Here is a 62073-nt window from a genome sequence, read left to right as displayed (position 1 = left end):
CAAGAGGAAGGGGAAGATCTCCCCACGACCATAGCATGGATTTCTTGCTTCTTGTGAGAGAACATTGACTTCAAAATGATAAGAGTGCTAGAGGAGCCAAGATTTCTTGTAAAGTTGAAATTAATGGGCATGATAAGAATTTTAAATTAAGGGGGTGACATCACTCGTGGTGTCATCAATTCGTAAAGTTTGTTATTTTAGTCTATTAACTTTAACAACATGGTTATTTTGGTGTTATATGCTATGGATATAGAAGATATCTTCTCCTCTAGAATACAAATCCTCATATCACTTTTTGTGTTTTACTTTATGTTCTACTAATCATAACTTATCATGTATTTATTATTTTATTTTTTTCCATTTTAAGTTTTGGTCATTCCATAAGGAAAGTTAAACAAATAAACAGCAAGTTGTGATTAGTGAAATATAAAGTGGAATATAAAATGTGATACAGAGGATTTGTATTTGATATGGAACTAGTTGCGTCGGTTACCACTCGAAAGCCTTAAAAACATTTACAAGAACCAATTTGAGGGAACATGTAATGGAAGGGTTCCATGCTGACATTCGACCATCAATTGCCGGCCTCCGGCCACTTTGGCAGCATGATAGTCTTTGTCTGCGCCAATCTCCAGCCCTTTGGCGAATAACATGCCTTCAAGTTCAGCCAGGTTCGTATTTCTTCAAACACCTACTATGTCAAACACAAACATTTTAAAAAAAATTGTGCTCTTAAAGTTTTCTAGTTTATTGTTTGGTTAAGCATGGTCCTTTAATTTTTTATTTTTTTAAGTAAGATGTAATTATGTCTCTTTTTGTGAGCATGGTTAAGAGTGAATTACGGAGCATTGTATTGGGTGAATAGAAATGATGATTGGGTTTTAAACGTGCTTGAAATGGAGATGTTGTGATAAATGGGATTGCCAGGCTAGAAAGGAAATAAGGAAATAATAGGAAGTAACTTGATAGTGCAGTTGTTTGATTTGAGTGCTGGTGACTTTGAGTAGAGTAAGTTAAGCTTGATAAGGAAATAATTGGTACTGACTCTAGACTCTTCATAACGTAGAGAATTAACACGAAATTCTCAAACCTGTGAGAAACAAAATAAAAAAAAAACATACATCAAAAAAAAAAAAAAAATCACATGCACAATACAGTATTAATGTGGTTTGGCAATTTGCCTACGTCCATAGAGTTGCAGAGATTTCACTATTATCAAGGGAAAAAATACAAAGTGCGGCAGTACAGTTTTTTTTTTTTTTTCTCTCTCTCTCTCTCTCTCAAAAACTACATCAAGAAATCCTAATCACCAAAACAACGGTTTCTATATCTTGCACACAGGATTCACAATAGGCTATAAAAGGGGCCAAAAATTTTCCGCTCCATGGACTAAACCTCAAAAAATCCCTTATTAAAAACCACGCAACATCATTTCGGGTCAGGTCGTCATCCGGATCAAACACAACTAGACTCCACAAAACCCAACACATAAACCAACTCACCGAAGAGTTACTTTAAAATCTCGGCCCATCACTAATGAAGGAGTTTTTAATGTTTAAAACTTGAAATAGTGTCGTTTTAATGAATGGGTTTTTTTAATGACAATGAATGAAAGGACTAAAATGTTTGTGTAATCAAAGTTAAATGACAAAATTTAATCTTAAGAGATTAAAGTGATAATTCATCAAACTTACAAGGTGTAAATTGTATTTTTGTCAAAGTTTTATTTAAAGGATTTTGAATTAACTATTTCTAGTTTTCGAGATAGCTTGTTAAGGCATCTAGGGTTGTGATATAGGGGAGGCAATGTATGACACAATATGCAAACACGACATGGTTTTTTGCGGATTAAAATTTTGTGTAAATAAGATCTTGTCAAAATGGCTCAACACTCTTTAACATGATCAATAAATTGGTCAATTATGTGTTGACATGCTTAATTCGCAATCAACTCAAAATGGCCCAACAAATATAAATAAATGTCAATTTTATCTAACATAAAACCAAATTCTAATTATAATGGAGTAGTTGAAGGAATTTTGTCGTGTCAACACAGAATTGAGGGATTTTGACATAATTATCAAATGAGTTGGGTTAAAACTGAACTATGTATTTAAATACTCTTATTTCAACATGACTTGCTAACATAAATTGCTACCCAAACGTGACGTGTACGATATCTATTTTGATTTTTGGGCGGTGGCAGTAGCATAATGAGTTTGTTTTAGTGAATTGACTCAAATCTATTAGTCTACTCTGAATTGCTATTTCGGTTTGCACTTCGCACATGGATGGGGAAGATAATAAGAACCATTCCTCTCTTTTTTATATGTATTCTAAAGGCTCTAAGCATCTTTCAGACATTTTTGAGAGGAAAAAAAGCAAATATTGTGATTTTGGAATACTAATGTAAAGCATACGTTATATCTGTCACAAGTTATTATAATAGACTATAGTGTCAAATTGAAAAAAATAAATAAATAAATAAAAAGTCACTGCTAAATCTGACCCAATCCCAAGCAATCCCTCATCCCTTGACCCTTTTATTTCTTTGGTAAGTTAAAATCAATTATTCAATTTCATGACATTTTGGCCTCAATGTGACAGTGGTTTCTTTATGCAGGTGGATGTCACTAGACAACTTAGTTGGAAGGTTAGGTAATCTGTATTTTTGTTTTTTTTTTCTTTTCAACAGCATTAAAATCTATTGAGCTGTTCATTCTCAATATATTATCCACACATGTTGGAATTGTCAAAACTCAAAGACTTTGGGAATTTGAACATCATATTTTTCTTGGGCTCTAAATCCATCAAATTGTATAAAATGCCTCATCCGACATTCACGAAACATTCAACAATTATGACACAAATTTAGAAAGTCGATCTAAAAGAGAACCTTTTAAAAAATAGTGAAAAAAGAAAAAAGGAAAAAAAAAAAAAAAAGCATACAATGAATTAAAGAATTCACCATCTTTCATATAACTCTTCCCCAAATAATGAACCAATCACCCACCTTAAACTCATTCCCCTCCCACACAAATGCTAGATTAGGTATGTACGTACTTGCACTTGTTTGTATAAGTATATATACTCATATAACCCCACCACATCCAAAGTAAAAAACTAGACAGACTACGAAATCCACCAAAAAAAAAAAAAAAAGTAAAAAAGCCTCATCTGTGTAAAAGCAACCTGAAACTGAAATCATATGGCATTACTTGCACTGACTGTGAAAGGGGTTCACTTCTCTTTCTCTCAAGGCATTTTACTGCTTCATTACGTAGTTCATTGGGTAGTTGTAGACAGACCCAATCCAGCAATGATTCCAAGTCCTTAGCAAAGTCAAGTAGATACCAATCTAATAGCTTGGGGACCCTTAATTTGTTTGTTTCACTAATCCCAACTGCTGCCTGCAAATACTCTCTCTTTGCAATTTCCAACTCTTCTTCAACCCCGGAAGATGAGTAAACCCTCACCTTCATTAAAAAAATATGTATTCAGTACCACCATATTCATGAAAATATAATTCATAATCCAGAATCACAATACTAAGGAAGCATATTAAATTTAGGCTAAATTGCAAACTATACTTCTAAAGTTTGGAGATATTTGGATTTTACATTCTGAAGTTTCAGAATTTGAATTTTACTCCTAAAATTTTGAGGTTGTTTGAATTTTACTCTCTAAATTTTAGGAGTGTTTAGATTTTACTCCCTAAAACTTGGGAGTTTTAGGGAGTAAAATTCAAATTTTGAAACTTTATAGTATAAAATCTAAATACTCTCAAGTTTTAGGATGTAATTTGCAATTTAGCAGAGGTTTGACTTATTTTTCCTATCCAATGGTTAGTTGGGACAGGGACATGACACGTCTATTGTTGGGCTGCACTGACACAACACATGTAATGTCTAGGTTTCCTCCAAAGAAGTGGATAAACTATATAGAAGCCAAGCTCCATGATTATTTATTGCAACAATGAATTCTAAAAAGTCAATACTAGCTTTTTTGGCAATGAATTCATATAGAAGAAAGAATGACATTATTTTTCTTTTCTTGTGACTTGAAAGTTACCATCTCATGAATAATGTTTTCAAGGAACAAAATAAAAACACTTAGGACGGTGAAATAACAGTTAAATAATCAAATCCATAGTTTCCTAACAATTTAATTTTTTTGGACTACTCATAATTTATCACAGTATGAGAGTCATGGTCCTAATTAAGTTTGAACTACGTCCCTATTCTATCTCCTATTTAAAATGTTAAAATCTCACACGAGTCCGTCTACTAATCTGGAGTTTGGGCCTACATGTGAAGGGAAGTGTTAGAATACTGGTTAAATGTTTAAATTCACCATTCCTTAACAAATTAAGCTTTTGAAACAATTAGTAATTTATTAGGGACTTTTCTTGCAACTTAACAATATCATGAGAAGTGAATAAAAGCTTACGGCAGGGGAAGACCAGCTACCACAGGAGAGTGCAAATGTAACCAAGGGTTCAGACCACTCCAACCCAAATATACTGCGTGCTTTCATCTCATCATTTTTTGCAGCTTTTGCACATGTCTGTTGAAGAATGAAAAAGAACAAAATTTAAGTAGACAGTAAAATTTACTTCAGGGATGGTGGAGGATCCAAGAAAATTAAACCCACTCAGACCCAAAAAAAAAACAAAAACAAAAACAAAAACAGAAACCTGCCTGAAAGCATAATGAAGTTGATATAGTGACTTACAAATTTCAAGTGATAGGGCAGTCTCAAGATGAAATGTTCAATTGTAATTGCATTCAGCAAGTGTCCACCCACCACTATTGTCGCCTGAGGCAAGCACCACTAGGTTTAGTCAATTGCAAAAACGATTAACAGTGTGTCTATTAACCATGCTCTACATATTGATTATTGAAGAACCCCTGTTCTTCATCTAATGTAAGATAGACAAGCTTAATAATGAATCTATGAAGGTGATGACAGTTAACATAGAACTACATTGGTCGTCATCAAAAATTAGGACAATCCTAATATCTGATACAGAGATCACATCAAATCCATGCTTAAGTGTATATATATCAATTGGATAAATTATGTCCATTTTTGAAATAAAATAATAAGAGCAAGAGGGGAAAAATCCTAAACTAGAACATAATTCAACAGGGGATAACAAGAATGATGGATAAAGCTTACCTTTTGCATTAGTGCTACAACCATTTCAGGCATCTCAGGTATCCCATGCTCAAGAATTGCCTATTAAATTGACATAACCATGTAAGTGTGTGTGATCTTGCTTTAGTATTCTATCCCAGTAGAGTAAAGCACTTTTCTAGGCCATTCAATGTCCCAAAATTTTATTGAAAATGTACATTCTTGAGTGCTCATTTTCAAAACCTTGGACTCATTGGTGAAAGGAAGATATCTTACATTCATCATGCAGGAATTGTAAATATTTATCCAGAAAGCAAGCTTCTGCTGATGTGTAAGACCCTCTAAGTTCACAGTGGCAAGCCTTCCAAATAGGAACCTGCATGTATTTCATAAGAGTTAAGGCTTTAGATTCTAACTCCAGCACCATTAAAGCATCAGAAAAAAAAAAGCTAAGGACTTACTTCAGTCTTTGGATAAGAAACAAAGCATTTGTTTTTCGGTTGAGATCAATTGAACTTGCTTCAATTGCATAGAGATGCTTATAAGGACCAATATCTCTATTTCTGAATTCTGAACAGATATCATAAGGATCTCCAAACTCTGTTTCTCTGTTGCTTGCATGAGAAGCTACTGATTGAGAAGTCCCTGAGTGTACTACTTTGTCCTTCACTGTGCTGATTCTCTTGAAAATGCTAGACAAGCACTTTACAATATTCTCAGATACTTTGTTTGGACTGCTGTCAGCTTCCAATAGGCTATCATCTGAAGAACCAGAAGAACTCTCCTGTGCTTTTTCCTGGTCTACTAATCTGCTCTCTAGCTGGACAATAAAAAGCTGCGATTAATATGACTATAACAAAATACGGATTAAGTCTTATTGATACTGCTAATTTGCATACCTGTGACTTTAAATTATCCACACACTTCTCCACTGATTCACGCTTGATTGGAGGTTTCTTCACCGGGGTTGCAATTTTTGCATATTTCTTTTCTGGAGATGGCTTGTCTTTCACAGAGTTAGTACACAACCGATTCTCTTTTCCCCGTCCATCTTCTGGAAAAGATGGAGAGGAATTGGGTTTCTTAGGAGATTGTTTCCCAACCACTAGCCTACTGGAACAATTAGCGGTTCGATCAGGGGTGGCATCGGAGAACAAGAGCTTTCTACTTGAAGTACTTCTGGCAAGAGAAGGTAGAGGCCTGGGCATGGATGTTGCTGAATTGAGCTCATTTTGGGGCAAGGACTTTGATCGCTGATGTTTGGAGCTTCTAATCGAGTTATGGTCAATCTCACTCGAATTCTCTGCATTCCTCTTGGAGGATGTGTAGACAGCTTCCTGATAAAGACCTTGTCTAAAATTCACAACTTGCTCTTCTAGTCGAACAACCTCCTCTTCTAAAACAGCTACTTCAGCAAGAAGCTCTAATGTCTACAAACAATTAAACGCATTTCTCAATTCCCTCATTATTATCAATTCGTTAAAATTTAATAAGTAACACACATGTTAAAATTTTCAAAATTAATGATCGTATAGGATAATCTGAACGTTCAATTCACCTGGGTTTCCTCTATTTCTTCCCATTATCTATGTTATTAACTATTCAATCATTTAAACAAAGCTACAAATACATGTATGTTCTATGATATAGAGATAGAGAGAGAGAGTGTGTGTGTGTGTGTGCGCGCGCGCGTGTGAATTAATACTAACATATGGAGGAAGATAAGGAGGAAGACGAGGTAGTGCTCCTAATGGTCTAGTAAACGCCCTCTCCAGTGCTCTGTGGACATTCTCTTCATGTCTGAGCTTCTTTTTTAGCTTATCAACCTGCATGTTGCAGAACACATTAATGAAATCAACCCAAAGCCACAAAAAAGAGAGTTAAACCTATATTGGTATAAGGATCAAAATGAAATGGTTTTATAGAGAGAAAAAAATACATCTTGAAGTAAGGCCATTTTCCTTTCTCTGTTTGATCTTCGTCGATTGGTCACAGGTTTCCCGGCAGCCATTACTCTGCTCCCTTGAGTCTCCATCTTCTCCTTCTCAATATCAAATGGCATTAAAAATAACTAAGCTGTTAAGAGAGAGAGTAATAAAGGAAGAAGTACTATATATTACTACTACTATTCGTTTCTTGAGAGAAGTGAAAGAACCTAATTCTCAGATTTGGATCAAAAGCGCTCACTTTTTTTTTTCAGTACAGAAGGAGATTAAACAATTTGGAACAATATATCCAAAAGTGAAAATTAGCTTACTCTTTAGTTGAAGATAAACATAAAGAAAGTTATGCAAACTGGGACAGCGACTGAAGTTTCTTTAAAATTAAGACATTTAAGATACCCCACTCTTAGATATACTGTTAGATTTTCCTTTAGCTTCCTCGCTTCAGAGCCTCATTTTCTTGAGAAAGTGACAGACCCATCTCGAAATTGTAGCCCATAAGACCTTTAACTTGGAGAGTACAAAAACAAAAACAAAAAACGCTTACTTTATCAAGATTCAAAGGAGCTTTCATTGCCTGAAGAGTGGTGCGCACTCTGGTATTCATACTTTTTTTCCAGAAAATGAGAAAACGATTCAACACAATTAATATACCCTGAAAAAGATAAACACGAAAAACCATAAATCTTTCACAAACTAATACTAATGAGTAATAATTATAAGAGAGAGAGAGAGAGAGAGAGAGAGTTTTCATACCTTTTAGAGAGCGGGAAAGTTGAAAGAAATGAGAGGTAGAAGCAGAAATGGCGGGTGCATATGCATTGGTTTTGTTTTGGTTTCTTTTATATCTCGAACAGAGTGAAAGAAAAGAAAGCAGCAAAAGCCCACAGGAGATCAGAAGAAGAAGAAAACGACGAGGTTTCGAGCTTGAAGCAGAAGCGCCATCCAAGAAAAATGTAACACATGGACAGGAAGAACCGACTCGCTATATATTAAAATATCAAGTAGCAGCAAAACCCTGATTTTTGATTTCATAAAAAAAAAAAAAAAAAGGGTATATACTAATACTACATAGTATATATTATTGTTGAGAAAAAACAAATAGGTAAACCGAGGAAAGTGCGAGAGAGGTGGAGACACTGTAATACTAATACTAATAACTCATTTTATTGGTTTAGTTTATTAAGTGGAGCAATTCTTCGTCTTCTACAATATTAGCAAAGCATTTTGAGAGTGAGTGAAAGTGAGAGTGAGCGTGAATGTGAATGTGAATGTGACAGTATGACCTGGCGAAAGGAAGAGCTATGCCCTTGTCTGCTTCACTTTAGCTTTGTGTGTGACAACCCCGCTCTCCTCTCATCATGAATTGACCTGCTCTCTCTCTCACCTTGTATTTTCTTTTTTTTTCTTTTTTGGTTAAACACCTTGTATTTTCTTACTTCTACGTTACCTTCTCCTACCTCTTAATTTATTTTTTTCCGGATAAACTATTGTATTAACTATTAACAATAGAAGTTTAGCAAAAAAAACTATTAACAATAGAAGGAACGAAGGATCCTCTCTTATTCCGCATAGACAAAGACCCACGAGAGGATGAGATTTGAGAGAGGTGGGTAGGGAGAAGGCTGCCAAGTAATTAGCAAAAATAAAATAATCACTGCAAAAAAAATTTCTGTCTCATCAGGGATGGCACCACCTTATGGTCAAGGTGGTCCCAGGACCATCCTGACTTAAAAGAAAAAAAAAATTTACATAATAATTTAAAATTTTATATTTATTTACCTTTAAAAAAAAATTTGGAAACACCTTGAATTTTTCTTATGTCAATAAAATTAAATTTTGGTTTATAATTTGAGCAACTTAACAATATATTAGGGTCTTTCAAGCAAAAAAATCACAAGCTTTTATATTCTTTTAAACCTATACTACACACTGCCATTGTACAACTATTTTTCCTCAAAACATTATAATATATATTACACAACTAATTGATCAAAGTCACGTAAATTTAGCTTTTTTCATTGTACAATTACTTTTCTTTTTTCTTTTTCTGATAATTTTGATTAAAAAAAAATAGTAGTTTTAGTTAATTAAGTGAATAAACTTAAAAAGTTACTTAATTTTTATATAACATCAATTAATTCATTATATATATATAATAAAAATTTTATTTTTATGATTAGAATTAAACATGTGATTGTCCATTCTAAGGAAATTTGATTAAATTTACACGAAAAATGGGACTAAATATTATGTTTTTACATTTTGCTATCATATTATTAGTAATAACTTATTATATTTTTATTTATATAATTTAAAATTTTATTAATTATATTATTTATGATGTCATCGGTTTGACCATCGATCGGATTTTGGTTCAACCAAAAAACCAGTAACCAGTCCCTTTTCCGATTCTTTTACCGTACAGGTTTATAAAATCATGGAAAAAACCCCAAAAAAAAATTGAACGAAAATCTAGAAAAAAAAAAATTATAATAAAACCACTAACAAGGCCCAAATCAAATGCCAATAGAAAAGTCCAGTACAAGATTAATCTCATCTCAAACTAAGACTATCACTACTCAAACACCAACACGATTACATTTTTAATTCAACAAATATTAAAAAAAAAAAAAAATCCTCACAGCCTAAGTGCCTCGTAGATTCACAAGTCATTAAACAATTTAAAATAAAATTAAATCAAACCTAAAGGCTAAAAGGAAATAAGAAACTCACTTACTTTCCCTAGCCATCGCCGTCCATCCTTGTTCAGCAACACTAACAACAACTACAACTGAACTCCACAAGTTTTATGTTGTAAAACTTTATGTATTTACGTGTTTTTTATTGTTGTTGTCACTATATAAAATTTTCTTTTTATTAGATTGTGTAATTTATGCTTATTGAGGAACACCCTGAAAAAAATTCCTAGAGCCGTCAATATGTCTCATTCAGTCATTTACAAATATTGACATAGATCTAGGTTTTTTTTTTTTTTTTTTTTTTTTACGAGTATTGTAAATCACGGGTTTTGAAATTGGAGTACTTTTTTTTCAAGCACCTTTGATTAGCTGTTTGGTCATCCCACTTTTGTTTTTTGTTTTCCAAACGTACAAAATTATTTTCTAAAAATTTGTATTTGAAATCAGTTTTCAAAACACTATTTATACATTATTGTGTTTCGCTCTTATTTTTTAAAATAAGTTTTCAACAAGAGAAATATAAAAAATTTGTTTGATTCCTATTCTTGAAATTTAGTTTTGATAAAAAGTTTACTTTCACTCCATTTATTTCAATGAAAAAACTTTTATGAAAATAACTTTTTGAGTTTTCATGTGTTTGGTAACATTAGAAAAATATTAAATGAAAATTATATTTTGTTAACAAAAAATCTTAATAAGAAACCCATGGTGTGAGCTCCAAAACTCTTTTTATTTATCTACAAGATTGTCAACGAATTTAGTTCTTACTTTACCAAAAACTTGTTTCTTGTTTCTTGTTTTGCACAGTAAAAAATGGATTAAGTTTTCTAAAAAAAAAAAAATTGAAAACACTTTCCAAACAACTATCACACTAGTGGGCCCCACAATTTTCAAAAAATAATAATAAAATGGTAAAATACAATTAACACCTCTGAGGTTTAAACTAATACTAGTTAGATTCAAGACTTTTAAAAATTGATCGATCAACTTGGTTCCTAAACCCAACTTGAATCCTAAATCCGTTACTCATTTTTCGCTTTTCTCTCACGGTAATTAGAAACCAAATTAGTCAGTTTTGAAAAATTTTGAATCTAGCTGATACTAGCCCAAATCTTAGAGTATTAACTATATTTTACCCAAAACAAATAAGCTGAAAAAAATTGTGGAATGCATAACTCTGTTTAAGAGTTGCAGTGGATTGAACACTAGTGATCAATGTGACTTTGTCTGTTGATTTGGCAAAATTTCTCTATAATTTAGGGTGTTTTTTTTCTTCAATTACAATTGGTTGTGGTGGGTACAATGAATTGGAGGGCGGTTGTGCTTGGGAGTCTTGGGTGGCTAGTCTTTGCATGGTGGTAGTTTGGATGGCTTTATGGTAGTGGCAGTTGAACTTTGGCAGGCAAATCGGTTGTGGATAGCCAAGTGTTAGTTGTTTTAAAGGGGTCTAGAGAAATTGTAAAGATTGTGGACAATTATAAAGAAAATAGGAATATGGTCGCACCACATAATATTTTAATGACAAATTGTTATTTAATGAAAAAAAAAATGCATTCTCTTCGGATATAATGAAACAAAATTTCATGCAGCATAATTATTTTTGAGGAAGAATTTCAACATGATAACAAACATTCTTTTCTCAAAAGAATATATTTTGTCAAAATTCATTTAATTAGATTTTATTCTACAATTATTTAAACTTTATTTGCAGAAATCTTATGATTAAAGGCAGCTTAATTTGTTCAACTTCTCTTTATGAAAAAATAAAAGAAACCTCAAATGAATCGGACACTAGGGAAGCTTCAATTATTTGTGAGTACTTTTTTCCCTTTTTTTTTGTAGAATTTACATTTTTACTTTATCTTTATTGATCAAAGTGGATTTAATGATCAAAGTGGAAGAAGCGAGTACTTTAGTGAAAGTGTAGCAAGGGAACCTGTCAGAACATGTGATAAGAAACTAATTATAAATATGTACTTCTTGTGCACCTACTTTGGATGTTCCAGCTTTAACTCTATGATCATAAATGATTAGCACAATTTGTTAACTAATTTAATGATAAGCAGGTGATTAATAGAGATAGTAAATGCTTGTCTGATATTGTTATATGTTTGAGATACAGAAAGATTTTCATTCCATTTATTTATTTATTTAATATTCAAAAAAAGGACAATGTTAACGAGATTAAGCAATTTAACGTTCTAGTATATGATGAACAAAAGTAGAAAACAAGTATGCTGTATTTATTTATTTGTGTTTTGTGAATTTTCAATAGGTGTAATGACACTATCCAGAACAATTAAAATCATAACTTTAAGTCATATTTTTAGACTTAAAAACGTGACTTAAAATCATGCTTTCAGTTATATGTTGACAGTGGGTAAATGAAGTAACGCACGTATGCATCAGAATTTTAAGGTGGATTCAAATTTTCTTCTCTTTTTGCAGTCACTAACATGTTTCCTTCTATTTATTTTTTTGTGCTATTAAACTGATCATTTATTGACATGTCTTGATCATCTTTGCTTGTGAATGGGTGACATTCACAAGAAGGAGACATGAGATTAAGACAATCACTAACGTACTCAACAAACTGCTTAATTGTCGCAATATTTTAATGGGTAAAAACAAGTAGAAATACGTGATCTACACGGCATGAATGTGTATGTTGGATCTTAATTTAATGCAATTGTTCTTTTCTTAAGATTAAAGACTCAGTCTCAATTGTCAGTAACAAGAAGAATACCTTTCTGATTTTCTGTGCATGAAATTTGATATATAGAAGCTTAATTTTTTTTTTTTTTTTTTTTGGGTCCGTTAACAAATACATATAAGGTATTTATTAATAAATTATATTAGGAAAATTTTAGTATCACTCATAGAAAATATAAAAAATTGTAGAAAAATTAATTATTTTTTCTTTCCTTATAATAAGTTTATAAAAATATTTCTTAAATTAATACTCTTAGGGCCTTTGTTATTTTTTCCCATCATTTTTGCATTTCTTTGAAGGATACACGTGCTTTTATGATAAACCAGAAAGCAAATAGTTAGAAACAAATTTGACAAAATTAGTAATTCACTTATTCTTATACTCACCAGCAGAACATGAGTTCTTCCTTGACATTGTGTTATCCATTTTCTTCCTTTTTTTTAAATTTTTTTTAAAAAAAATCAAAATAACTCAAAACTCAAAAGTAATTACATTTCAAACAATTACCATGTTTCTCAAATACTTAATAGAAAGGCAGTTAAAAAGTGGACATTGAGAGATGTTCCCGATGCATTATATTAAAATAGATGGTAATAAAATGACAAGATTAGGTGCATGGATTTAATGATACTATGCATTTTTTATCAGCAGAAGCACGTGAGCGTGCAATATTTCTTATAAATATACATATGTATGTAGTTCCAACAGAGTCATATGCACTTAGCTATAGTCCACCAATTCCAAAGTAGTAATCTCTCTCACATATGCTCTCTACCTACTCATGGAATGAACATCATTTTGTAACCTTTTTGTCGAGCGAAAAGGAAGTGCCTCCCAAAACCTTTACTAATATAAATTTATAAATCAAAGAATGAAAAGGAAAAATAACAAAATTACTACGAATTTTATTACAAAAAGTGTACGAATTGATGTGATTGATGTCACTTAATTAAACACTATGATAAAATAAATGTTTGAGGTATTTTATTTATTGGTAACTTGCCAATTTAAAAATTTATAATATTTCTAACATTACTATTAAAAAAACAAATTTACATAAGAATTATTGTACCCCCCGGATCCAACTAGAGTTACATTTACAAAAGTTGAAGTGAGAAAGAGAGAGAGCACTAGTCCGAGACTGCTTCATAGTGGTGGAACGTTGTGGTTCCTAGTCTACTTCACATAATAGAAGGGGGAGTGGGAGACATCTATCTTTACTGTCATTATTCTTTAGGCTAAAGTGATAATGAAATTGAAGGCCATGCGTCACGCCACCAAAATCATTGGTACACAATACATTAATTTGTTTCCCCTTATGTCTATACATCCTCATGCGTAAGGCTAAAATGGCATAGGAGTAATGGAGTATAGGACCGTTAATTGAAGTTCACTAGTAGTGTAATTGATTCAATTAATTAGCATATTTCGCAACATGGGTTCCAAAGGTCATATATACTTCTCATGTAATCATATGTTCTTTTTGTGTGGATTCCAGTTAGCTCAACTAATAAAATTTCTGATAATTGAATAAGAGATTTTGGATTCAATCTCCGTCTATACCAAAAACCGATTGGTATATTAGTTTAGTGATAAAAATCTATTATTAGAAGCGGACGCTATAAATTAAAACTCTCTAAAAAAATTATTTTTATTGTTTAATGAGTATAACTTCACTACTAAAGGGTTCACGGAATAGCAATTAATTTTTACAGGGTCATGTTAAAGGGTGTCTTTAGGGCAATTATTGTTAACATTTCCTGATCTTTACAATGAACTAAAAAGAAAGAGAACAAAATTTAAAACCAAAATAAATAAAAGAAGAATTCATCAAAATGGTCCCAATTGCAAGCAACCACTTCATTTTATTTTTGCAGTGGTCCCTAAGATGAAGATGAAGATGAAGTTGAAGAAGGGGGCCAGTGACCCGACATAAAATTTAGGGCTTAATGTGAAGTGACTAGTGATTCCGAAAGCATAAAGTGTAAACAACAGCAAAGATCATAGATGCAATTTGTGATTTGTGAAAAGGGCAAAAGCAAATAAAGGCACATGCATGAAGTATTCCTCATCCGATTCTCCTCCACTCACTAATGCGATTCAATACTAGAATCTCTCTTGGGACTCATGGCTATGACACTGTATGTATAAAATGATCTTTATATATCTGAAATTTTAATAGTCTGCAATATCACATGAAATTATGGATTACATAAGGCTTTGTTGGGAGTTTTTAAAGAAATAGAATGCAACGGAATATAAGTATATATAACAGGTATAAGTAATAGAATGAAAATGAAACCAAACGATCTTATCTTGATGTTATAAAAAACAATAGAGAATAAAAAGAAATGCAAAAGTAAATAACTTTGTTTGAGAGAATTTTATGATGAATAATTTCAAGGTTGACAGTGTAATTTAATAATTTGAATAAAATCATCAAATATTTTCTTAATTACCTTCCACTCCTTACTATTTTTCAATCACACAGCCATTTTTGTCTTGTTAGAAAATAAATTTTGAATTTTTTTTTTTGAGCCCCTTGATATAACATGACTGACAATAAGATATCATTTCACATTGAAAATTTAAGTTAATAATGGACTAAATCACTTTGGTTGTTACTATCCGATGTTGGACATAATCAATCCATGATGTGGCCATTTATATGTGAGTTTTTCCAACACTAAAAGCTAGCTTTGAGTTCAATCCTTAAAGCTATATAGTGTTTCACTTTTGAACAAAATTAGTTCTAGCCATATGTAGTAACCATAATTAAAAAAAAAAAAAACTATCAACGGTCTTTTTTTACAGTTTTTTATATTTCTTATAAAAAATAGTTTTAAAATTTTTCTAAAATAAATTGATAAAATTTTTTATAAAAACACCAATTAACAGTACCTTATTTAAATAATTTAGAAGCGTTTTTGCGAACTTATCAAAAAAATAGCACCTAGTGTGGATTTAAAGATCCCCTTCTTTTTTTATTCTCCACGTTATTGGCTTTCCTAGACCTTTACTGACAGGCCTGTTACTCGATTGTGAAGCATGGTCTAAACAGCAGGCACAAGGACAGCAAGTCATGTGAGCTTAATTTGCAGTACAATTGGGTGAAATAATGAGGAGGCAAGAAATAATAGTAATTAGTAAAGCAGACCAGTTGTGCTTTATTTCATTTGATTTATTTATTTATAAGATTAGACAGACACTTGTGGGAGTGTTTTTAATCTCATCCCACTTCTCACAAATTATAATGCTCCGTACGCTACGACTGAGCAAATCACTTGGTCATTGGTCATGAATTAACATTTATACAATAAATAATAAACATCCAACTTCTCTATCATTGTAACTTGATCATACCTCTCTCACTCTTGTAAGAGCAATTCTTATATACTCTCAGAACAATATTTTGAACTCTCACAAAAAAAGTGAGTTCCACATATGCTTAGAGAGTATGTAAATATTTTTCCTCTTGTAGTGCCATCATTTGTAAGAGATTAGGCTTTTATTCTAACATTTTGAGGAAGTTTACATCAACCACATTTACCGTGATTGTAATTTTTTTTTGAGGGGGTCTGTGAATGTAATTATTAAGTGGGTATTTTGGCCAAAGAATGACATTATACTAAAGATTATCGTGTTGTAAATTAATGATCCTCCTTGTTCCATGTCCCTAGAATTTGTATTTCTTAACTTGCTTTAATCTAATCCATTTTAACCACACCCAAAAAAACAAAAACAAAAAACAAAAAAAAAAAAAAAACAAAAAACTCTCTATCATTGCATATTCATCATCTAATTAAGCAACTCAAAATCTTTAGTATTTCTGATCATTTAACCCGATATATCTAAATTTCTACAACCCCAATTTCTCATAAAGTATTCCAATCTAATGATCAGATTCTCTTTGGTCCAAACATTATGATCATAATTTAATTCTAAAGATCCTTACAAATATTTCAGTGTTCACATAATCGAAATAATTGAGTACGGTTTCCAAAATCCTGTAGTCAACATAATTACAATACAGCACACCTGATCCGTCGTACACATGGACTCAAGTATAGAAGTAGCTAGCTATCTCAATCCCTGCCTCATCAAAAAAAAAAAATATCTCAATCCCTGCCACGCATAAATTAGCCTAGATCCCAAAAAATGAAGACCCCATATTACCTAAACCAATCACGGTCCTCATTTGCTGTAAAAATGGTCCAAACGGAATGAGCTAGGTACACTGGACCACCTTTAATTCTAATGGGGTCCTGTCTGAACCAACTAATGGACTTAACCGAACCCAAGCTTTATCTTACTCACAGACAATTACATCCGAATTTTTCTCTATGTTAAATTACTGATTGTCCAAAAAATTTAAGTTATTGGGATATGATAAATTTAATCATTTAACCACATTCTTATAATACTCCCTCTTACATGTGAGCCGAAACTACCTTTTAATAGGTGAGGTTCAATATATGGGAATTTAAATGGGAGGTAAAGTAGAAGAGACAATAATTAAATCCAGAATCTCATACTCTAATATCATGTTAAATTACTGATTGTCCCAAAAATTTAAGATATTTGAATATAGTAAATTTAATCATTTAACCACATACTTCTAACACTCTATAAGCAATAAAATGGTATAAACACAAAAATGAGATGGTTCACCCATAAAACAAAATTCTAAGATTGGATTGGCAAGGTATTTTGTCTAATTGCATATTGGTCGTATGTGCCAGCTCCTAGAGAGAAAAAATGGTCCCAGGGTTCATATTTATGATCCGACCATACCTAAATAGATCATTGCTTCGCAATAAGGTTATTGATGAACTCTTCCTCAATTGCCGGCTCTTCAAGCACACACACAGTCTGGTTTATCTGTGGTCAACATCAACCTTCACAGAGACTTTGTCCTCTCCATGTTTGTAAATTTAATTCTAGTCGCTGAAATGTGGGGTTGTAAGCTGCCATTAATGTGAAAGTAACACAGCCTTTCTTACAATCTTTTATGACTCTTTGGATTTCTCTTATGGCTTGTAGTTGCACGCGCATGCATGCAATGACTAAAAATAGAAAAAATTTAACCATTTTACAAATACCATCAATACGCAAATTCCATTTTGGAAAGTCTGCAAGCCCATATCAGAGCTATTAATTATCAGTTATCGCTGTCCCCCGCACCCCCAAAAAAAAAAAAAAAATTGAAAAAAAAAAAAAAAACTCAAACTTACAAATTTACAATTTGAACCCTTTTTATTTCGAGAAAGACTAACGGATGCACTTAGAGCAATAATTAATAATTCATTTAAAAAAAAAAAAAAAAAAAAAAACAATTAATGTTTTGACAATTTTTTCCATTTCCCATAAAAATGGTATCAAAAAACTCAAAACTTTCCTAAAATGAAATGTTAAAAGGCACCCGTTAACATGACCTTTTATATCTCCTTGTGAGGCTACTAGGGCAAAGGTAGCATGGTACATAAAGAGATTTCAAGATTGGAACAAGGTCGTTATTAAACATATATGAAACATTTTTACTCAGGATGGTTCACTATGAATTGCTTGTTTGGGTTGATGCTCATCTCTTAAGTTGTATATGTTTATGGTCTGCTAATATCCAAGGATGTCAATTCCGTACCGGAGGCCGTACCGGTTTGGCCACCGGTACGATATATTTCGAATACCGGTTAATACCAGTGTACCGTTTCGGGTTTACCGCTATTTTTTATATTTATAAATATATATATATATGTATGTATGTGTCTGTGTATATATATATTATAATAAATATAAAAGTTTACCATAAAACATTTCCTCAATTCAGAACTAATTATTCATGGTTTTAGACTTTAGTATCAATTAAAAGGGAAAAAAAAAATAGAAAACTTAAAAGTTACCATTGTATACTAAGAAAACAAATAATACTAATAAGTTAATGCAAATAAGTTACCATTCTGTCCTAACAAAAATTCAAAAATTACAAAACTTTAAAAAAAAAAAAACTTTTTTCTGTACCGGCCGGTATTGCCCGAAATTGGCCGGTAAGGCCAGTACGAGGCTAGTACGGCCGGTATTTTTTCCGATACGAAATAGGGGGGTTGAGCGTACCGGATTGCTAGTCGGTACGGAATATTCCGGCCGTAACGGCCGGTACGGTACGGAATCGATAACCTTGCTAATATCCCCTAAGGCTATTCGTAGGGTCGAAAAAAGATCCTTGAACTTAGGGTGTTGTGAAATACATGCAAAACAATAAAATATCAAGTACTACAACACACAAAAATTAGCGTGGTTCGGCCAGCTCTAGGCCTACATTCACAAGCAATGTCAAACAAAATTCACTATTATAATAGAAATTACAACCACACAAACTCTCAAAACCCTAATGCACTTAAAGGTGCCCTCAACACTAGCTCACTAGGAAAAACTTAATCTTTATCTTTCTCAAAAGGCAAGGATTTGTTACTAACAACAAAACTACACTACCACTCTATTTATAAGGTGTAACATTGTTCGTACTTCTTTTATTTTCAATGTGAGACTCACCTTTATTATAACTAGTTGCAAACCGACGCGATGCGTGGGAACAAATAATTTTTTTGTATTGTAATATAATATATAATTTTTTTCTTTAAAATTTGTTCTCCCTAAAAATTAAAAAAATTATATTCGATCCAATTTGATCTACTCAGTCAACTTCGGCCCCCCTCAATCCATTTTAGACTAGTTGGACCTTGAATTGATTTTTTTTTTTTTTTTTGGGTAGGTTTTCGTTCAAGTTTTGCACAAAAGTTCATTTCTTTTCTTAATTTTTGGGTTGAAAAGTATGAAATTTTATTATATTTGGTCTAAACTCTTTAGTTTTGAGTTAAAAAATAAAAATAAAATACTAAAATAACATTAGAAATTGGAAATATGAGCCCTAAAAATGCAATAAAAATGATAAATATTTAAGTCTTATTTGGTCCACATTGGTTCTATTCGGACCATTCTATCCACTTCTGTCCCATTTGGTCCTGTTCGGTCCATTCTGTCCACTAAAGTTCTATTTGATCTATTCGGTCTTATTCAGTCTACTTCGGTCCATTCAGTCCACATTGGCTCTATTCGGTCCACATTGATTCTATTAGTGCACTTCGGTCCTATTCGGTCCATTCTGTCTACTTTAGATCTATTTAGTCTTATTCAGTCCATCTTGGTCCCATTCGGTCCATTCTTTCCACTTTGATCCACTTCAGTTCTATTCGGGCCATTCGGTCCACTTTGCTCATATTAAGTTATTTTGTTCACTTTGGTACTATTCAGTCCATTATGTCCATTTCGGTCCTATTCGGTCCACTTCAGTCTAGTCTTTCCACTTCAGTCTTATTCGGCCAAATTTGGTCCCACTCGGTCCATTCTGTCCACTTAGGTCTTATTCGGTCCATTCGTTCTTATTCGGTCCTATTCTGTCCATTTGGTCCACTTTATTCCGTTTGGCCTAATTCAGTCCATTCAGATCACTTCAGCTCATCTTGGTCCACTTCGATCTATATTTGTGCACTTAATGGAAGAAGACATATTTGGGTTGAAAGCACCTAATTTAAATCCAAATTTATTTATAAATAAATAAATCTCAAACTCTTAATATCTAAAATTTTAAGCGTAGCATTTATTATTATAACGCTTTTATTGAGCCACATTAATGTAGCATTTCAATCCACTTTGGTACGGCTATATATATATATATATATAGATTAGCGCACCTCATTATTCTTCTAGTTGATGTGGAATTCCAAAACCAATGAGAAACTCTCTAAGCTTCTCCTATCCTAAGCTAGACTCAAACATAGGGATATTTGCTTCCACATTCCATTGAAATGGTGATGTGATCTTCATTTGATAGGATTATTGGCATCCTGAAGGTGCTTTACTCCCAAATTTAGTCATAGATTGATTGTTGAAGCTGCCAGTTCCATGGATGCCAAAGTATCAAATATTTTAATGATGGATGTTGGTATCGCACCCTGCTAGATCAGAAGAAACGAGACTCACGCAAGCAGGCTTACCAAGGATACACTTGGCTAATGTAGATTTTGTGCAATGGGTAATTACTACACCTGTCCTCTTGCTTGGAATGAAATTAGAGTTAAACATTAAGTATGAAAGTTGATTTGGCATCATTCATCCATTCCCAAGCATTCATTTATCTGTTAGCCATTCTAAATAGGGTATCAACTAGAGAAAGGCTTAGAATGTGGTTATGCTTGTGATGTGTTGTGTGAGTTTTGTATAAACAAAATTGAGAATCGAGACCACCAATTTTTTTTTAATGTTCTTCATTAGAGGGATTTAGTCTCAATTGCTGCTTGGTTTCGTGTGATAATTCATCAAATTGACTCCTCTTGGTCTGCAAGTTTCCAATGGGGTCTTAAGAAGCTTGAAGATTGGAAGGTTTAAAGCAACTTTATACAAGCTAATGTGGTTGCATTGCAGCATAATGCCAGGGTATACAACGGCAATATTTTATCAGAAGAAGCTATTATCAAGCAAATTAAACATGGTGTAAGATGAAGTGCTAGTTATTGTGAAGCAGTGCCAAACACTTTGTGTAACTATGCTTGTATGTGCTTAGGAGGAAGGTCTATTGGTAAAATGGTAACTGCCTAGTATTGTTGCAATTGCAGGGTGTCCTGCTGTGTTTTGAGTAGGGCAGTATGCTGTGTTTTGAAGTTCTTCTAGTGTTATAACCATCTCTAACCAGGTAGATTTGAGTCACAAGAGTCTCAATTTCGACCCACGTAAACCCAGGCAAAGGTCATATTGGTTGAAAGATGCAACTAACAATAAGTAGAATTAAATCCAAGTACACCCGTGTCCATGTGACAGCATCAGATCCTATTCATGTATAAGTAGGATGTCCAATCTAAATTTATAGATACTTACATCATCCATTCCTCCCCTTCAATTTATTCGGCATGCATTAAAGCACTACACCATAATGACATAAGTAAATAATTGCTTTCAATTACACCTAAATGAAATATAGAACGAACACCAATACAAACCCACATTTAGCATTTAGGTATATGTCGCAAGTTGTCAAAGTCATATGTACCATTAACATGTGTTTTCCTTGCTACCAAGTGCCTTTTGTTGGGGTGCCTTGTATTTACATCTAAGCATCAACTCACTTCCTGAGTACTGAAATTTTGCAATCACTGGCAACGGCATAAATGCCTTTCATAATAGAAAGCTAGATAACAAACACAAGCCAATAATAACTTGTAGCTTTGTTTGTGAACTTTCTTTTATTATTTTCCTTTAGTAATTTATCCAAAATGGAGATGCGTGAACTAATCACAAATAAATTGCAATCACAGAACTTTAAATGGTAATCCACACAAAAATTTGTAGAACCATGGAATAATTGTTCAAAAAGGAGTAGAATGCACCAATAATATGTGAAAGATAAGACATATCCTAGATAACTTCTAATGGGTTTATTGACTTTCATTCTCTCAATTTCCATAGATCTAGACCATGGTTATATTAATTACAAGTGTAGAAAAATGATAAGGAAAATAAAGTTGCAAAGAAAATGGCTATTCATTTGAAAATTTTGATGGTGTAACACTTTAATCTGAAAGAGCCATGTTGATCTCACACATCAAAGGTTAAAGAAAAGAAAAACACCTGTTTTAGGAAGGATGTCACGAGTAAGAAAACAAAGAATTATATTTCAACTATTAATAATAATAAAAAGGGGGCAAAGAAAAAGGCAAAGTTTGATGGCATATCCTTGGCAGTAAACAGAAGTAGATGATGAGCCATGTTAGTCTAAAGTATACCAAATAAAGCACAGGTGCTTGATTTCTCTTCCTTTTATCTTTTTCTACCATTTTATCTTTTATTTTGTGTCTGTGTGTGCGCACGTATGTGGTACAAAAGGTGAAAAAAGAAAAGCAGGTAAAGATTTTATAAGCAAGGGGTTTTTTTTTTTTTTTTTTTTTTTAAGATCAATTCCCAATAGATTAAAAATACAGAAAGGGAAGCCACTGTGACTGAAAACTTGTATTTCTTTTTTCCTTTTAGGGAAAAAAATGGTTTAATGAAAATAATATATATATTGAAAATCACTGATTTTTTTTTTTTTTTAAATGGTTTAATGAAATACTTATAAATGGAAGACTAAAAAATCATTCTGACCTCATATATGAATGGAAATGACTATAGATGTGCAAGCTAGAGACTAGGGAGATTTGCAGCTGCAAATATTTTAATGATTATTTAGTAATTTATCTAACCTTCTTTTTCAAAACCTACAGATTTTGATTGAGACTTGGTCACAAGGGCTTGAGGACCCCTTACAAAGAAGCTTTCAGAGTCATTTTTAGTAGGACTGGAGATCATGAAAGTAACATCCTTTGACCGACCCATTAAATGAAGTCCAGAAAAATGATCACCCCAGATATCATACGTATATTTATCCCCAAGCCTTGCCTTTTCCTCTGTTTGCCGGTTGTAGAGTTTGGACCCAGGAGCTCGAGCATGTGGAGCAATTTTAGAGGTTGAAGCCAGAAAAGGGGAGGAGTATAACACATCAGGGGCAGCCCTACCATGACAAGGAAAAGTAGCAGAAGGCAACAGTACAGGCTTACTAGTAGGTTTTCTGGATGCTGAAGGTTGCTCTTGAGTAGAAAAGAACAAGTTGTTACTGCTTTGCTTTGCAGGAACCTTGGGCTCCAACATGTTTACCTCAGTAGCAGATCTAGGAACTCGATTCTTCAGACACAGTCGGTCTGCTACTTGAGTACATGGATACCTAGCCTCACTAGTTTGTTCCATATCAGGAGACAGCGGCCGTGTACATTTAGGTGTTACAGATGTGACTGGAGACAAGGGAGATGAAGGTGTGGAATTTCCACTCTGACTACTAGACACTTCAAATAATCCTGTTAATTTGGAACGAGCACCCTTTCGCTTCTTTCGCCTTCTTCCCTTATCTTTTCCAGTTTTGACTGTAAGCTTACCATGTTGGGATTCTTCTATCATATCAGGATTCTCAACTTCTACAGACTGTGACAGCAAAGAGGTTGGAAATGTCCTTTCCTTTTGAGTGTCTAGGGAATCATTAGTTTGTTTACCATTTTCCAGAGTTGGTCTCACATGTTGAGCAGTCATTCCCTGTTCTGGGATCCCATCCTGGCCAACCGGAAATCTACCAACAGATGCCTGCAATGAGTTTTTGTCTTCCTCAATAGACGTTAACAGACCATCTATCTCATTGGACACAGACAAGTCACCATTTCTCTGGTTACAATGCACATGAGCAGTTTCCCCTGCCTTCCTTAAATTAGTAGCAATGGAACCCTTCTCGCTCTTGCATAAATAGTCCTGCGAACCATAGGTTATTATCACCTGGGAAAATAGGCAACAGAACACCAGTAACATCAAGGAAACAACAACGAGGACTGCTACAGAGGCTTTCTTCACTCTCATCCAGAAAACTGATTGATTACAGATATTGAGCATGTGCAGGGGAAGACGTGCCTTCATGGGAATCACAAGAATACCAGTAGCCAAGCCCAGTTCAAGATCTCTATGTACCATGGCTGCAGATAAATCAGACTGGTATGATATCAGAAGCTTTGTTGATTCCCCAGGTTCAAGAGAAAAACCTTTACAAGTATGTACCATAAATCCATCCATCCCACACTCTGTTCCAGAAACTTCAATTTTTCTCACCTCCAACGGCAGGTCTCCAGTGTTCTTGGCATAAAGCTCTTTCGAGAATGGCTGTGAACAGGCATTAATTGTATCTTCCATCTGAACTAAAATGTCTGGGGGGGAGATATTCAGAGGAATTGACAAGTTGAGGTTAAACTCTACAGTCTGAACAGGCTGAGACCCCTCCAGCAAGACCAAGGAAAGTGACCCTCCAAATCCCCTCAAAGATAGCCACTCCACACCTGAAAGATTATTCCTTATCAGAGCTGAGCTGCTCCACCCACATCGATTTGAAGGTTGGAAGAAAATTGGCCCAAACAATGCTCTACCATAAGGATGAACATAAGCCTCAGTTAGCGCACTCTCTGCCATTGAGAATCCATATTTTGCTGGAGAAGTCAACTCATTATGAACCAAACTACCTGATGGTGGCTGTGTGAAACCATCTGGGCCCCTGCATTCATCAATAATCTCTCCTGAGTTAAGGATAAGCTGCATTACAACTGGCTGCTGGCTGGGATTTTTTGCAGTGATCCACTTAGAGTGATGACTTCCAACCTGGACCATAGGGAAGAATATCTCTGGATCATCAAGAACAGACATACCACTTATAGTAGCTTGAGATTTCCAGTTCCCTAGAACCAATTCATCAGCTTCGGCTGCGTCCAGTGCCTTCAGACAATAAGTTCACAAAAGCATCTAGGTTATTGTGAATATAGACCAAGTAAGAATACATAGCAAGAAAACAACATAACTTAAGCATTAATATTCCCAGTCTGTAATGCCTACATTTATGGGTAAAAACTTGCTCAACCAGAAAGGAAGTAAATACAACAACAATAACAGCAAAACCTTTGTCCCAAACTTTTGGGTCAGTTATGAATTCTCAACAAACTAATTGGGGTTGGCAACATATATTCTAGGCTCCTGTAACAATTAGACATGGCAACAACAACAAAAATATGGACAGGCACTCATAGACCTTTCAAAACCGGAGTTTGGATGTTACCACTTACCATTTCCACGCATTTTGCTCCATCAAAGCCAAATAAATATAATCCAAAGAAAATTAATCAAAACTCATCAATTCATTCTTCTTTTATTTTTCAAGATTCTTCAGTTATTAATAATAACTTAAACGAAATCAAATATGTGCAGAGATGGGTGGTCAATTTTTGAGAGATTACATGAATAATTATTCCTGCTTAATTCTAGGTGGAATACTGACAGATCTAAGAGCATCCACGTCAGTAGGTGCAAATTTTCCTTCTATTTAGCACAAAAAAAACCTACTTTTTCTATTTTACACATCCAATTTTACAAAACACCCATATCAGTTTATCTATTCTACACATTTATTCAATAAAATATTCATTTTTTTACAATTTTTTATTATTCTCTCCCTCACTGCCCCTCTCTCACAGACCCAACAATACCAACGATCTCTCCCACACCCAGCCAGCATCATCACCCACCCAACCAGCATCATCAAGGAAAATCAACCCACTCAATCCGAGAAACAAACACTCAGAAACTCACTCAATCTGAAACCCAGTCAATCGACGCCATCGACGCTCTACTCTCATCACCAGCTCAATCCGAAACTGGCACGATCAACTTCATCACCAGCTCTGGTCTCATCACACCCATTGACACACCCCAACTCCGCTCTTCGCCGTTCCGTACGCCAGTCCCATACTTGAAAAAAAAAGGGGACAAAGTTGCCGTTGAAACCTGATGAAGACGACATTTTTTTTTCCGATCAGATCTGAGATGAGAAGAGAATGAATTTTTGCTTTCTCTTTTTTGTTTAGTTCTCTTTTTGAATGGCTTTTATTCTCTATTTTATCAAATGATTTGATCAAATGAGGAAAAGGGAGAGTGAGGGTTTGATGATCGGCGGCAGTGGAGGCATGGTTTGATCGGCGGCAGCGGAGGAATGAGGAAAAGGGAGAGAGGTGAGAGTGAGGGTTTGATGATCGGCGGCAACAGAGGCATGAGGAAAAGGGAGAGAGGTGAGAGTGAGAGCAAATGAGGAAAAGGGTGAGTGAGGTGAGGTGAGAGCAGAGACAAGGATAGAGTCAGGTGAGAGTGAGAGTGAGAGTGAGAACAGAGACCAAGAGAGAGAAAAAATTATTAAAATATTAAATACACATGCTACAGTAACCGTGCATATATGCACGGTTACTGTAGCAATTGTGTATTTATACACAAGTTTACACCCACTGATGTGGGTGATTTTTTGCTCAAATTGTGTAAAATTAGTTACTTTTTTCATTTTGCACATTTATGCACAAGCTGATGGGGATGCTCTAACATACCCAAAGTAAAATGAGGTTGCAAATTGTATTTTAAGTTTTATGCATTAAAAGGAACCTGCCTGATGTAGTGCAATAATGGGCCATGTAATTTTGAGACAAGCATTTTAAGTGAGATCCTTGGAAGTTTAAAAGTAGTTTGGGAAGTTGGTCTTAGTCAATTGGTCCGTCATGAGTTATGTTTGGAGCATTGGAAGTTGTAGCAATAATGGGATAGCTGTGTCTTGACTCTTGGGCTATAGAAAAGGTGGAGATATGGAAGTCTTTTTGGTAAGCCTTTCTGTATTGATTATGTTGTCTGTTATGTGTATGGTTGAGAATGGCCCCCCTTATCGTCTCCTTCTCTTGTTTTACCTCTGAATTTTCTAATTCTCTCTTCTTCCCTCTTCCAACCATATCACTACAAATCCTGAAACACATCTCAACATTTCAATTTTTTTCTTGTTCGTTCTTTTTTTTTTGGGGGGGGGGGGGGGGGGAATTTTTATAAATGACATCACTGAAAATAGAATAAGGCCAGAGAGACAGAAAGAACTCCTATAAGAGGAACGAGAAACATGAGCACAATGGAGAATAAGTAAAAAAAAAATGCTAAGATAACAAGAATGAAGGAACTCTAGCTGATACAGTATGAGATACTGAGATCCCACACATGATCTAGCTATCCACTCAACAATGAATCCGCCCCAGAACTTCTAAATCTGGGCCACCAACAGAAAGTATAAACCATTCAGCAGTACCCATAAATTCTAATATAAAACCACGAATGACTTTCGTTTTATTAGCACAATACAGAGTTTACCTAAAATGGTAAACAAAAGTCATGATTTCTTAGCGCATTAATTTTTTTTTTCTAAAATTCTCTTTGTAAGAGTTATTTTGTGCTTGTCTGTCTTAAAATTACAACTGGTTCATACCAATGCCTATCTATACCTTGCCATTGTTTCTATTTGGTCAGTGGCTATTGAAATGATTACTAACTCATACCCATGCCTTCCTACACCTTGCAGTTATTGCTATTTGGTAAGTATGCAGTGGTATGACTACCTAACATCTAGGTTAGTGGAGACCTTTGGGCACTTCTTTTAACATGTATAGTGGAGAATTTTGTGCACTTCAAAATCAATAGTAGAGATAATCCCTTAGGAAGGGAAGAAATGGGCTAAGGTTTTTAAGCCAGTGCAGGTTGGGGGGCTAGGTATTAGACGTTTGAGAAGTTTCAACTCTGCCTTGTTAGGCAAATGGTAGTGGAGGTATGGCATGGAGACAGAGGCTCTATGAAGGAGGGTTGCACGAAAACTGTGTCTAGTGCGTATGGTGTTAGCCTCAGGAAATTCATTAGAAGTGACTGGTTGAACTTTTCAAAACTCCTACAGCATGATGTGGGTGATGGTACTAGAGTGAAGTCTTGGGAGCATGCGTGGTGTGGGGATTGTACCCTCAAGGAGGCCTTTCCAGAATTTTATCGAATTAGTAGGGCAAAGGATTCTTCAATAGCAGAGGTTATGTGCTTTTCTACTGTGAGGATTCATTGGGATGTTCAATTTTTTTCATTCAGTGCATGATTGAGAGCTAGAATCGTTGGTTTTTTCTATGGACATTGTCTACTCTTTGTCTGTGCAGGGTCTTGGTCCTAACAAAGTTTGTTAGAAGCCAACATTGAGGAGAGGTTTTGAGGTTTAAGGATTTTATCTTTCTTTATACCCTCCTACTATCAAACCCTTGAAAAATGGTGTGGCAATCGAGGCTCCTCCAAGGGTAGCTTTCTTTTCATGGTCTGCTTCTTTAGGTAAGATTTTAACAATATATAACCTTCAAAGAGGGAGTATTATTTCTCTTGATTAGTGTTATATGTGCAAAAAGTGTGGAGAGTCTGTGGATCATCTTCTTCATCATTGCTCCATAGCATATGAGCTGTGTCTTTGGTGTTTTGTTTGGCAAGAAAGGAATGCTAAAAGTTTCGAAGGTTGTGAATGGTCTATGCTAGAGCTTAAGTCGTTTTTCTTTCATACTCTCCTTGAATGGAGTTTGGGTCTGTCTCATTTGTCATGTTTTTCCCTTCCTGTTTTACTTAATCGTCATAATTTTGGTTCCTGATTTTTGCCCCTATAGTACATTCTGAATGTACTTGAGTTAGCTATGATTTTTAATAATATTTTAAGTTACCTACATTAAAATAAAAATAAAAATAAAGACTTCACATCTTGCTACTACACAGAATCAGTGCATGAATCTTAAAGAACTTAAAACTTAACAAGTCGCAACTCTAGAAATTGATCAAGTTCAGGGATGTAATAATGCTCTAAAACATAGTATGGCATTTACTGATTTATAGTTGACATATAATTCACGTGAACATCAATGAAAAACAAGACCAATACTTGACAGCAGGAGGAAAAAATCTAAATGCATCTTCCATATGTGAACTCTATGGGCATTAAAATATATTTGAGAGGAAGAGGATAATTATTAATGTTTAGCCATGCTCGTTATATATATGCACACCCTGCCAGCTACTTAACAGGCTTTGAAACAGCCATCTATCTTCTTCGTTGTGTATGACATTTCCAAGCATTCATGGAGCATTATGTCAAAATTTTCCATCCCAGCTCAAATCTGTGATTTTTAATCTACTTATCAGCTTAATGCTGTCCAATATACATAATGGACTAAGATGCAATATTCTTGCAAGAGAAGAAATGTCACAATTTTCAAATAATCAAGAAACGTCTGCTTACTCATTAATGACAAGACAATGCACAGTCAGTCTTTTGCACTGAAAATCAGATGTAAAGAATTTAGAAACTAGAGCAAACTTGGAACTGATCCAATGCCAAAGGGATTCATCAACCATAAAGGATACGTACATATAGATATACAGGGGTACAATCTAAATACCTTGATATCTGATGGCGAATGCATCGCACTGCCCAAGGACCCTGTCCTTGTATTTCCAGATTCGGCCTTTTCAGACTGATACTCATATCCAACAGAAGAATTCAACTGATGTCTTAAACAGAAATGGGTTATGTCCTGGCAAGGAATTTCAATCTGAGGACTACTTGAGTCATTTGTCAGTATGAGTAATTTACAGTTCCCGTATATATTGGAGATTTCAGGGGAAGAATCACGCAATTCAACAAGAAGGTCAGTACAAGTAATCAAAGCAACTTGTGTGATGGTTCCCGGGAAAAGTAGTAAGCCTGCCTCGTATTTGATGTGGAAAAGTTTAGTGTCTGAAACTTCACTAATCTCAACAAAATTCAACAAGTAAGACACACCATTTCTCAGAGACATAACAACACCAGTAGTTTCACTGGCATCACATGACAATAGAGGCTGAAGAAATGCTGACACGGATACTGAAAGATCAGTGTAGGCAGCTTTCCGATCTAATTCAGCTTCAAGAGGAACCATAATTGTATCAGACTTGTCTAGTGAAGACCTTAGCAACTGCATACAAAATCCACCAAAAATTTTCCCCTCAGAATCGGTCGAGAAGTCTATCTCTAAGACTGTCTCAGTGCTACGAGGATCAATCTCCCACTTTCCATGAGGCCTCATTGCCAAAAGAGGCAAACCAACTTCATCACTTTTCACAACCAACTGATCCTTTTCAATTGGCAAACCAAGGTCATCAGAGCCCTGCGAATTTTCCATGCTACAAAGCACTTCAGTATAATGGGAAGAATGCCCTAGAGAAACTGAAATCCACGCAGTTACTTCCTCCACATGAAGGGTTTCATCAAAGGGATTGAACAAAGACAAATTCTTGCTCCACCCTCCACTGGAAGAAACATCCAGGCCTAATATAGGCTGAATTTCATAAGGTGACTCAATAGCAAAGCCCTTAGCTTGGACTAAGAAACCACCAGAGCTTGTCTGCAAAATCAAATGAGCAGAGGACAAGCCCAACCATCTAGGTAAGTACACAAAACAGATTGAAGCTACTTCACCAGGTCCTAGCAAAGTCTCACTAAAATTGCATGGATAGAACTGAAAGTCCGTACTGAATGGTTCATAGACATGTAAAATGCTGTCATTGCACGTATTTGCCACGGTCAAGAAAGCTAATGAAGGAAGATATAAATGCTTTTGTCCCCAATCCAGTACACTAGGGTTAATTTCTACATTGGGAGAGGAAGAACCATCAAAAGAACCTGCTTTGGTGGTCATCTCAGATTTCTTTTCTGGCCTAAATCTCGTGCCCTTCTGATTAAGTAAAGATCTTCTACAGGAAGAAATATAATTGTGATTAGGACTATCAGCTTGAATGGATGATAACTCATTAACATCATCTCTGGAGTTTAAAGAACAAGAAACAATCCCTCCTTTCAATAACTTAAACACACCATGGTCCGATGACCAGCTCTTATTACCCACCCACCCGCTATCCTTAGTAGATTCTTTCGAAGCATCACCAGCTTTGTGTTCATGTTCTTTAGAAGAAAAACCCGGTAATGTTGAAGGGAAGCAAAAAGATTGGGAATTGGCACAAACAGTCCCAGCATTTAAGTGGGTCCCCGGATTCCCATATCCGGAACTAGTATCACCAACACCAATATCCAAAAACCCAACATCATTTCCATCTCTATATGACTCACATGCATCATGATCCACCGACTTGAGCACCCCATTCATGAAGCTTGGTCCACATGTAGCTAAGCTAAAAAGGGTATATAACAGAACCACTATAATTTGAAATACTCTGACTCGGTGAAACAGTCCCCTGAAAATAAAGTGTCATAATCACATATAATGTAACATGTGAGAACGCTTTGCAGTTTACAGTAACATTACAAGTTGACATAAAAAAATAAAATCTTAAAAAGACAACTTGCATTACTAAGAGGGGGCCAATTTTCACTTTCTATTTCTGGGCATCCAAACAGAGCGGCGGGGTCAATAGATAAAATTAATATAAGACTAATTAACAATATCAACATGATGCCAAGAAAAAAAATTTAAAGAAGAGAGAGAATGAGTTGCATTAGCACACGATTTGCTTAAAAAATAAAATTCCAACCTTTCAAATATATTTATTTCTATAAAATAAAAAATAAAAAATTACTCAGTAATCACTATTTATTGATACTACATGTTATATCCATGTGATTTTAATTAAACTAAAAGATAAACCAAAAACGTAACAAAAAAGCAAACTAGCAGTAAATTAATATACCAAACAAACCCTTTAATTCCAACAATTTTGGAAGTGATTCTTATCTTCACTTTGCTAAAAACCTAAAAAAATACAGCTCAAAAATCGCTCCGAACTTTTAAAAAAAAAAAAAAACATAATAAGTAAATCCGATTCTCAGTTAAACCCACACGCTTAGCTCAAAATCAGTTAAAACTTAAAAGTCCCAAAAAAAAAAAAAAAACCCATTTCCCGAACCAAACAGCTCCAAACGAAACCAAAAAAGCAAAACAAATTTTCAAAACTAGAAAACCAAAACCAAAAAAAAAAAAAATTCTTTCTTTTTTTTTTTTTTTTTTTCCCTTAGAAATCATCAAAGTGATTTTACAAAACAGAGAATCGGAAACAAGGAAAGTTAGAGAGAGAGAGAGAGAGTGTGAAGTGATAGAGTTACCTGCGGCGGTACATGGAGAGTTGAGCTCTGATCGTTAGGGTTTCGAAGTCCATGTTTGAGCAGGAGAGAAAATCATCTGCTGAAATTTTTTTTATTTTTTTTTGGTATTTATTTTCTATATTTAGGCTGGCTTTGAATAAGAGTGGGTTTTTTTTAGGAGCTATCTATGATATAAGCAAGAGAGCACCACCTGATAATAGCGAATTAATGGCATCTTTCAGTCAGAACCAACCACACTGTATAGAGAGAGGAATTTGAGAGGGAGACAAAAACTAAAAATGACGTCAACCGCACTGGTTTAAATGTGAAACTACTAATATGCCCCCTACACGTGGTACTTGTCCATGTATTTTTCTTTTTCTTGGATAAACACTGCACACGATTTCCTTGTAGGTTTGCTTTGGTATTTTTAACAAACTGATACATTATCTTTACTGTACTATTTATTAAACACATCTCATCCATTTCTTTATTTTATGGTATGTAATAAAATGCTTGGAATGCAATAGTTATTTTTAATCCCTTGTCAAATTCATCCTCTTTCTCTTCTTTTTTTTATGAACGAAAATATGTGAGCAGAGATGATCATTGTGGTGGACCCTTATGGGTGTGACCATTGGATCTTTCTCTTCTTTTCGATTCCAATCATGAAAACTAAAAAAATTTGACCTTTTGGAGCTTTCATTAAGGTTGTGCATAAGAAAAAAAATGAAATTTTGAAATTTTAGAGCAATATTATATCTCTAAAGGTCCATTTGGATTAAGAAAAAGTTAAGAGAAGTAAAATAGAGTTAACCAAAAATTAGATTAAGTAGCTAACTCTATTCTCCTCCTCCCCACTTTCCCTCTCTCCCGCGCTCTCAATCCAAACAAATCATAAGGTGAAAAATTTTTAAGCGTGCAATCATTTTTTAATGCCCGTTTTATTCTTTGAATTAGGGGAGTGACAAAATATGATTATAATCCATTATAAAATTAAGTGAATTTGGATTTAAAAAAAAAAGGGTAAAATGGTAATTATGAAGCCAACAACCCCGTCGACTTGTGAGCGTTGAAGGGAAGTTCAAGGACTTTAAAATAATGATGATGCTAAGCCAAATTTTTAAAAAATAATTAAAGCTCCTGTTTAGTTAAAGAGGCAATCACTTGGTAGCCATTTAAGCGATTGGCGCATGGATACATCATACATCACGAAGCGCATGGCATGATACACGAAATTATTTTACCAACATAGCGACATTTCCACCAAAAAACCAAGTACTGAGCTATGTACTACTAAAAAAATTGAAAATGGCAAAAGGTCTGTTTTGCCCATTGGTAGGGTTTTACGTGGGCCAAGGCCCACTTGTCATGTAAAAGAGACAGAACAACAAAGGAAAGAGGAAAGACTAAACAAATCAAAGTTTAAAAAAAACATCGGCGCCTTGTGGTCCGAGCCTGATGAGCTGACCGCACCGCAGGACTCGGCCTTAAAAAGGTTCGAGTAACGTGTCACTCTTTTCTTTTCTTTTCTTTTTTTTGTCTTTGTGTGAGACAAAGAATGGTAGTTTTGAGAATAAAAATATCGACAGCAATCTAATAATGAGCGTCGAAAAAAGAAATGGTACAATGTTTGGTGCACTTTGAATCAAAATCCAGAGTACTACGAAAATGAACCCAGGGACCCATAAAAGGCTCTCCCACATTTCATAATGCTAATAATAACACCTTTGAATGGGACACTAGTCGAAATATACTAAACGTAGATAGAGGCCATACAGGGGGTCCTCATCATCTTTCTCATAAAGATTAACGAGACTCTCACTATTTAAGAACAAGTAGTAAGAGCAAATTTAATCAGGAATAATATTTAGGTTCATTTTAGTTGGGTGTAATACTTATCCCTCTTTCTTACGCAACCATAGATTGATATTGTGGTTTTCAGGATTCATTTAATCCATGAGGTCATATGTATAAGTCTTTAAGTTAATACTTTGAGGCCATTTTAATGGATTTCTTTTTTTTAATTACCTAGGGGTCATTTGGTAACGTTGTTCTAGTAACGTTATTTGTATTTTTTTTTTTTTTTGAAACTAACGTTATTTGTATTTTTTAAAAATACATGTAAGTGAAAAAATTTGTGAAAATACGTGTAATGTTGTTTAAAAACTGAAGACATATATTTAAACTCCTAGACCAAACGACACCCTAGCATGTGTGTGCAATAAGAGATTACAATTATTCCAAGATTAGTCAGGTATTCTAAAAATAGTATTTGTGCATGATGTGTGGTATATTTTCTTATAGGAGTTTGGGATTATATTTGATGGATCTTATCTTTTTAATTTGGGTATTACGAAATTATGAATATGATATATACAAAACCATCATTCTCAATACTTGATCCTTGTAGTTTAGCCGATAAAATTCTAATAGAGTAAAACTTAGGTACTGTTCCTTAGGTTTCTCTTTTAAAATTCTGTCATGTGGATTTTTTTTCATGGGAACATAGTGTATTTTTAAGTGAAGTAGCTACATGATTGAATTTTAAGAGGGAAACCTAAGAAACAGCACCTAAGGTACTGTACTTATGTTTTGTCCATTCTAATATCATAGACCTTAGGCATATTTCAACCAATAAAATAAGACCACAAGGATTTTGAAAAGCAACCCCCCCCCCTCCTCCACCACCCCTAGGCATAAGGCAATTTTCATCTGCCCAAGTTCAAAGAAGCCCAACCACCTTCGCCTAAAGAGAAGTGCCAGTAGAAAACCTTATCCTTTTCACATTCATGTTTATTTCATCTTACTAACCGTTATTTGTATTTAATGTAATGTGACAAGGACCTTCCATATACAATCGTTTGGAAAACGCCATACGGTTACATCCCTTGAGCCTAATTAAGTTAGGGCCATAAAATGTTTGAGGGGGCAACTTATGATATTAATACAACAATTAAGAGAAATTTAAAAACATGCATACATATATTTACACACATACATAATCTCTTTTTTAAATATGAAGTGGTTATTAAGTAAATTTATATCTAATTTAAAATTTGTAATAATAAAATTGGGGGAAGGGAGGGTTCCCCCCCACCCAAGAGCCTAAGGTAACTTACATTGGGCCAGGTTCAAAGAAGCTAACTTGGAGGTTGGACCAACCACCGCTAACTACAAATGAGCGCCTATCGAAAACCCTCTCCTTTCACATACTTATTTATTACATCTCTCTAATTGTTGTTTGCACTTAATGTAATGTAATGTAATAAGGAACTTTCTTTTATGACATTAGGGAAAACGCCATAAAGTCACATTCACTCAACCTAAGGCGAAGTCATAAATTTATTTATTTTAGGCCAATTTTTGATATTGATACAACAATTAATTTTAAGAGAAATTCAAAACATGTATAAACATGTATTTACACACATACAACTTGTATATGAAAAATAGTATGAATTCAATTCCCAAGTATTAGAGTAAGTCAACTTACTCTAATATATAAATAATTTTTTTATTACTTATCATCTTTATAAAGTTTAATCAATATTCACAAGTTGCCTAGTTTGCTATAGATATTTTAAAAAATAAAAATAATCACAATTTTTTTATTGTAATTTTGTAAATATATATTTTAATTATTTTTTCAAGTAATATCTTTTGTAACATTAAACCTGTTATCCTTAGCTCTATCTTGAAGCATTATAATAATTTTACATTTTTTTTTTAAGTCTCAATTAGGGGTGTCAATTCGGGTTAGCGTGTCAGGTTCGTGTCGTGTTGAGGTAGGGGTATTCGACTAAATGGCTCAACCCTAACCCGACCCATTTAATAATCTTGTCATGATCTTTTAACCCTAACCCGACCTGTTAATAAGGCGGGTTGACCTGACCCAACCCATTTGACACACTTAATAAACGAGTCGTGTTAGGTTGACACGAATGTAACACAACCCATTTCAACCTGCATAATATTAAATATAACATCTATCTAGAAATAATTTTTGTTACATCCCAAAAAGCAGTGTATACACATCAAGTCTTCAACCCACATTCAAAATAATATAGTTCAACAAAAATATAAAATTCATCAAGAAATCAGTTTTTTACACTCCAAAAGAAATGCATACACTTCAATCCAAATTCAAAATAACAAAGTTTAACAAAAATAAAATAACATAGTTCAACAAAAATATAATATCCTTGGAACTCGCCAAATGTTAAGTGTCAATATTGAAAAAATTGGAGCAAATAGTGAACTAATCCTAACTATGACCACGATTATCATCCATAGATTCTTTCTTGATGTCCAAATTATCTTCCACACGCTCATCCAATTTCATCTGTGCAAATTCTATGCCAAAAAAAAAGTATTAGTAGTTCTAGGGTTTGTAAAGTTTCAATTTTCAATTATATCCTTTGTAAATTTTTGTAATTACTCACTTTTCTTTTTAAATTTAAAATATATGTTAGATATAAAAGGTATTTGACAAATCTAAAATAAAATAAATATTTATTTGTTATATGAGTTAAAAGAGTTGTGTTAAGTGTGTCATTTCGAGTTAACATAAATAAATTGGCGTGTCAAACGTGTTTGTTGCGGGTTACGCGGGTTGACCCGCTTATGACACGTTTCTTATCGTGTCGCTTTCGGGTCGACCTGTTTATAACTCAAACCCATTAAGGCCCAACCCTAACCCGAAAAAGCCCGTGTCGAGTTCGCGGATTGGGTCGAACATTGACACCCCTAGTCTCAATCAAGCATTTATGAGCAATTTGAAACTTAACAACAAAATTAACAAACCTCTTAGTTCCAAAAAATACATATCTACAATTTCATATATTACACACATATAAATCAAACTTATATTTTATAAATTAAAAATATTTCTAATGAACCCAATAAAGTCCTCAAGCCAAAAATGACTAAAAGTTAAAACTTAAAAGGAGGAAGATGAAGTTATTTTTGTTAAAAATTCTCTACTTAGAGTCTTAGACTTAACAAGTAGAACTCACCAAACAAGATGGGAAAAGGCTAGAGAGGGAAATACCATTCTAGTATTACTCTTTTTATTTTTTATTTTTTTTCTTCTTAAAAGAGAAAACTTAATTTTGTTTTTACACTTTCTCTATCATTTGAACAACTGCATTTTGTATTAGGCAAGACAATAAATAAAAATAAAAAATTTGGGGAGGGGGGGGAACTTTAATTTTTGGGATGTCAAGATGTTTTCTTGACTTCATAGGTAAATGTTCACCAACCTTCACATTCCAAACCTTGTAAATATCTCCGCTCAAATCATAATGAAAATGGTATGTAGTATGTACAATATATTCCTGTTACTCAACAAATTTTATTTTAGATTATTATGTCTATTCACTTACTAAATCTTTAGTGCTTCCAACCAATCTTAATTGGTTAGTCTTTCACCTAATTAGTAGGCTCATTTCTCATTACATGTCCATGAACTAGTGAGCCCTTAAAAGTTTGAAATCTATTCTAGTTGAAATCCTTGTCAATTGCGATTTCATTTTCGATATACCCACCTACATATCCCAATTATGATATACTGACGACTATTCTCCTTGACAAATTTTATGTAGTGAAACTTCCACCTATTATATATATATATATATATATATATATAATAGCCTTTTATAAGATATTGAACATTTTAATTTAAGTATTTATCATTGGCTCATATTCTACAATATACATATAATTTATAATTATAAAAATGATAACAAATTTTCATAATAATTAATGTAACACCTGATCTTATCATTGTATAATTAGCACACCGAACCCATGATCTCATCATTTTGTACAGACTCTTTATAAAGTTGTATAGGACTCTATTAGGAAAAAAAAAGTCAATAATTTGATAATTAAAATGTATTACCTTTCACAAAAAATCAAAGATAGAACCTACAAGTATTAATTGATTGGGGGTTGAAGGGGGCCGATGGGGTTCAAGTAGTAGTTGGAAGTGGGAAGGTGATTCGGATAGTACGGGTAGTAGGAGGCTAGGAGCATTTATATATATATAAACAAAATTTAGATAGTCCTACTTAACTAAAAAATATATTTTAATCTCATGAAAAAAAATCTATATGATAGAATCTTAAAGGAGAATCTAAAAAATAGCACCAAAGTACCGTACCTAAGTCTTACTCAATATATATAATTTGACAAATCATGAAGAGAAATCTTGATAAATTAATGTGAGTTATATTAACAGGTGTTTTTAGAACAATCATTAATAAACAATTTTCATGAAAAATACAAAGCATTACATTTACAACCATTGAGCCACACGCATCTCATTGGTCAAGAATGAAACATTATTAAATATAAAAACAATTTAGGTACCAAATATATTAAAAAATTAAATAACACATTACCGTCTGAATCTTGATTCAGCTTTAAAAATCTTGAACCCTTTCATTTTTCAGTTTGGTCTGAATTTTAGAACCATTCTTAAAGCACTACCCGTTACCTTTCCCCTAAGTCAATAACCTTGTCTTAATTTCAGCATATAAAAGGATTAAAAACTCACATACTACATTTTCGTCAATACTGGCACACTATATCGTAGATTATGTAGAGCTGGCGAGCCAGCCTAATGCAGGATCTTGCATTATTGATGATATATAAATATAATAATAATACATATGTATAGTTACAATATGGCGGCACCTATAAATTATAATGTAACAAACACATAACAACATGGCGGCGCTGTCAAAGTCTCCCAGATTCCTTCAACATAAAAAAAATATATATATATATATAGTCCAATCTGCACCGTCCGTTTACAAAAGCTGACGTCCTCTACAGTTCGATCAATTGGCTCCGATCGTTTTTCTTTTCATCTTTTTTCTACGTACTACGGAGCTGGTGGGCCCATCTAACTGATGCCGTTAGTTTCGTCACTAACTGTTGGTGTGACTTTAATAAAGGTGGGGTAATCCAATTGGACGGCTAAGATTCAAAGGGTCCCCCTTTGTATGAGTAATAATGGTGTGGGTCCAAGGCATACATCTACAGGGCGGAATTTATGGCTGGGACAGTGGGACCACGCTGGCACTCCTGTCCGTGTAGGGTGTAGTGTAGTTGTGTAGGTGCAGCCTTTTCCATTTGATTTCTTGTGTTTAGGTGTAGCTACTCCACTTGTTTTGTGAATTTGTTCTTGTTCAGTCATTACTATACGTTTTTTGACTCTACGTTTTCAAGCTATCAATGATGAAAATATTGGAAATCGTGACCGGTTTTTATTTTTATTTTGGTAGAAAAAGATAGTTAAAGGAAAAAGGGTGTAGTCTGCTTATCAATTTTGTATTGGAAGCTGTACCGATTTTATTATGTAAATAATATATTTTGTTACTGATGTAATGTTTTGAGTTTATTGTTATTTTTTATATTTATAAATATATATAATAAAAATAAAAATTTATTATAAAACATTACCTTAATTTAAGATAAATTATTCATAAGTTTAAACTTTATTATCAACTAAAATATATATATATATATATAATAGAAAGCTTAATTGTCCTGTTCTACAGCTTCTAGCTTTGGCTTAGATGAGATTTGAGAAACCAAATCTCAAATTGACGTGTACTGAGAGAGAAAGAGAGACCAAGAGAGACTGTGAGAGAAGGAAAGACTAAGAGATTGAGAGAGTGGTTTTGCCTTTAAAAAAATTTAAAAATTACAAAACATAAAAAAATAAAAAAGCTTTTTTTTTTTTTTTTTTAATCTAGTCGGTATGCCCAGTATCACCCAAAACACTCAAAATTGACCGGTGCGGCCAATATTTAAACCGATACGAAACGTTGGCATTTCTATACTGGTGCACGTACCAGTATGGTACATACTAACCAGTACGGTTAGGGGTGTCAATGTTCGATCCAACTTGCGAACAGGACACGAACTCGACACGGGTTTTTTTGGGTTAGGGTTGGGTCTTAATGAGTTTGAGTCATAAACGGGTCGACCCAAAAGTGACATGATAAGAAACGTGTCATAAGCAGGTCAACTTGCATAACCCACAATAGACACGTTTGACATGCCAATTTATTTGTGTCAACCCAAAATGATCCACTTAACACAACCTGTTTAACTTGTATAACAAATAAATATTTATTTTATTTTACATTTGTCAAATACGTTTTATATTCAACATATATTTTAAATTTAAAAATAAAAGTGAGTAATTACAAAAATTTATAAGGGATATAATTGGAAATTGAAACTTTACAAACCTTAGAACTACTAATACTTTTTTTTTTTTTGGCATAGAACTTGCACAAATGAAATTGGATGAGCTTGTAGAAGATGTTATGAATTTGGACATCAACAAAGAATCTATGGATGATAATCGTGGTCATAGTCAGGATTAGTCTACTATTTGCTCAAATTCTTTCAATATTGATACTTAGCATTTAGTGAGTTCCAAGGATATTATATTTTTGTTGAACTATGTTATTATTTATTTTTTTATTAAACTTTGTGATTTTGAATTTGGGTTGAAGTGTATGCACTTCTTTTGGAGTGTAAAGAACTTATTTCTAAATGAATGTTATATTTTTGTTGAACTATATTATTTTGAATGTGGGTTGTAGACTTGAAGTGTATGCACTACTTTTTGGGATGTAAAAAAAATTATTTCTAGATGGATGTTATATTTAATATTATGCAGGTTGAAATGGGTTGTGTGACATTCATGTCAACCCAACACGACTCGTTTATTAAGCATGTCAAATGGGTTGGGTCAGGTCAACCAGTCTTATTAACAGGTCGAGTTAGGGTTGAAGGATTATGACACGATTATTAAATAGGTCGAGTTAGGGTTGAGCCATTTAGTCGAATACCCCTACCTCGACATGACACGAACCCGACACGCTAACCCGAATTGACACCCCTAAGTACGGTATGGTGTCCTCTTCCTTGCTCCTACAGCATTGTGTGGGTGTTTACACTCGTGGGCTAAAGATGCTAGGGTGTTCCAAATTCTGGACTTAGGTTTGCCTCATCCCATTTATTAGTGAGATTCGAATTCAAGCATTTATGACAGTAATATGAGCTTATACCACCCTATAATACATTTATGCAAGAGAAAGTTGCAGCCTATAGAATATAATGAAAATTCAAATATTGTGAAAATTCTATTTAATCCCAAAAACAACTTAATTAGTGAATTAAATAATTAAGTTATTCTTAATACCAAACATATAGCTGATAATTAATTTAACCAGAACTATAATTCACCAAATAAAAAGGAAAGAAAATAATAACAATAGAATGATACACAAATTTAGAAACAGGGTGGAAAACTAACAAAGAAACTCTTTAGAGGAAAAATTACTACAAGTGTCCAATCTTGTAGAAAATTCATTTAGAAAATTTAGTTTCAATAGTATACTTACAAAACCTTTATACGACTAGACTCTTTATTGTAGCCTCAACATATGTCTCCTACCATAGTGGCCTCAGAACCCTTGAAATCATTTTACATGAATTTCATCCATGAATGAATTTTGTCTACAACACTAGAACTTTAGACAAAAATAGTGACCGATGATTCTGTAGTCATTTGGTCGACTATTGAAAGAAAAAACTTGCATCTGCTCCCCCTATTATATAACTGGTCCCATCTCTCTCCAAACCTAATGTGGTAGTTCCCACATAAGGCTTTCTATCTATAGATTGAGCCATTACCAAGGAGCTAATCCGTTTAGAACTCAGTTGACCACTTCTATAGATAGGGTAGAACGTCCTTGCCTCAACATTATAACACATAGGGCTTCGGCGCTACTACAACACTTCGCTAACTCGAAGCGGCGACGAATAGGCTTACAGAGTTAGGGGATAAAACAAGAAGATAGGAGAATCATTCCTATTGGGTCATGCGTGGCAGCTAGTATAGATGAATGAGGGCGGGCCGCTTGAACGGGACCTATTCTTTTAAAAGGTGGCAAAGTTGAATAGTAAAGCGGCCGAGCTTATTGATGAGTGCCTTTTTGGCCTTTAGAAAAAGGCTCTCATGTAAAGCTAACAAGGCTAGCTACTTATCACCACGATCTAAAAGAAAAAAGCTTTTGCAAATATAATATGGACTCATATCTAAATTCAAAAAAGAGAGACTATTTCACGCAATAAGTGAGGATAAAGACCTATTAAAAGGATCTTTTTCACAAAGCACAGATAGTGTGCTGAGTTAAAGATAGTCAAATTAGTGACGGATAATAATGAGACCGGTAGAATGGAAATCTTAATCAACCTCAGGAGAGATTGGCAAAGCTATAGGTTCAAAGAAAAAAAGAAGAATAAGATTGAGGATCTAACTCTGTAGTTTCAATTATACGTTTAGGTTTAAAGGTGACACACTCAAAGAGAAACTTTTGAGAAATATATCATAATGAGAAACACTAGAGGGAAAGGAATTTATAATTATTTAGGCTTAAGAAAGTTTGCTCTTAATGTAGAATAGGTATGACAAGTGACAACCTCCTTCCTCTCAATTTCTACATCAATGTTTGGTTTTATACATGGTTTTCAGACCCGGACCGGACCGTACGGTCCGACCGGAATAACCGTGACCCTCTCATCAATCCGGTTCTTTAGACCCTAAAAACCGTTCTATACATAAAAAGCATGAAACCGTTCCAACCGCGGTTGAACCGGCCGGGTCTAAAAACCGTTCACGGTTTTCACGGTTCAGATCAAAGCAATAAAAAAATTTAAAAAAAAATTGTTGAACCTCCTTCTTCTTGCGTGTCTCTCTATTACTCTTTGCATTTTTCTTTTTCCGCTCTCAGATCTTCCATTTCGTGTCTCTCCATAAAGTTTGGATCTTTTTTCTCAAGTGATAGAGAAGAGAAGGCAACATTAGATAGAGAAAATGAAAGAAGTTGTTGACCCAAAAAAAAAAGGGAGGGAAGAAGGAAGAAAAGAGCAGAAATTCACAAGCACACAGCGGAGGATGCTCAAGTGAAGAGAAGAATAGAGAGCACTGCATCTGAAACTTTCAAAGAAAAAAGTAAAGACAAGTTTTGAATGTTAAAATGCCAACTTTGAAGCACTTTGCGTGGAGGAGGTGCTGCCAACGCATTCTTGGAAGTTGAGAACTTTCATTTTATATTAATACTCTTTACTTTTATTCATTTGCTTTATTGGTCTGTCCACCCACCAAAACAAGAGACTCCAAGTGCTGTGCTAGTTATTTACTGTCGAAGAAGAATGAAGGCTTCAGGTGAATCATCACATCATTTCACAACTAATGTCTAATGGGCTATTTATGTTGGGCCCAAAGAACCTAACAATTACAACAACTTTGGTTTTCTTTTAAGTTAAATCACAAGGCCCAATGTTTCTTTGTTTAGCCCAAAAAGCATTTCCATTACACGTGCAAAATATGAAATTGCTAAAAGCATGATGAGAACTTTTGAGTGAGTTGAACCAACTTGATTCAAGTTGATTAGGAAAAAATAACCAAGATATAATAATGGGTTAAAATGAAAAAAATATCATAACTTAACCAAAAGTTATGATATAATAACTTAAGTGACATATTAAGTTACATAATAACTTAAGCATGGTTTTGTAACATAAAAGTGAAAGTTATGATATGAAAAAATACATTTGAAAGATAGATTTTTATATTTAATTCGGTTATTTAATTTAATTTTTCTATTTATACTAATTTAATATATTTATTTATATTTAAATAATTATTAAATTAATTATGACGTCATCACGGTTCGACCCCGGTACGACCTCGGTTCAACCTTAAAACCCTTGAACCTCTTTTTTTTACGGTTCAATGAACGGTCCGGGTTTGAAAACCTTGGTTTTATATAGGAAGTCATTAGATTAAGTTGTCTTGCTTTTAAGGTCGGTTTACTATTTGCCACAATTTTCACTTAAGTGGGTATTGGGTGAACTATTGGGGATAACATACTTGTGCCAACTTCAAATGGTCATATCTTACTTATTGTTTTTTTATGGTCATATCTTACTCATTTAAAATCTAAACTATGTCACATTCATATAAGTGATGAAGTCCTGGATATCTATTTTTCAATTATACAAGTTTCACTTAAAAAATTATTATAATATAAAATATAAGGGCAAAAAATCATCAACTTAATTATCATCGTTCATTCTTTGAGGAGATAAAAACTTTGGCATTTTTAAGTTGCTCATAGCCCATACTCGACCCTAACACAATTATATTGATACTAGTACAATCTCATATTTGATTTGATATGTTTTAATTAATACTAGGATTAATTTGGTGTGAGTGTGGCTGTTTTGTTTGGGTCCAAAAACATATGAAAGGAAGAAGAGGCCCTTTCAAACTAGGCGTCAATTCAATCTTTTATAATGGATTGTACAGATGCTTCCCATTTCACCTACATTACATGTTATGTTGTGCATGATGGTGTCTTAAGAAACCCATTAATTATCATTATTGAATCTTTCATTAATCTCTTCACGATTTCATGATTTGAAATTGTTTTTCATTTCCTTGTCTTTCATTGAAAGAGTTTATACCCACTGTCAAAAGGTTCAGAACAGAAAACGACATCAACGTTAGCCCCCAGAAAAGTCATCCCCACATACAATAATTGTAGCTAACATATAAAAGAAAACGTCAATAATAGCCAACAAACTCTGCCATTTTTTTATACATTACTATTTATATATAAAAGAAATACTGTATTATAGTTATATACATATTTTTTGTTTTGATTTTGTTGCTAAAATACAATAATGTAATTATCAATCACCGCACATGACAATTAAGTTATATTCACAATATTAATTTATTAGATTCTAGCTATCCTGGACTGGCGAAAGAGATTCCAATGGATTCCGTGTTGAAAATGTCAGCTCAACCCCATATTATCTTATATAGTCGCATTGCATATATTTTTTGCTATTTGCAATTTTGCATATGAGCTCTCAGCTATATGATTTTATGATTGATTAGATACCATTAATCATCCAGAAAATAAGATGGTTTATTATAAATAATCTGACCACAACTTGATTTTTTCTTTGGCAATTTTCTCCCCTCTATAAGACCAATTTTTTCTAAGGGTCTAGTGCTTTATTTATAGAGTAATAGGGCCCTTAGGATTGGTGAATGCATGATGGCCATTGGGCAGTCATCAATGATTAGGACTTTAACAATAAATATGGAAAACTCTTTTAGAAAATCAGGGTTTCTCTTGAAGAACTGGTATACTCCAATGTTTTAAAATTGAATTCTTCGTAAAACTAGAAAATGCAAATGTTGAAAGTTTTGAGGCCTGTTATGTTAATTGAGTCATGATGGTGTTATAATTAATTAAAATACAAATAGAGGTATTAAATCTGTAAAAATGATCAAAAGTGACTAAAAATATCTAAAGAAATTTAAACAACTTTTGAATGAATTTTCATGATTTCTATAAACTTAATTAAAATAATAAAATATAAACAAACATTATAAAAAAAAAAAAAATTGTTTAGTAATCCTTTAAGTATAAAGCATTTTAATTTAAAATAAAAAAATTTCTAAAATAAATTCATAAATAGCACATATATTTACATGCAAAAGCTTAATTCTTAAATCATATAATACTATATAATAAAAGTTGAGTTTAGAAGCTGTGGTTGTGTCAAGTTGCTACTTTTACTAATTAGTAAATTAATTTTATAGTATTTGATAGATATATTTCCTCAAATTAAGGGATAATATTTAACAACTGTTTAATTTTAGGTAAAAATTTATCATTTAAGTTTCAACAAATTTAAATTCTATTCAAACTAAAAGTTTATTATAAAAATCTTATTATATATTATAGAGTAATTCTACGGTACCCCCCAAAAAAAGGGGGGGGGGTATGGTACCCACTAATAGGTAACTTGCTACACCAAGTTATTTTTTTCTCACATATGATGGTTCTATCCTCACATTATGCAGTTCCAACATCACATGTGACAGTTCTTTTCTCACATTAGGTGGTTCCCTTACTTTTTTCTCACATTTGACGGTTTCATCCTCACATTGTGTAGTTCCAACATCACATGTGATAGTTTTTTCTCACATTTGGTGGTTCTTTTACTATTTTTTTCTCACATTTGACGGTTCCATCCTCATATTGTGCATTTCCAATATCACATATGATAGCTCTTTTGTCACATTAGGTGGTTCTCGTACTTTTTTCTCCCACTTGACGGTTCCATCCTCACATTGTGTAGTTCCAACCTCACATGTGACAGTTCTTTTCTCACATTTGATGATTCCGTTATTTTTTCTCACATTTGACGGTTCCATCCTCACATTGTGCAGTTCCAACATCACAAGTGACAGTTTTTTTCTCACATTTGGTGGTTCCCTTACTTTTTTCTTACATTTGACGGTTCCATCCTCATATTGTACAGGTCTAACATCACATGTGTCAGTTTTTTTGTCACATTGGGCGGTTCCTTTACTTTTTTTCTCACACTTGACGGTTCCATCCTCACATTGTGTAATTCCAACATCACATGGGATAGTTCTTTTCTCACATTTGGTGGTTCCCTTACTTTTTTATCACATTTGACCGTTTCATCCTCACATTGTGCAGTTTCAACATCACATGTGACAGTGTTTTTCTCACATTTGATGGTTCCCTTACTTTTTTTTCTCACATTTGACGGTTTCATCTTCACATTGTGCAGTTACAACATCACATGTGATAGTTTTTTTCTCACATTTGGTGATTCCCTTACTTTTTTTCTCACATTTGATGGTTTCATCCTCATATTGTGCGGTTCCAACATCACATATAACAATTATTTTCTCACATTTGGTTGTTCTTTTACTTTTTTTATTCACATTTGACAATTTTTTCCACACATTGTGCAGTTCCAACATCACATGTGACCTTTTTTTTCTCACACTTGGTGGTTCCGTTAATTTTTTTCTCACATTTGACGGTTCCATCCTCACATTGTGCAGTTCCAACATCACATGTAACAGTTTTTTTCTCACATTTGATAGTTTCATTACTTTTTTTTCCTCACATTTGACGGTTTCATCCTTACATCGTGCAGTTCTAACATCACATGTGATAAATTCTTTTCTCACATTTGGTGGTTTCCTTACTTTTTTCTCATATTTGACGGTTCCATCCTCATATTGTGCAGTTCCAACATCACATGTGACAATTTTTTTCTCAAATTTGGTGGTTCCCTTACTTTTTTTTTCTCACATTTGATATTTTCATTCTCACAATGTGCAATTCCAATATCATATATGACAATTCTTGTCACATTGGGTGGTTCTCGTACTTTTTTCTCACACATGACGGTTTCATCCTCACATTGTGTAGTTCCAACATCACATGTGACAGTTCTTTTCTCACATTTGATGATTCTTTTACTTTTTTTCTCACATTTGACGGTTCCATCTTCACATTATACAATTCCAATATCACATGTGACAGTTTTTTTCTCATATTTGATGGTTCCCTTACTTTTTTCTCACATTTAACGATTCCATCCTCACATTATGCGGTTCCAATATCATATGTGACAATTTTTTTGTCACATTAGATAGGTTCTCTTACTTTTTCCTCACACTTGACAGTACCATCCTCACATTGTGCAATTCCAATATCACATGTGACAGTTATTTTCTCACATTTGGTGGTTCCCTTACTTTTTTCTCACATTGGACGGTTTCATCCTCACATTGTGTAGTTCCAACATCATATGTGACAGTTCTTTTCTCACATTTGGTGGTTCCCTTACTTTTTTCTCACATTTGATGATCCCATCCTCACATTGTATAGTTCTAATATTACATGTGACAATTTTTTTTCACATTTGACGATTTCATCCTCACATTGTATAGTTCTAACATTACACGTGACAATTTTTTTCTCATATTTGGTGCTTCCCTTATTTTTTTCTCACAGTTGACAGTTCCATTCTAACATTGTGCAGTTTTAACATTACATGTGACAGTTTTTTTCTCATATTTAGTGGTTCTCTTACTTTTTTTTTCACACTTGACGGTTCCATTCTCACATTGTGTAGTTCTAACATTACATGTGATAGTTCTTTTCTCGCATTTGGTGGTTCCCTTACTTTTTTCTCACTTTTGACTGTTCCATCCTTACATTGTGCAGTTCCAACATAACATGTGATAGTTTTTTTCTCACATTTAGTGATTCCCTTACTTTTTTTTTTCCCGCATTTGATGGTTCCATTGTCATATTAAGTAGTACCGACATCCCATTTGACTCTATTTTTGTCACATTCAATGGTACCTTATTTTTATATTCTCAAATTTGGCCGTTCCTATATTACATTGGGCAGTTCCACATTACTCCTGACCATATTTTTGTCACATTTGGTGGTACCCTATTTTTTTCCTTACAATTGATTGTTCAACCGTCATTTTAAGCACTACAAATATCACATCTGACCATAATTTTACATTTAGGCTTATCACTGAGGTCACTTTTTTACTTACTAATAACCGCTCATCACAATAGTAATTTTTTAAAAGTTATTAAAAAATTTAGATCTAAATTTTAGCAGAGCACAATTAATTGAATATTTAAGTTATTTGGGACTTATTGCAATATTTGCACCATTCGATAACATTGTAATTAAAGAACTAGTTCATTATTAAGGCACTCGTGATTTATTAAAAGAAATGGATCCATGGTCAAGAGGGTGTATAACTCCTAATTCCATTTCCTTCTTTCTCATATTTTCCTTCTATCCAAATCTATGGTAAACACTTACCTACACTCATCTCAACTTGTATCACCCTATAAGGTTGTCACATGACATGAACAACATCTTTAAGTTTGCCAATATAAGCATCCCTTAACTTTGAAAATCAAGGATTTGAATTAATGAACTATTATTAGGTCCTCCTAAATAGCATTGATTCATCATAAACATTTCATTTCAATTGGAATTTGGTTAGCAATAAAGAAAGAGAACTCTTGGTTCAATTCTCCACCTTAACAACAAGGGAAATAAATTGATCAAAGAAGTTCCTGTGGGTTGAAGTGGAACAACAACTGAACCTCTGGTAGCAACATGCTATGGGGTGGTAGTCTTGCTTATGGGATCAAATCAATGCGTTCAAGAAATATTTGAAAGTGGGCTAGTGAGAGCATCCATGAGGCTGAAATAAAGTCAACAAAATATGTACAGGTGATATCATGGCTTCTTCTAGAGAACTCTATCGGTATTTTTTTTTTCATCATTATTAGGGCTATTTTATGCAACCAACAAGCTGCAATGGAAAATAACACTAGCCCACAATGATGTAGGTTCCTAACTAGGATGTTTAGTTAATACCTGCTTTTGAAGAACTTGAAAGAGTTTATACCTATAAGTTGGCACATACATGAAAACTTAAATAGATTTCACGTAAAATGGACAAAAAGGAAATTAAAGAAGTGTTCACAAAGGTCCAATGTAAGATGAAATCCGTACAATACAAACAGAAAATATAAGAAAAGCAACCTTTTTCCTTAACCACGATTTCCATTTCTTTTGAAACAACTTCATCCCATTTTGTAATTGTCATATGGAAACCATAATTCATAGTCTTATATTGGAGGTTGTGAAGTAAGTCAGTCATCAAATCTAGTGCTCCAGGTATATAAGCACTAGCTGAAATGAAAAACAGAAAACATTAGACAAGCAAAAAGGAAGTGACTAAAAATATTGTTCATGTCATAGTTCCATAAAAATATTGTTTTAGTTAGCAGCTGAAAAATGAAAAAATAAAATAAAATAAAAATAAAAACAGAACTTAGAACAGAAAATTTCTAACCATTAAGCCACATGACTAAGAACTCAGGGTTTGCTTCTAAGATCGGTACTCAAAGAGTTTTTTATATTAGAAAACATAAAGCAAGCAACTAAAAAGAACTAGTGGTAACAAGATGAACTTAATACCAACTCCAATCTAGTAACTCTATTCCAAAAACTAATAATGTGATAACAGTAACCAAAAAATGAAGTTTAACCAAAACAATTGACATATATCTGTATATATGTTTTTAGTTGCATACATTGTTCATTAGTCATTACTTATTTAACTTCTATCCTTCACTTATTAAAAGAATGCAGATGCAAAGAGAGGGGTAGAAGCTAATATGATTAGATCTTAGAAAAAAGAAAAGATAATTCTTTTTTCCAATTGATTCCACATTTAACCAAAACTAAGATAAATAAAAAAAATTTATATCAAGTAAATGAACTCAATCAGGATAGACCCTAAAAAATAACAAATATGGCAGCTAATGTGGACAAGAGGGCTGCATGTCTAATCAACTCCAAATTCCATCACAATAATACAAGTGTACATCTATTAGAGTAGGTGTTCTTCTCCAACCACAAGCACAACAAAAACTTTTATATAAATCAATTTCCATAAAATGAAAAGATGAAACAAGGAGTTAGGCTACTCAATCTTGTCCCAAGGGCATTTTCACCATTCAAGCATCACTTCAGCCACTAGGTTGGGTTGCCATTGCAGTCGTTGCTGCTATTAGGCAGTGTAAAATACCATAATCCAAAAGAAATGAGTACACAAGAGTGACTACGATAAGTATAAAGATTCATTTCATAGACAGTCAGATAAAAAGTGGAAAATGTTTTTCTATTTAAAGATATAGTTCAGAGCTGAAATTATGGTATGATTTGTTGCTATGAATCTAATGGTACCCAACTTCAAAAGCAGCTTCCTAGTCATGTACCTGCAACCTAAAAAAATTCTACAGTGGTCAACCAATTAATTGTAATTGAAAAACCAAATAAAAAATTCATTTTTTAAATCAAAAATATTTTGCTCCAAATGTTTCATCCAAGTATATAAGAGTATAAGTAATAAATTTACTCAGATACTCAAATAATGATCCCTATAACAGCAATCATCCAACTGATTTTTGCCAACAATGCAGAGATGATAACTTTGAAGGTAGAGGGAAATAGCTTGAGGCTATAACTTGACTTAATCATAGTGACACGGCCATCTCAGGAAAGACACTTATTGGCTTAACCACTTAGCTTGCTTCTAGTTTTTGGTTGAAAAACTAAAAATCCTTTGCTTCTAATCTGGTTTAAGAATAGAGGAGACCCAAGATTTTTCAAATTGGCACCAAGTCTTTTGAAACCAGACCTTTGACAAAAGCTTGTTCACCATGCCATTACTCACATTCCTTGGAGCAAAGAGTAGTCCACATTTGGCTAAGTTCATGGCTTGTCCAGATCATTGGCAATATTTTTGGACACATTGCTAGACACTATCTAACTCCACTTTTTCTGTTCCTATATGCCTTTTATTCTACCAACAAGATAAAAAATTAACATACCATAGACTAAACAACAGAATCAATCATTGATTGCATAAACTAACTGCCACCGATATTGCGAATGGCAATGTAACCAATCCCATCAATTTAGTTTCCAATGTAGAATAGATATTGGTCACACATAAGTCCTCCATTGCCACGATACTCTCAACGTAGTAAGATATAATTAAGACATGCAAACATCATCTGATTGTAAGGGGTTTACCTTGCCAAGCCAGATAAAAAAAACCCAAATTGTTCAACCTAGCCAGAAAAACCTATGATAAATAACCCAAATAGTATAAACGGCAATACTAACAAACCTAGCTAGACAAAATTAAGAAAAATAAACCAAATTGAAATCAGTATTAAACATACAATTACATGTTTTACTAATTCAAGTATATACAATAACTTATTCTCTCACCTACTATGAACTTGCTATGTACCAAAAGGAATAATAGATTGGTTTTGTTCCTAGCAACCCTGCAAAACCAAAAGGTAAACAAAAACAAAACAAAACAAAATTAATAACAATTCAGCCATATAGAGAACAAATGGCAACAGTTAAAAAACCCATATGGAAAATTAAAGAATGAGGATGAGACGTGGTGAGATTTTAGATTCGATAAACGGTGGAAACTTCAAACAAAAGGGCAGAGAGACGGAAGAAGCGCCGCTGAGTTGGATTGGATGTGGATTTGAGGTTGGATTGGAGAGGCTTTAGCGTTGAGACAAGATAGAGTAGAGAGGAAAACCAGAGGCGTTGTTGATGCGTGAATGATTCTGCATTCTTTTGCTTTATTTTTTTTGGTTTATATATATAACCTGTTTAGCCAGTAACCAGTATCCCTTAAAATTATACCAATGGTCAGGATTTAAACAACGTTAAATCAACGGTTAAGATTAAGGTGGGTACCGTACACCCCTTTTTCTGGAGGGGGTATGGTAGAATGACCCTATATTATATAATATCAGTTAGGCTTAGAAACCATAGTTGTACCAAGTGGCTACTTTCATCAATTAGTAAATTAATTATATATTATTTGTTAGGATATATTTCCTTAAATTAAGGGGATAATATTTAATTACTGTTTAATTTAGGTAACATTTTATCATTTAAATTTCAATAAATTTAAATTCTATTCAAACTAAGTCTTATAAAAAAAAAAAAAATTTTCTAAACTTAAATCTCAAACAACAATCCACGTTTTATTTATTAAAAAAAAAACCCATATTTTGACTTCTACTCCAATCGAAAGTCTATTATCAATATTTTAATTGTTTAATTTAGGTAAAATTTTATCATTTAAATTTCAAAAAATTTAAATTTTATTCAAACTTAATGTTTTATAAAAAATTCTAAACTTAAATCCCAAACAATAACTCACGTTTTCTTTATTAAAAAAAAACCCCCCACATTTTGACTTCTATTCCAACTAAAAGTCTATTATCAATATTTTAAGAACAACTAATTAGTAAATTAAATTTATACATTTATACTTCAACAAATTTAAATTCTATTCAAACTAAAAGTCTATTATTAAAAATTTTTAAACTTAGATATTTAAACAAATTTAAATTCTATTCAAACTAAAATTTTATTATAAAAAATTCTAAACTTAAATTTCAGACAACAATCCACATTTTATTTCTCAAAAAAAAAAAAAAAAAAAAACCTCTTGACTTCTAAATATAATCTGAATAGGAATGACCAGTCCGATCGAATGTTCACATTAATCCGGTCGAATTGCCAAATCCAATTAAGTCCAAATTTAAAAATCATGTTATATGCCACAAATGGCCCAGAATAGAGGTGGGATACGCTGGTTGGTCTGACAATTTCGTTCAAAGAGTCTAGGAGTGTCCATGGGCTGGGAGGACTCTAGGCCCAGCCCAGGACAGAATGTAAATCTTAAGTGGGTTTGTGCAATTGGGAAAGCCTACATTTTGACCCAAAACTTAAACAACATTCGGACATTTTAACAGAAATTAAAGCACAGTCCAGTCCTTCCAAACGTATATTTGAGTATGACCTGCCTTATCAAGAATCAAGATTTAATTAGTAATTAATAAAACCCAACAGCACAAAAGAAAAATAATTAACTCCCATCAACATTTTTTTGCTTTACTTGAGCTGATGTTTTGTACAATTATCAAAATCCTATTCAGTCAGAGAGAATGTAGCTAAAGGACATGTCAAAAAGACAATGCTGTGACCGAGGTGTTTAAGCATTAATCAAGACTTAAACCCCGTGTGCATTTGTATTAGTACCGGGCAATTGCACCATGCAATTAACCCCTCCTATCTCATAACAATTTTTTACTAATCTTACTTTATTATTTTATTTTTCATTTTTTTAATTCAATAGTTGAGATTTAAAACTGCTTTGCTCTTTGCAACTTATTTTTTTTTTTAGAAACAAACTAATGGTTAAACATATATACTTTAATTATAGTAATTGCAATGTTTAGTTGTTATCATATATATATATATTTAACCGATGTAGTGATATTTTTTGGGTGTTGAATAATACAGTCACAGTGGCGTGCCAATCCAAGAAAAAGAAAAAAGAGAGAAGGAAGGAATTAGTAAGAAAACAGTCTTACAAAAGAAATGATTGGTTTTTTCATATACTACTTTTATAAGATTTGAGATAGTGCTGAGTGCTGAATGAATATACACCACAACACAAAAACACATGACACTTTTTTTTCAGAAGGTCAAAATTAAAACATAGGACACTTTCGGCTCAAAAGGTTAAGGTCACGTGAATTCGATGGACACTTTCTGTTCAATTAGGTCAAGGCAAACTTCTCCAAGAACTTTTAAAAGACAAAAAAAGAATAGAATCACAAGAGGTAAAAATTACAAACTACAATTCAGTGGGGTTGGCCAAGTGATTGGGTACTCGGTCTTAAAGTGGCTGTCTTGGGTTTAACTAGGAGTTCCTTAGTTCAAGTCCGGGCACCAACACTTTGAAAAAATTCCCTGCGCCAGCAATTTATCCCACTATAGGCTCACTTGTCGCAAACAGTGATTAGTCTCTGGTTGAAAGTTTTGAGGAAACACTGTGAGAAAAAAAAAAAAAAAAAAAAAACTACAAACTACAATACAAAGCGCATGCATCAACTTGCGAGTTTTATATTTATTGAGTTGAATGACCTATAAGGCTTTGTCTCCGTCTAAGACCAAAACTCTATCACTTACAACTAAATTCTCATCTATTGGTGCTATAATATATATAACACATGTATTAAACATAAAGATTAATTAACCTCATATTTAAAAAATAAATATGAATTTAATAAACTAAAATTATTGTACCTTGTAAAATAATTGCTTAATCCTTCATTGAATATTTGAACTTTTCTTCATCTCTTCTTTCTTCTTCTTCTTCTTCTTCCCTGTTTTTTTTTTTTTTTTTGAAGTGGGTTTGATAATGGTAAAGTGAAAGGAAGTGAGTTTGATATTGGTAAAGTGAAAGAAGATGAGAGTAAAATATTGATTAAGTGATTGGGTGGGAAATAAAAAGTGAGATAGAGGAAAATGTGTTAAATAGGCATTTTTGTCATATAATTATCATAAAAACCAAACTTCATAAATTCCATCTGAAAAATTGGCTTTTATCAATTTCCTATGCAAACAGGGCCCAGCAGCTGGTTCAAACAGTTTTGTTAACAAGAGCCGGACAATAGCTGTTAATGAACCAAAAATAGAATAAAATTTATTTGTTCAAAGTTTTGTTATAATCTATATTTTGGCTAGAGCAAAATGTCAGGTTTGTATTGTGGATAATAAACCTTTCGAACTCATATATGTTTTGTTGATATTCTATTACTCCTTTGTATTTATATCACCCGTTTATTCTGATTAACATCACTTGAATTTCCATGTGAAGTTAATCATTAAAGACATGAATTTCGTGGTTAACATTACATCACTAGGCGAGAATATGGAAATTCTTTTTTGTTGTATTTAGCTATACTTAAATATTTTCAAATTTTCCCATAATTTTTTTTTCAAATTTTAATATGTTGTTTCTTCGTTCTTTGGGATATCTTCCACAAATTTAACTGATACTATTGTGAATCTGAAATATACATATTCTATGTAACAGTAAAAGCACTGTCAGCCGAGTGCAAATTTGAATGATTTCATCTTAACACTAATGGAAAAGGAAAACAAAAGGAAAGGAATAATGAAACGATATATATTGCTACATTGATTGTTTAAATGTTAGTGAGGGTGGCAATCTATTTGATCAATTCTTCTTGAACAAGTGTGACTCAAGAGCCAAGATATGTTGATTAATTTAGAAACGTAAAGAATTAATGATGAGTTTACTCGGCCTCACCCACCACCGAAATGAATGCACCAAAAAAGATAGGGATTCTCAGCATTCTCCACTACAGAGTACTATTATTTTATATGTGGATGGCTGGTGTACAAGCTTAACATTTTCTTTGGTCAAATAAATTCAAGCGAAAAAAGAAAAATCTGTCTTTTGTTACTACTAATAGTGAAAAAAGCTGTGTCACTGTACTTTGAACTCTTTTTTTTTTTTTTGGAGATAATATAGACAGAACTGTACGTACCATGAACTTTGTTAATTGTATGCGTGCAAATGTTAAAACCGATTAAATGATTAATGGCGGCTAATTAAATAGTTAAGATTCCTCGCTTGTAGTGTGAACTGTGAATGCGCGCGTGCATGCATAAGGAAAATCACTCTTAGTGTGTGTTTGGATAACTTTTTTTTGTCAGTTTATTTTACCATTCAGCTTATTTTTACTATTATTTATGAGTCTTATTGCACTTTTTGGTACTATTTATGAGTCTCGTTGTATTATTTTAACTAACTTTTACTTTTATTTATAGTACTTTCAGTGAAAAATTTTCAATTTCAACAAAATAAACGATTTCCAAATAGACTAGTGACATATGATAATTCTTTTTGGACTTCATGCAGACCTGACAGAATATCTTAGCCTAAGCTATAAAATATTAGTAAAATCTAGCTACGAGTGAAATAGTTAAAAATTAATTGTAGCATTTTCCTTTCATTAATAATTATAACTTAAAAAATGCCTCCACTGATATGGAATTGTCAACTTAGACTCTCGTGTGTATCGATAAATACCCCCACAGATGGAAGAGTTTATGCAACACATGCTTAGTTGAGTCAAGCTCTTAAGAAAATTGCTTGCGTACTTAGCTGATTCTAAAACACTAAGCAACTTCTTTGTTTGCTTGCTTAGCTGATCTAATTAGATCAAACTCCCTTTCCTCGTCCTTCAATCTCTCTCTCAGTCAATATGGCCCAGAGCAAATTAATCTCAGCTTTTCTTATCTTGGTTTTCATTCTCTCCCGACAAATTCAGTCCATCGAGGGAAGGCATTTGCGTGAATGGAAGAAGAGTAACGAATCCCAAACCCTCCAAACTCAAACTAAAATCTATGAAATAGAAACTATCAAACACGGTGGTGTGTTGCATGGTGATGATGACAAATCAAGCGAAGAGATTACTAGTGTGTCTACCCCTACACCACCAACCGTCAGTGTATCTCAGCCTTCGCCAAATCGTGGCGTCAGATTCAGACACTTACATTCAGGTCCTAGCACTGGTGTTGGGCATTCCATTCAAAATTAAGGAAAATTTTTAAGTACTTCGGAGAATAGAAAAATGGTGCTCCCTCCTCTTATATTCATGATGGATCCTATCATGAATTTAATAAGTAGACTACATTATAAATATGAGAGGAAGAAACATCATTATCTGTGCTTTGACGGTACTAAGAATTACTCCAAAATTAGGGCTGTTAATTTCTTAGTCTTCCTATGTGTCATTGTCTGTATTTATATGTATTAATGGTCTGTATTCCTCGTACAGTAATTAATGTCTTTATTGTTTGCATTTATACGTATTAATGGTCTTGTTGTCTAGTAGTTTATGTACAATTCCCTATTGCAGTGGGGATGGAAGATAGAGGGTTAAACTTTTCCCTTAATCCCTATATTGCTTGTAAAAAAAAAAAAAAAAATCATTTGTATTTATAATTTACACTCTATATATATTTGTAAACAGATTATTATGGCTTTGGATTTTATTCATCTTAGAATGAGTGGAGTTTGTAACTGCATGTGTATTGATATGAATAGAATCAAGACGTTCAATGATAATTGACAGATACTTCGAAGTGTTAAAGAAGGTTTGGCTAGCTATGACAGTCGTAAACAAAAAGTAGTATAGGGCCTGTTATCACATATTTTGTGCAATGATTGAGCCAATTTGTTGCTCAATCTAGAGAACCTCATATTTTGGCTGCTCAAAGGGTAGTTCAGTATGTCAAAGGTACACCAGGTCAAAGAGTATTCTTTCCTGCAAATTCTACTTTGGAACTCAAAGCTTTCTGGAATGCTGATTGGGCTGAATACCTAGATACAAGGAAATCTCTTACATGTTGCTATGTATTTTTGGGTGAAAGCTTGATTTCATGGAAATCCAAAAGGCAAACAACCATTTCCAAGTCTTCTGAAGAGGCTGAGTATAAATCCATGGCAACTACACCCTGTGAAATTACTTGGTTACTCTACTTGCTTCAAGACTTAAAGATTGCTCATCCAAAGGCTACATTGCTGTTTGTGATAATTGGGCTGCACCTCACATAGCAGCAAACCCAATCTTCCATGAGCGCATGAAGCATATTGAGGTAGACTGTCCCTAGATCCGAGAGAAATTACAAGAAAGAAATATCAAAACTTTCCATGTCTCAAGTAATAATCAACTTGCAGACATTTTTACCAAAGCTTTTGGTCTACCAATGTTAACGTGTGTTAGGGTATGTGGGCTTTAGGCCCATCTTGTTTACTTGTATATATAGCATACTTACTTGTACTACATACTTTGTCTTCTATATAAAAGGCACTCACGTATATTCTATGATTTGAGAAATACAATACTATTGCATTTAGTATTTCTAAATGGTATCAGAGCCATTGCTCTAACTTTCTTGTGTCTTGCAGTCTTGTCTTTATTGGTATTTTTCGCTACTTCAACTTCTTCGGTCAGTAAACCTTTTCCGTGCCTTCTCCTGACTGCCCCACCGCCGTCAGAGGTGCCCAAGGTTGAATCTTCACTGCCAGAAGCTTGAATACTACCACCAAGATCACTGCCTTCGTCGGATCCTCCACATTGGACCTCTGATTAAGACATAAGATATATCACTGTGTAGATTTTCAACTGCTCTACGCAACTCCTTCGGAATCATCATCATCTGACCCTACACGCGTCGGTAAAGATTTGGCAGTTTTCCACGCGCTGTCAGTATTGCTCCGATCATCTCACTGTCGCCGTCATCGGAATATTATTTCTCCAAACTACGTCATCGGAAAAGAATCGTTTTCATTGGACTCTCCATGCGCCATCCAAAGATTCGGTGAAGATTGAACCACGCGCCTCACGCACTCCACGCGCCGCTGGGTCACCTGTTAACGTCATCGCTGACGTCATCACTGCCACGTCAGCATCCACGTAAGCCCTAGCTGACATCATCATTGAGAGTTGACTGTTGACTTTGACCATTGACTTTTTGCAGCCTAGGTGCTCCTTACCCAGTTTTTCGCGTAGATTTCATTTTTGCAGTCCATTTTTGCATATTTTGCTTTTAAATGAAGAATAAGGACAAGTTTTCTTCCTTTTGTAACAATCGTTGCTGACAATCCAACAAACGTTTTTGTAATTTTTGCAAACATTTTGGCCATAATATTGAGACTTGCTATCAACGCAACAAATCAGTTGTTTCCATTTCTGCTGCTACAGTTGCTAAGACTGAGAGTGTCCAAACTATGGCTCTCGTCTCTGCAAAGTCTCAGTCTTCTGGATCCACTTTCACTATTTCCAAAGATGACCTTATAAATATCATCGCCAGTGTCATTCGTATGGTTGGTAATGCATCTTATTCCTCTTCTCTCTCAGTTTTATCTGGTATGTCTCCTACCTCTTGGCTTATGGATTCTACTTGTTGCAATCACATGACACCTCACTCGTCCTTATTTTCTGACCTTAAACCTGCATCGCACCCTCTTAATATTTGCACAACAAATGGTTTCACAATGTCTGGTCATAATATAGGTTCCGTTGCAACCTCCAATCTCTTGATTCTTGGAGTCTTTAATGTTCCTAACCTTTCTTATAATTTATTTTCTGTTGGACAATTAGTTGAGTTGGGTTATCGTATTATCTTTGATTATTCTGGGTGTATTGTGCAAGATTCGAGGACGGGACAGGAGTTTGGGACCGGTTCGAGAGTTGGGCGTATGTTTCCCGTGGATAACCTTTATCTTCCACTTGTTACTCCTATTTCTGTTGCTGTAGCTGCTGTAGTTCCTTCTATTCCTTCCCTTGTACTTTGGCATGCTCGACTTGGTCATGCATCTTCTTCTCGGGTTCAACAATTGGCTTTTAGAGGTTTGTTAGGTTCGGTGTCTACAGAAAATTTTGATTGTATTTCATGTCAGTTAGGAAAACAACCAGTTTTGCCTTTCAATACTAGTGAATCAATATCCACTGATATCTTTGACCTTATTCATTCTGATGTTTGGGGGCCTTTCTTTGTCTCTAGTATTGGTGAATCTCGATATTTTGTTGTCTTTGTTGATAATTACTCTCGCTATAGCTGGATTTTTAATATGAAACATCGTTTTGAATTGTTGCAAGTATATTCTAATTTTGCAAAAATGGTTGAAACTCAATTTTCCAAATGTATCAAAATTTTTCGATTTGATAATGCTCTTGAGTGCACTCAATATGCTTTCCAAACTGTTTTACATTCCTATAGCACTGTTCATCAACTAACTTGTCCAGGTACCTCTCAACAAAATGGTAGAGCCGAACGAAAATTTCGTCATATTCTTGACACTGTTCGTGCTCTCATTCTCTCTACCAAAGTTCATGCTCCTTTTTAGGGTGAAGTTGCTCTTCATGATGTTTATACTATTAATTGCACTCCAAGCCTTGTCATCCAAAATCAAACTTCATATGAGCGCCTTTTTGGGTCACCTCCAGACTATCATCACCTTCGCTCCTTCGGTTTTGCTTGTTTCGTTCTTCTTTAGCCACATGAGCATAACAAACTTGAGCCTAGGTCAAGGCTTTGTTATTTTCTTGGCTATGATGAAACTCAAAATGGGTATCGGTGTTATGATCTTGTCTCTCATCGTCTTTGTATCTCCCGCAATGTTGTTTTTTGGGAACATTGCCTCTTTGTCGAGCTTTCTCACTTCCGTGCCTCTCTATCTTCCTCCTCTGTCTTAGATCTCTTTCCAGATGAGGCACATATTCCTTATGTACCTGCTCCTAATCCTCCTATAGTTGCTCTTGATTCTCCTGTAGACTTCTCCATCCGACCACCAGATTTCATTGATCCCTTTCCCAGTTCACCCTTTAATGAACAGGTGGAAGATGAACAGGTTGAAGACGAGCTACCCAACTCCAGCCCTGAGCTTAGGTCTCCTGCTCCTGCTCCACCTGAAGATCTTGCACAAGACATTTCACCTCGTCACTTAACTCGGGTAAGATCTATTCCTGCACATTTACTTGACTATCATTGTTACACTGCCCTTACTACACTACACGAGCTTCACACCTATCGTGAGGCTTCCACTGACCCTTTATGACATATTTCAATGAAAGAGGAACTTGATGTATTATCTAAAAACCATACTTGGGATTTGGTGACACTCCCCCTCGAAAAATCTGTGGTTGATTGTAAGTGGATCTACAAGATTAAGACTCGCTTTGATGGGTTCATTGAGCGCTACAAAACTCGTCTTGTTGTAAAAGGGTTTACATAGGAGTATGGGATTGATTATGAAAAGACCTTTACTCCTGTTGCTCACATCTCATCTGTTCGTGCCCTCTTAGCTGTTGCTGCTACCAGTAAATAAGACATTTTTCAGATGGATGTCAAAAATGCATTCCTTAATGGGGATTTAAGTGAAGAAGTTTATATGCAACCTCCTCTTGGTTTCTCTGTTGATTTAAATAAGGTGTGCCACCTTCGACGTGCACTTTATGGCCTTAAACAAGCTCTACGAGCTTGGTTTGCCAAATTCAACTCTACCATCTCTCACTTGGGTTACATGGCTAGTCATTATGATTTTGCCTTATTTTTTCTTCGCACTGACAAATATACTATTTTAATTCTCCTACATGTGGATGATATGATCATAACTGGTGATGACCTCAATGACATTCAAGAACTGAAGGATTTTCTCAGTCAGCAGTTTGAGATGAAAGATCTTGGACATCTCAGCTACGTCTTGGGTTTTGAAATCACTCATTCTATAGATGAACTTTATATTACTCAAGCCAAGTATGCTTCTGAACTATTGTCTCGAGCTGGACTCACTGATAGTAAAACTATTAACACTCCAGTTGAGTTTAATGCGCATCTAACTCCCACAGGAGGGAATCCATTATCTAATCCCTCTTTTTATAGACGCTTGGTTGGCAGCCTAGTTTATCTCATTGTCACTCGTCCAGACATTTCCTATACTGTTTACCAGGTGAGCCAGTATCTATTTACTCCATGATCGAC

The 62073-nt window shown here is 33.9% G+C and overlaps 2 protein-coding genes across 4 annotated transcripts; both read right to left on the bottom strand.

The window, feature by feature from the left end:
* Nucleotides 1–2951: 2951 nt before the first annotated feature.
* LOC115995413 lies at nt 2952–8367 on the bottom strand. Of its 3 annotated transcripts, XM_031119966.1 has the most exons (11): nt 7839–8367; nt 7630–7737; nt 7079–7180; nt 6849–6965; nt 6039–6569; nt 5601–5959; nt 5416–5515; nt 5182–5241; nt 4735–4818; nt 4450–4566; nt 2952–3476 (listed from the first exon to the last, which is right to left on the bottom strand). In XM_031119966.1, exons 2-11 carry the CDS (start codon nt 7687–7689, stop codon nt 3174–3176), a joined length of 1833 nt encoding a protein of 610 aa, XP_030975826.1. In that variant the 5' UTR covers nt 7690–7737; nt 7839–8367; the 3' UTR covers nt 2952–3173. The 3 variants fall into 3 exon arrangements, with proteins under 3 accessions (XP_030975826.1, XP_030975828.1, XP_030975827.1); XM_031119968.1 differs by lacking the exon at nt 7630–7737 and having other exon boundaries at nt 3167–3476; nt 7839–8366; XM_031119967.1 differs by lacking the exon at nt 7839–8367 and having other exon boundaries at nt 3167–3476; nt 7397–7720.
* A 14325-nt stretch (nt 8368–22692) lies between these two features.
* LOC115994161 lies at nt 22693–32355 on the bottom strand. The gene is made up of 3 exons (XM_031118224.1): nt 32122–32355; nt 29426–31256; nt 22693–24881 (listed from the first exon to the last, which is right to left on the bottom strand). Exons 1-3 carry the CDS (start codon nt 32172–32174, stop codon nt 22782–22784), a joined length of 3984 nt encoding a protein of 1327 aa, XP_030974084.1. The 5' UTR covers nt 32175–32355; the 3' UTR covers nt 22693–22781.
* Between the last annotated feature and the right edge of the window lie 29718 nt (nt 32356–62073).

This window comes from Quercus lobata, chromosome 6 (genome assembly GCF_001633185.2).
Source record: "Quercus lobata isolate SW786 chromosome 6, ValleyOak3.0 Primary Assembly, whole genome shotgun sequence".
In the NCBI taxonomy this organism is placed as follows: domain Eukaryota; kingdom Viridiplantae; phylum Streptophyta; class Magnoliopsida; order Fagales; family Fagaceae; genus Quercus; species Quercus lobata.
The sequence above is the reverse complement of the archived record's forward strand: the minus strand, read 5'-3'. Positions and strand labels throughout refer to the sequence as shown.

What these genes read in the sequence shown, in the direction of transcription:
- LOC115995413 (XM_031119966.1), bottom strand. Translation starts at nt 7,689, where the DNA reads ATGAATACCAGAGTGCGCACCACTCTTCAGGCAATGAAAGCTCCTTTG. An exon ending in CTCCTTTGAATCTTGATAAA is followed by an intron (nt 7,181 to 7,629) that starts GTAAGCGTTTTT and finishes GATATTGAGAAG; the next exon opens with GAGAAGATGGAGACTCAAGG. An exon ending in TGCCCTATCACTTGAAATTT is followed by an intron (nt 4,567 to 4,734) that starts GTAAGTCACTAT and finishes ATTCTTCAACAG; the next exon opens with ACATGTGCAAAAGCTGCAAA.
- LOC115994161 (XM_031118224.1), bottom strand. Translation starts at nt 32,174, where the DNA reads ATGGACTTCGAAACCCTAACGATCAGAGCTCAACTCTCCATGTACCGC. An exon ending in CTCTCCATGTACCGCCGCAG is followed by an intron (nt 31,257 to 32,121) that starts GTAACTCTATCA and finishes CTTTATTTTCAG; the next exon opens with GGGACTGTTTCACCGAGTCA. An exon ending in ATTCGCCATCAGATATCAAG is followed by an intron (nt 24,882 to 29,425) that starts GTATTTAGATTG and finishes TATTGTCTGAAG; the next exon opens with GCACTGGACGCAGCCGAAGC.